We start from the raw sequence: 54035 nt of genomic DNA, 5'->3' as shown, positions 1-54035 counted from the left end.
GGCTGTTTGTTTCATAATCGGAAGCATCTTTGCTCCATCTGTGCTGCAGTTTTTCTGTCTTTTATTGTTGAAACCACAGCAGTTTCCACTTTGAGTCGTCTTCAGCAGATGCTGTTTCTCAGCTAAACATGTGAGTTTGGAAACAGGACCCATAATCTCAAAGACGACGTAGCAGCACATTACATCCCCCTCTGAGTGACACAGCTGGGCTTGACTTGGTTTTAGAAGTTTAAATACAGCTGCTGAGAGGAGGAGAAAACAATAACGATGCCAAAATCTGTCTGCAAAACACTCGAGCAAAGAAAAACTGAGGTTTCCGTTTTTGTCTTTATAAAAAGTGAAGCTAGCAGCTCTCCAACAACCTGTCTTTTACTCACAAACGCATAAAATGTCTGAAAGCATTTTGAAATAATTACTTGCAGAGAACAAAGTTACGCTAACGAGGTTAACGAGTTAATCCCAGTTCTTTAAAAGTCTGTGACTAGTGATGAAACCGAACTGATGCTGATCTAGAGGAAAACGGGCATAATTTCAGAATGGCCACAAGATGTCGCTGTTTCACCTTCTAGTAACAAATAGAAACAGCAATCACTAAAGTAGACCATAATAAATATTTAATGGAGAGCACATAAATAATTTGAAGTTAAGGATATTTTGTTATATTACCAAGAAATAAATTAATATTGTCACCAATGCAGATTATGCTACTAAGGATTTGGGGAAAATACATTAAAGTAAGTCAAAAAACAAAACATGAAGCTGATCCAGAAGATAAATTAATTAAAAAACGCACAGAAATAAAAACATAATTACCAAGAAAACCTGTAGAGCTCTTTAAACTGCTAAATAATAAAGCATTTAAAATACATTATTAATAGACATTGTTCCCTATGTTGTTGCCTATGAACAAGTACTTTGACAAATAGCGACACCTTGTGGCCCTGTGTAGTAAAATCATGACAGCAGTTTGGAAGAAAAACAAGAGTCAAGCAGCTCTTTTTAAAAAGATTATATATTACAGAAACAAGAATTTAAAAAAATTACTTACAGACATTATAAAATACTTTTTTCTTTTTTCAGCACCATATTTTTATGTTGAAACGGCTTCAACACAATAAAAACAAACAAATAGTTGAGGTCATTCTCTCTGGAGGAGGGCAGATTTTTTTGGTTTTGGCTTTTTCGGTCATCCATCCTCCGGTTTCCTGCTATATATATTTAAAAAAGCACAAACAAATAAAACCAGAACCCCAGAATTAAATCGCCCCATCATTTTTCACTTTCCATCCCACGGAGGCAGACGACCTTCGCCCCCCCTGCCTCTCTCACAGCCTCTCTCTCCCCCGTGGTGGTTCAGTATCTTTACCATCACAGCTCAGATCGATGCAGACTTTAAGTAAAAAGTTGTTCCGCGATTGCAAACCTGCAAAAGCCAACAAGTGAAACAGCAGCAAGGACAGGGACGTGACAGAGGTGGAGAGTCACCGTTTAATCATTACAGTGGAAGCAGGATGTAACAGCACAGTACAGTCGATGCAAACACTAAGACGGGATCTTACAGTAACGTGTGGCCACAGATTCTTATTTTTATTCCGTACAAAAGGAGTTTGAACAGGGCGGAGCACCGCGGTGAGTTTGACCTTCAAGTGTCAGCTGCAGGAAATAAATACAAACCACATGTGACTGAAATATTGGTTGGTTCTTGTTTTTTTAATCTCAAAGCACCCTGTTAGTTTTAAATAAATACAATAGAATATCACTATTTCTGTACAAATGGTATGTAATGCACATCTTCCCCAGGTACAAGCTTCATGAATTAGAAGAGACTACAGGAAGGAGTCGGAGTGGACACTACACCTTTGACACGTTTGTGTAATTAGCACCTTACCACACAGGTCAGTAAAAGCGTGCATTTTTATTTGCTGCTGCAGGAAAAACAGGAGGAATCTCTGAAGCTCTGACATGTTTAAACACTGATGGAAAACAACAAAGAGTCCAGACTCAGCAAACACCGGAGCGGCGTGGTGTTAGCGGCCTCGGTGAGGAGTGATTTAAAGAATCGGGTCTTTAAAAAAAGGCACCAGCAGCATGCAAATACAACAGCACTGCATTTAGCACAGTTTACAAAATGAATGGCTTTGATTTCACTGGTCACACGTCTCTCCTGCCTCGTGCATGCATCACATCGGCTCAGCGCGGTCTCGCTCCTCTCGGGTGGAGGAGGGATTGTCCTGCACCTCGCCACACGTTAACCTCGGTGCTCAGTTCCCTGTGTTTCTGCCGGTGTCGTTAATTCTTTGGTTCCTTAAAGTGTAAAAAGATCTGAATGTTACTCTGTAAACAGCATGGCTAAAGAGTCGCCCCTGATGACCTCACAAAGAGCCTCATCTACAGCTCAGGGGAACGTTTCTGACCTCTGGCTGTTCTTTTATGCTCACGTTTGTCTCCTGTTTTGCTTTCATGTGATTTTAACTGCATCACAGATAAAGGCGGCTGCACGGGAGCCTCTCACAGCCTGAACGACCGTCAGTCATGCTGCCTGCAGAGTGAATGTAGATTAGAGAAGTGGGAATGAGTGTGACCCGTTTCTGGGAGGAGATGTTGGATGGGGAGGTAGAGGGGCATCAGACCTCAGGTTGCCGGCTCGCTCTCAGGTCGGTGACGTTAAAGAAAACACTGTTTTATGTTGAAGAACGCTCCCTCCTGGCTTTATCTTCGTCTCGCGCGGCGGGTCGAAGGTCTCCTCTCCGCGAGTTTTTCAGATTTCTCTCCTCTTTTTTTTGTTTTTGTGACGTCCATTAATTGTTGGGAGGATGTTGGTTTCCCCGGGCACGCACTTTACTGTGAGCGCGTGTTTGTCTCACAACAACTGCATGTATATGTAAGTGTGTGTGTGTGTGTGTTTTATATCATTTACAAATTAATTTACAAATTACTGGGCATGAATGTTTTTTTCATATATAAGTGTGTCTCTAAGTGTGTGTGTGTTTGCATGTATTGTGTGTGTTTGTGTTCTTAGGCTTGGAAACAAACAGGTCCCACTTCAAAACCAAACTGCTGGTTTTTCTCCCCAAAGTCTGACACCTTGATATCCCGCAGAGGAAGATGCTCCAGCTGTGGCGTGCTGATCTCCAGGACCGTCCTGTCGAAGCCCTTACGATACTGAGGAGAGACACAGAGACACGCACGTCAGGAAACCACAAAATGAAAAAGGTTTATAAAGTTTGTGTAAGTTGGCACATTAGGCTGAAGTTAGAGCAGACGTGGTTCTTCTCCTTATATAAAACAAACTCTCCCGTTGTACCCGTTCAAAAACAAACAGCTAAACACTTCATAAAATCCTTTAAATGTTCCTCTTGTGTTTTGCAGCTACATGTGAAACCGTTTGTCATCATAGTGTAATTAGTGATCGTTCTCAAATTTAAATCAACCCCAAAGATCCCATAAAATGAAAACTGTCTGTTATTGATGAGGAACGTGACACAGTGTGGGGCTAAACTCTCGTGCTTTCTCCAACAGCTCAGTCACACGACATAAAACTCCAACCTCTTTGTGACAATAAGTAAAAAAGCGGCTGCTCTCAACTTATGATTGAATGTTTTTGATCTCAAGGCGACCGCCTGGTGTAAGGCGAACTGTCTCCAACCAATCACAGTCCAACTTGGACCGACTGCAGTCACTCTCAGACAGATTGGTGAAGGTTTGCCAATAATTTCTGCTTTATCTACAAACACAATTTGCTCAGATGCTGCAATTAACCTGAGTCAGTCTGCATCGATGAGCACAGCTCGTCTGTTTTGTGTTTCTTTGCAAACAGCAGACTAGATTTATCTGGTTGCATTTCTGGTTTAAACTATGCAAAAGTCTCGAGTCTGCTCTTATTTCTTCATGTTTGTCTCGTTGGAGTCAGACTATCTTTACATTTTTTAAGTGGTCAAAGTTTTTCTTTGCACATCGTCTACTTTTTCATTACTTTCAGTTCATCCTTGTACCTGAGCATTTTCAGAGGGAACAGGTCAGAGTTCATAGATCGGTGTTAAACCAGTTAAACATTCAATCGAGAATAAAAAAGGCACCTGACTCAGCATGAATCAGTGTTCTGTCTACAGAAAACAGACAACTCTAAGCAGTTTGTTCCATTTCTTTGGCTGAATCTATGAAAAATTTAAAAAATGACACTTTAACAGACAGAAAATCGTATTTTGTGATTCCCAAAGAGCGACTAGTTGAAAACATATCTCAGCATGCTGTGCAGTGTGTCCTTAAAAAATCTGAGGAAACTGGACAAGATCAAAGTAGTGGTGATAGTCCTAAAAAAACTATAGCAGCACCAAAGTTGCACAGAAGTTTTCAACTGACTGTGAGTTGTCGTAGACCTGCTCTCTGTCTGCAAAGCAACCATTTCCAAGGTAATGAGATTGCAATCATCTAAAAACACTGTTTTGTCTAATGTGACTGCAACATCACAGAAAAAGAGGCAGCTTAATTTACTAGGACTGGATGAGGGTCAGACTAACTCTGGTCCATCATACATGGTTACGATGGTCCAGACGAAAGATGTGACAGCTCCCCGTCACCTTCAGTGACACGGAGCCTTTAACAGGTCTGGATGTAGTTTTGTGTGTGTGAACTCACAGAGCAGCCATCGATCACGGCTTTGATGTACGGGTTGGTCTCATAGCTCAGCTCCTCGTCGTTGGCACCCAGGAAGTGCAGCGCCCTTTGGTAGTTGTTCTCGGCGCTTTGGTCGGCCCAGGCCACGGAGCGGTGGCAGTGGTAGGTGAGGTTCTGACGGGCCTGGACGCTCAAGAGGCGCAGGAAGCCCAGCTGGACCACGCCCACGGGATCACCGTTGGAGTCGACGTAGGAGAACTGGGAGGAGGATGAGAAAGGAGAGGAGAGGATTTAATGATAAGACAACAAGCAGCAAGGAGGAAAAGTGTAAGATGAGTGTAAGGATGCAAACAAACGAGGGAAAGAAGGTTAAACAGGTCAAGAACTAAACTATTAAACTTAATTACTAACCTTACTACCAGTGGAAAACTGACTGTACCACGATCCTGGAGTCTCTTTGTCCCAGGAGCTCATCTCCACCTGTGACCACAATGATCCACGTCACACATTGTAGTTAAAGTTTCATTTAAACTCTGTTTTCACACAGACAGATAAAAACACCTTTTTTTAAACCTGGGCGGCAAATTTCCTCAACATTACTGCTCTGACATCTTAGTTTTGTTATAAATGTTAAATAATTTTTTTTTCTTACATAAAATGAGAAAATAGAAACCACCACAAACGCTTCGGGAACCCAAACATGTTGATTTAACCAAATTATTATGAGTTTAGTTAATAATAATGTTTTTTGACACAGTTGTTGTTTTTGCAGATTGCTGGACTGACCGTGTTGACGTCCTTGCTCGGGTACAAACACGTCTCTCCAGCACTAAAGTTACAGAAGACCTTGAAGGAGTCTCTGGAGCAGCCCTGATTGGGGTCGATCCAGTACTCTCCTGCAGGGGGCGACAGAGAAAAGAGGTGGGAAAATGTAAAAGTCTGACTTTGACTCTTAAAGATGTTCATTCATCATCGTCCTGGTACTGATATAAGTGCCAGGATCAGCTGCCAGGTTTGTTTTGGGTTTTGTGGTTTGTTTCCGTTACCGTCTTTGAGGTCGGGCTGGCTGAGGTTCAGGTCCTGGCAGGTGCGCGCGGGGCTGTCCTGAGTGCCCAGAGGGAAACGCATCGTCTCGATCTCTTGACGGAGGGAGTTGAGAGAGCCAAAGATCTCCTCCATGCCTTCGCTGCCCATCAGGAACTCTGTGCCGGCGGTGTCAGATGCCGGCATGTCAGGGTCAAACTCCGGCGCCAGCTGGCTGGCATCGATGGAGCGTTTGGACTTGGGACTCCTCTGGATGGGCAGCGGCTGAATGACCTCACCAGGTGGGCCCTGGGAAGCAAGTTTACATCATTAACTGCAGTTCAGAGAGCACATGGAGAAGATTTAAATGAAGAAAGGTGGAGTACTAACAGGAGGTCCAGGAGGTCCTTGTACTCCTTTTTCTCCCTTTGGTCCAGCTCCTCCCTAAATCCAGCAGGAAAAGGAAAGAAGCATTACATCATCACATCGATTCATCTTTGAATTTTACTGACACTGCACTCATGTTAGCGTGGTTACTCACAGATGAACCCTTAGCTCCTTTGATACCTTGAGGACCCTGGAAAAGATGTCAGACTTTAATAAAACGGCTTCAATGACAGGTTTCAGGAGCAGGAGGAGGAAGAATGACGTCATGTTCCTGAAATAAAACAGCACAAATACTTACAGGAAGACCAGGAGGACCAGCAGGGCCGAGGGGTCCGGTGCCTCCAGGAAGTCCCTGTGTTACAAGACATGAGAATCATTTCCATAAAAAAGAGGTTTCACTGCCTGCTCTTCATCGTGTGACAGAGGTCAAACTTACGGTCTCTCCTTTGGGTCCAGAGGATCCCTGAGGCCCAGGAAGGCCTCGGTCTCCCTTCTCTCCCTGCTCTCCCGGAGGTCCGATGAGACCGATAAGACCTTGGTGACCCTTCTCTCCCTTGGCTCCGGGGTCTCCACGCAGGCCGGGCAAACCAGGCGGTCCCTGCAGGAGGAGAAGCAGAGAAAAGAAAAGAAGAGGACGAAAGCAGGAGGACAGACGAGAAGAGGAAAGATGGAGGATTAAAGAAGGCAGCAGGAGCAAAGTGCAGCGTGACGGAGCATCAAGTGCAAACTTTGTGTTTGCTCTTACCAAAGGTCCAGGCGGTCCTTTCTCTCCAGCAGCTCCTGGTAATCCTTGTCCACCCTGAAACACAATTATTAACACACTTAGTGAGTGAACAGCAACACATCAAACAACAAGTGTCACACACAGTGAATTTGTTTAGTTGCTGTTTGAATAAACCCAAAAATGACTGATACACTGAACTGACCACTGATCCTGGGAGTCCTCGAAGACCTTCGGTTCCTGGTTTTCCTGGTTGACCCTGAGGGCCGACAGGACCCGTCTTTCCTGGGGGACTGACTGCACCTGGATCTCCCTGTGAAGGGTGACGCCAAAGAAACGCGATTCAAAGATTCCTTCTTTGCATCAGTAAAAGTTATGCATCACAAAAATAAGATTGATAAGAATCTGAGAAAAACAGAGTTAATCATTTATTGTAGAATCATTATTAGAAATAAAGGGTCAGTAATCAGATGTAAACATAGTTTTGTCTTATCATCTGAGAGCTTTTACTCACTGTGATCTGTGCAGATCATTTAGTAACTGAAGGACTCACCTTGGTTCCCTTCTCTCCCTGACGTCCCTCTGCTCCTCTTGCACCAGCAGGACCCTGACATGTAAATGAGGTAACAGTGCATCAGTGAACATAAGTGACAAAACACTGTATTCCTTCAAAGTTAATAAGCTTTCACTAAATCATAGGAATGAATTGTATTTTAAATAGAGGCCATTTAAATACGACTGCAGGAAAGAAACAGAATAAATGTTTGATGGTGTCTAGGATGCTGCGCTCAGGTTGGGTGTTTGGGTGATGATACTCTAAACATGACTGGTCAGTAAACACAACCTTATATGCTCAGGTAAATAAAAGGTCAAACTGCAAAACTCTGTGATTGTTTTCACCCTTTTTCAAAAGCTGGAAGCATTAAAAAAAATATTGGCTGCATGAAAAACTTGTTACTTAAGTGATCTTTCACAGCAGCAGGTTGCCATCAGACTGAGTGATCTTACCCTCTTTCCTGGGGGTCCAGGAGGTCCGTTCTCACCAGGAGGTCCGGGCGTGCCCTGCGATAGGAGGCAGAATGAAAAGATTGATCCCTTGAAAAATTATATAAATGAAACTTGTCTGTTTTGGATATTTACTAAAACAATATATGAAAGTAATGAGAAAGTGGCCACTTTCATGAGTATTTTATAAGTTTTTACTATTTCTTTTCCATATGGGTGAGGAGCTGGATCATTTCTAATCCTTCATTTCTGCATCTCTGCTTTTTTACTCACAGGTTCTCCTGCTTCTCCGTCCTCTCCTCTCTCTCCCTTGGCACCATCCTGGCCCTAAAAACAAAGACGATGATGTCAGAGGTTTTCTTTGGGTTGTTCGGTTCAGCACGAAGCTCAAACGTGCAGTGAAGAGGCTGAACTGAACTGTCGGCAGCTGTGGAGCCACATTTAACATCTCTGCAAATAAATAAATAAACGTGAATCATTCAAAAACGACACTTACTCTGGGTCCAACCTCACCAGGGGGGCCGGGATCACCAGGGAAACCAACAGGACCCTGAAATTAATACAAAAAGATCAATGATTAAACACAGTAAAGAGATCGGTGCTCACTGATCTGTGCGGCAGTCTGTGTATGTTCTGGTGTGTCTGGTTCTCATACTGGGTTTCCTTTGGGCCCGTCGTCTCCTGGTCCTCCTCGTCCTCCGGCAGGTCCAGCAGTTCCAGGTTGGCCCGCCTCTCCCTTCTCTCCGCGCTCTCCACGAGGACCCTGTCCACAGAAGTACAGACCTCTTTGTTTGCTCATGGATGATATTTAGATATCAGCGACAGCATGACCTCCTGATGCATCGGCTCAAAAAAGCATTAAGATCACATCGTTCACCTTCTTTCCAGCCTCTCCTACGATTCCAGGTGGTCCGGCCTCACCGGGCTCTCCCTGTGGAACAAATATCACATATTTTAATCCAGTTTTTCTGTTTTTGGACACAAAGCTGTAAAAATATTCCTTCAGTACTGCACCTTCTCTCCAACAGCCCCAGGATTACCAATACCACCAGGAGGACCTTGAGGACCCTGAAAACAGACAAAAACTGATCAAATAATTTCCATCAACAGTTACTCGGAGGAAAAAGTATCATGAGAATTTAATCTGCTAAAATTAACTTGATGGAAAAGGAGCGAGTTTCACAGAGGTTCAGTAAAAGCTCCAAAAACTCACGTCAGCTCCGCTGGGTCCAGCAGGGCCACGGGGTCCTGGAGGGCCTGGAGGACCCTGGAAACATAAAGAGGATTTGGTTTTTATCATCATTTCATTTATTTTGTTGCATACGTCATTACCAGTTATTACAATATTCATGTGTTTGTGAAACTCACCATAGGTCCAACATCTCCCGTCTCTCCTTTCTCCCCAGATGGTCCTGGCAGTCCCTGCAGAGCAAAGGTCAAAGTTCTGGATTAGGAGCTTTGCACAAGAGCGATGCTCGAACTGCACGAGTATTTACATCAAATCCAACGTAAAGAAAGGAAGTGTTGCTGTTTTTTGACATTTTAAGGTTTTTACCTGGAGTCCGATGGGACCTGGGGCTCCTGGGAAGCCTCGGGTTCCCTCATCACCTTTAGCTCCGAAAGGACCCTGCTGCCCCCTCGGTCCAAGATCTCCATCAGCACCCTGCACCACAGAAGAAGAAGAACAAGGACAAAAGCAGGACATAAGAACAGTTAATGTGCTGTTCTCCTGACTGGATGGATCTAAACTAAAATCTGGAATAATCTTGTATATTCATCACATAACTACATTTTCATTTTAACAAGACCTTTATCAAATCTGTAAAGTAAAAACTGCAGCTATCATCAAATGCATGCACTTGAAATAAAAAGGAGTTTCTACTCACAGCTGGACCAGGCTGACCTACAGGACCGAGCGGCCCGGGTGGACCAGGAGGACCCTGCAAATAACCAGAAACAAGCACATGAACACAGAGAAACAACAATCATTAGGGGAGAAACAGCATTATTAGATCCTGATCGTTACCATCAGAGGTAAATATTAATCTCTGATTTAAGTCACTCACATGCTCTCCTTTGGCTCCTTTGGCACCCTTCTGCCCAGGCTCTCCAACCTCACCCTGAAACAATAAATAAAATTCATTTTATTTTACGCTCTGAGCTATTTTGACTCTTGACACCTTCTGAGGTGAAACATTCACCCTGCAGCTTTCCAAGAATCTTAAGCTAAGATGTGATCTCTGTTACTTAGAGTTACTGGCCTTGTCTCCGTCCTCGCCAGGAACTCCAGCTGTTCCAGCAGGGCCGGGCAGACCCACAGGACCCTGCACTCCGTCCCGACCTGCTGGGCCAATGGGCCCTTTCTCACCCTGAGCAGGAGAAAGAGAGAAATCAATAATTGATTTTCATCATTAGCTGGACAGACTAAATTTGATTAACACATCCGGAAGACTCACAGGGACTCCCTTCTCTCCAGCTGGTCCAGGTGGGCCCTGAGGGCCTGGTCTGCCAGGAGGTCCGATGGGTCCAGCAGTACCAGCTGGTCCCCGCTCACCAGGAGACCCCTAAGAAATACATGAGGTCAGCACCAACCACAGCAGGTTTTCATTAAGTGAATAATTCATTCTTAAGTTGGAAGAATAAGTAACAGATTTTAAAAGTTTTTAAAAGATTTCTATCTCCTAGTGAGAGACTTGAAAAATTAAACAAATACATTGATGGTTAACATCCAAACTCAGAGTACGTTCTGTTCTCCTCACTTAACTGAAAGATCCAGACTTGCATCCATTATTTCTGAACTATGAACATTTCTTTAAATGAGTTGTTTTTTAATATGAACAGAAACCTACAGCAGGTCCAGGAGGTCCAGCAGGTCCTTCGCCTCCCTTCAGTCCTCCACCACCCTGGAAGAAATGACCATGCAGGAATAATCAGGACTCTTATTCTAATGACTGAGATAAGAATGTTTCTTAAACACCTGGATCCTGGCTTGATGACATATGCTGGATCATTTATACTCACAGGGGTTCCAGGAAGTCCTCTCTCTCCTGGGAAGCCTCTCAGTCCTGGAGGACCATCTTTTCCAGGCCGTCCTGTGGGTCCAGGGTCCCCCTTGGTGCCCTCTTTCCCTGAGGGACCAGGAAGCCCCTGCTCACCAGGTGGACCTAGAGGTCCGGGATGGCCACGCTCGCCCATGGGGCCGGTCTCTCCTGATGGGCCCTGGAAGATGGACATGGAGAGGGTTGAGAGAAGAAGAAAGCAATGATGGAAGGAAGAATGCAAAGCAGCAGGGTGTGAATATGGAGAAGTGAAGTGTGTAAGTTGGCTCGTGATGTGATTTACTGTAGCAGTAACAGTATGTGCACCACGATGAATGAACTCACCTGAGGTCCAACAACTCCAGGAGGCCCAGGTGGACCCATTTTACCTTGGAAACCCTGCAAGACACAAACTCAGTTAACAGTTTATCTAGAAAACACAGACGCTCAGATCTGAAAGGCAAAGACGTGTCCTCTGATAACCATCATCACAGTCTGCGACTGAGATGAAGAAAAATCTGCTGTGATGACTTTTTTTGTTTATTTGACACAAAACACAAATAATTCTTCTCCATAAATACAGATTCAAGCATCTCTGTGCATTAAATTTCACAGATCACTACTTAAATACTTCAGACAGACAGAAGACAGCAAAGCTGGGAGGAAGACATGCAGTCAGTGGTCTGGATTAAAACCCACATCTATGGATTAAGGCCTATGGGCCACCTGCTCCACTCAGTGAGCTCAGGTGGAGGCACCTCTAAGAAAGAAAAATAAATTAATAAATTAATAAAAAATACAAATTTAACTTACAACTTCTCCTCTCTGTCCGGGATGTCCTGGCAGGCCATCCTTTCCTGGTGGTCCCTGTAATAAAACAATAAAGCAATTTTATCAAACTGTACAAAGTACCTCAGTTTTTTTATTAATAGCTCAGTGATATCACCCTGAATTTGTATCATTACTAAAATCAGTCTGTGAGGAACCGTAAATGAAAACGTTTACTTACAGGAGGTCCCTTTGGTCCGGGGAAACCATTGGCTCCCTGAGGTCCTGGCAATCCCTGAGAAATCACATGTGGTAAAGTAAGAACATTAAATATTTGACTCAAATTTAAAAGTAAGTTTTTCCAAGCAGGACACACTTCTGTGAACTTCAACACTCACCCTCTCTCCAAGAGGACCATGAGGTCCATCACTTCCTGAGGTTCCCTGACAGGAGCAATAAAAGAAGAATGAATTAAATACAAACTCTTCTTTTCTTTATTTAAATTATTTACAGGCAAAAATCAAAAGCAATAAATGTAAATGGCATCGAGGGTTTTTAGGCAAGTCTTGTTTAAAAAAATCCAGCTCTGACATTTTTGTTCAAATATTTATATAAAGATGAGATACAAGTAATTTCTTTCACACATTCATGTAAAATATGAAGTGAAAACAGGATTCATCAGTAAATCACAGTGTGGGCAGTTTGTTTCAGGTGTGCAGACGAACCTTTGCTCCTGGTTTCCCCGTGGCCCCCCTCGGCCCTCTCTGCCCTCGGGGGCCCTGATGGTCAAAAACAGCACGTATAGTTAAGTTACTACGATACACTCAAATCATATGAAGCAACAATTAAACAACTCTGAAAACTGTGTTTCTGCTGATCACCAGAGGTTACACTGATGATGGGTGATGTACTGATAGGTTATTCTTTAACGCTGTGAGCAGAGCAGCTTCTAAACCCTGAGCATAATAAACAGAAAAAGTACCGTCGGGCCTCTCTGTCCTCTCGGACCTGGTTTGCCGGAAGTACCCTGAAGAAAATCAGACAGACAGTTAACATTAAACATTAGTTAACATTAGAACTTTTGTTATAACCTGAGAAATTTTATCCTTGTTAGGTTTAAATGTCTGAGTCTTCCACAGAGACGTCGTCTTACCCTTGTTCCCTTCTCGCCGTTTGAACCAGGGAATCCTGGGAATCCAAGAGATCCCTAAAAATAAACCAACATGTCAGGATCAGCTGTTCCATCAGGATCAACCACTGATTCAGTGCTAATGAAAGGCTTGTGCTTCTCTTACCTTTGGTCCTTGTCTTCCAGGATATCCAGGAACTCCAGGTACACCGAGTTTACCCTGGAAACAAACGATGACGTCATCAATCACAGCAGGTGTGACTGCGTTTTCTAACCTGCTCCACTACAAACCAGCTGGTTATGACTGATTAATGCTGGCATGTAGGTGAGAAACCTGAGAAGCACTCAATATGATGCACAGGTGTAACAGTCACATTATCTTGTAATAAAGTTCATGTTATAAAGTTAAATGTCAGGTTTAATGGAGAAATTCACATCAATAAAACATAAAAAACGCCTCAAATATTTAGAAAAATTCAAATAAATACTTGTTTCAGATCCCAGGTACAGGTGAAATATAATTCTTACACAAGTTATAAAAGTATTAAATGATGGTCTGAATGATAAAAATAATTACTTTTATGCAGTCTTGCTGTAATGAAACAGTTCATACCTTCTCACCAATCAGTCCAATAGCTCCAACCTCACCGGGGGGTCCAACACGACCCTTTGGCCCCTCCGGGCCGTCCTCTCCTCTGGGCCCTGATACTCCAATCTCTCCCTGTAAGAGATCAGAGTGGAAACACAGCTGTGAGATTAAATCTGTGCTGTACACAAAGCAATAACTCAGAGCAAATATTAACATGGGTTAGATTAAAAATCTGGATCATCCAGTCCTTCATTCAGCCATCTAGTGTTACATTAAAGAACCAGCCAACTGACCAATCAGCTGCTTCGTTATTCAGACTTTACCCTCTCTCCCTTGACACCGAAATCTCCTTTAATTCCCGGGAAGCCGTCTTCTCCCTGGCAACAAAAACAAATAAAAACACAATGAATAGATGTACATGACACCAACCTTGTTTTTAATTATAAAATGCAGTCACATGATATCTCCGTTTTCCTTTTTTAATCACCAGATGTTCACATTAACACGATTTTATTGTGTAAACGTGATATTTATTCATTTACCTTCTCTCCTTTGTGGCCTTTCAGGCCGCGGATGCCCTGTTCTCCCTGTGATCACAACAATTTCATAATCAATACATTTGCATTCTAATAAATCGCATTTAAAAATTGTCTTTGCTAATTTCTTTTATGACACATTAAAAATGAAGTGCAGTGACCTTGACGCCCCGAGGACCAGGATAGCCGATAGCTCCCTGAGGACCGTTAGGACCCTGCAGACCAAAGAAAGCAGGTTTACAGCACAACACACACACTGTGGTAACTACGACCACAAGGACAAACCTAACAGAGGTTACAGGTCTCCTGTTAGGATGGATAATAATAGTAATATGAATGAAGTAATATAAAGTGATGGAGTTATGGCACCCACATGATTTCCCTTGGTGCCAGGAGGCCCCTCCTTTCCTGGGTGACCCTGTGACATGAAAACAGAGAGTTTAAGGCTTAGAAACGACATCACCCAGCTTTAGGTGGTTCAACTTAATAAACGATATAAAGAAAGACAAACATACAGGAGGCCCATCAGCTCCAGGCATTCCTGGGAGACCTGGTTTTCCTGTGGGACCCTGGAGAAGGAGACAAAGTGTATATAAGGTCAATAAATGCTCCTTATTTGAAACGTCTCATATCTGAATGAAGCACACTTTTCTGCTTCGTCGCTGACGAGTACGACAGACTCACATGGTTGAAGTGTGAGTGACAGAAAAGTGCACTGATACAGAGAACGAGTGTTATTCTATAAGTGCTGATACCACTGCTCGGTGGGGAAAGTGTTGATGTGAATGAGGTAAGGCTGCATAATTTCACTTTAGTTTCAGAGATATTCATGCTGTCACTGTCACAGCTGCAGTGTCTGTGGGTCACAGCTGTATGTGGTTGTCGGGTTATATGAGAGTGACTGCAGTCTTCATGCAGTCAGCTGTGTGCTGTACTGTGTGTGCATGAGGTAAACCCTGCACTTCATATCAAACTTAATTTAGAAGATTCATTTTTAAGTGAAATAGCATAAGATCGTCATCTCTGACAACAACCATCATATTTTCACCTTTGTGAGATGTGTGAGTTTGATTGGTTACTATAATTCTTAAACATCCCACAGACTCCTGCTGTAACAGGTGTTTAAAGATCTCTTCCTGACAACAGCACATCCTACTCCCTTTGTTTACTTTCTCGGTGTCGTCACTGCAGTATTTAAATGTCAGAGTTGGAGAATAGAGTTGAATAATGCAATGAATTAATAATATTCCAACTATTATATGACTGTTTATTGTTGAATACTTGTTTAGAGCCAACATTCATTATGTAAATGTACTTTAAATAGAGTATGATGAATATCTAAGGTCTTACTTTCTCTCCTGGGGGTCCGATGGCCCCCTGAGGTCCCGGCATTCCCTGCAAAAAACCCCAAAACACCGCGTGACCTTTAATCAGTTTATGTAATTATTACAATTTGAGCATTACTCTTTCTTTTTATCTTTGTGTGCATGTTCCTGCATAGCTATTCTCATACATTATCACGTATCAGGTACGTCATAATGACCAGGTGTTCTCTCTCTCACCTGAGTTCCTGGGGTTCCCTGCTGACCTGGAGGTCCTGGCTCACCTTGGGGACCCTGAGAGACAGAAACAGAAGAGGAGAGAATAACAATCAGCACAGGGCAAAGTGAAGGAAAGAGGAAGAAGAGAGAATCTGTCAGAAACTAGCTAAAAGAAAAGTTTTGTGTTAACATTCTGAGTTCTGATCTTAAATGTTCAAATACACACGATAACAGGATAACATGGAAACTGTTACTGACCAAGCTTCCTTTGGAACCGTGGGGTCCATCGTTTCCTCGAACACCCTGAGAGAAGATCGAGAGGAAGAAATTAAAAACGATTCCCCATAAATGTCTAAATGTCAGCTTCTAGTCAAAGCATCCAGGGAACAGGAACTGAAAACATCATCTCTGGTGCTTTGCTCAGCATCACTCATAGAAAACGAAACATGTTGATGTTGATGCAGGTTTGTCTTTGTGGGCATCTTCCTATTTAAAGTGCAGTCGGCTAATTTTACACAAGTCTTTGGAAAAAAGTGCACAGAGTATTTGTCTGAAAGCGCTGGTTTGTACTTAAACATGTTATAAAATTTCAAAACAAATGTGAGAGTGTAAGGTAATAAAAAGTGTTTACTGTGTTTAACATTACATATTTAAAATCTGTAAGAAAAATACATGGAACAAGAACACTGATGTTCCTGCTTCTGTCATATTAAACTGATGGAATAAACTTCCCTTAAAGCTAAAACTTTACTTTAGCAGAACAAGCAGAAAGTTTAAATATATCATGCATTCATTTTTTACATGTTGGTATGTTTTGAGGAGGCTGTGGGAACATCACATGTTCATTTTTAGATTTGGGATGAAACCAGGTTACTGGCTGTTGGTTCAGGTGGTGCTGTGGGTGCTCAGTGGTCAGAGTGGGGTAAAACAATGCAGCCAAAATAACAGCAGAAGGCTGGGCGTGAAATCGCTTCTACTCACAGGAGGTCCGGGGATTCCTGGAGGACCTTTGGGTCCAAGCAAACCACGAGGTCCCTGCAAACACACAAGGACACACAGGCGTCATGCAAACCAGGATCATTCACTCACACATACTATTGTTTTTAATGGAAATGAAAGGAAAAACATAAAGAAAGAGAACTTATAAATATATAAAGTATAAATACAGAATGAGCTATTTAAAGAGGTAATCTGCATTCTCCTTCTTTATCAAATCTAAAAGACTGACCCACAACTAGCTGCATAAAAAACACAACTCCCTATTTCAGTGATTCTAAAAGCACGTTGGCTCCTCCTCCATCTTTGTGTTACTGCACTACATTATTAATTACAGTAAAGATCCCTAAAATATCATAAAGGTGTGATGATTATGAAACAACAGGTGCAAAGGTGACCTTGTTATGTGAGATATAAAAACAGAGGCATGTATTTTGGGAGACCATTTAAAACACAGACAATAAAAGCACGAGTAGAATATAAATAGAAAATAGTGGGAGGTGTAGAATCAGCTGGGCTGTGACTGAAACACTCACTGGTTCACCTGGGAGACCCCTGGGTCCAACGTCTCCATCATCTCCCTGCAAACACAGAAGAAGCACGTTATGGATGAAAAGATGCTGATCAGCAGTGACACAATATCTGGATGTAATAATATTCGCAGATCTACGTACCCGCTCTCCGTCCTCTCCTGGGCCCCCTGGTGGTCCCAGTGGTCCAGAGTCACCCTAATAAAATATAAGGATGAAGCAGTTGTAAATAAATGATTCTCCAGCGGTAATAAAGATTATAACTGAAAAACAATCATTGTTTTTGAGTTTGTTGGACGTACCCTGTGTCCTTTATCACCAGGCAGACCAGGAAGACCATCGAAACCACGGTCGCCCTGTGATAGACACAGACATGAACATTACTATTATCTCACTGTAGAAAGTAGAAATGCATCAGAAACAATCTCAATACAATAACAATGAGCACACAGCTGAGGCCTCAGGATCCATGAGAAAGACTTTGATACAGCTGAATAATCAGGGAGAACAAACTGACTGTGTCGAGCTTTTGGCACCAAAATGACACCAGTATTTAAATTTTAATATCAATTCTTATTGGACCAATAAAAAAGCTACAGAGACAGGGTGGAGGCTTCAGGCTGGTGGTGTTTAAATAAAGGCAGTGAGGGTACCTTAGTTCCAGGCTCTCCTGGCATTCCTCTGGCACCATCAGCTCCAGCACGGCCCTGCGAGGAGCAGAGGAAGAACATGTTTAAGTGAACCTACGTTTAAAGACAGCTTAAACAGGAGCACAGGTGAGCGTCTGGATGGACAAAAACTGGCTTTTAGAGGTTTTAAAACTTTCTGGTGACAGCCTGAACTGCAGGCCTGAAACGACACCTACTCTCATAAAACTTAAAAAATAAAATTTACAACGACAAGTGATACACACATCTTGATAAAAATGTCAGCTGTTCATACTCACTCTTCTTCCTGCTTTGCCTGGAGGGCCCATCATACCGTGGGGTCCCCTTGGACCCTGAAAATAAACCAGCGGCCCGTCAGAAGTGTCAGTTATAACTGTGATCTCACAGACATGAGCTGAAAAGGTTCACTTAGAACACAATACAGGAGTAATAATAATAAAGTCATTAATAATTTTACACACAGCTGTTGTTATTTACCTGAGGACCGGGGTCTCCAAGCTCTCCCTTCAAACCAGTACTTCCTGGATTTCCCTGAAAGAGACTCAATCGTCTCAGTCTCATTTTACTAATGACGATGTCATATACACTTAAGAGAACAGACCGATTATTATGATCCAAATGAAAGGTAGCATACCAGGGGTCCAGGGCGTCCGGTGAATCCCATTGGTCCAGGAGGCCCCTTCAGAGCCATCTACAGAAAACACGACAGCTGCTTATAGCAGTGATTCAGGAAGAAACTCTGTTTGCATATTGATTTATGTTCCCTGGATAAGATCATCGTCTTAACGTTCACAGAATACCTGCTGTCCTGTTCACAGTGTTTTTATAACACCTCATCTCTTTTCTGTGTTCTCTTACTGACCACATTAAAGTCTTATTTTGATTCTGAGTTTTCATAACATAAATAGAAAAACGAAATAATTAACAAAGTGCAGTTTTAATAAAATATTGGAGACAATGTCATTTCACAAAAGGTGACAATACCAGGGCGAAACAAAGCATCATAGATAGAAAAGCTGAAATAAAAACTCATATCTGACCCTGGCTTGGGATAAGATGGCTGCAGCCTGAGCCTCCTGTGCAGAAACGACCGGCCCCTTGTCTCCTCCGCTCTGCCCGAAGCGGAACTGCAAACACAGAACGAACATTCAGACTCAGACCTGATCAGTGACAGTGACGCAGGAATTACTCTAACATATATATATAAAAAACAAGGAATAAACATTTGAATAAACAAACAACTCAACATCTGAGAGCATTCCTATAGACTGTAGCTGTGTTCAATGAGGAAAACCCGAAATAATCCAACTTTGAAAGACCCAAATCTCAATGCTTATAAAAAACCAACACCGACAATAAAGAGTTAAAACACATTCAGATCTGGTTTAAACAAAACATTTGCCCAAATATGACTCATATTTATAGCTATTCTGATAGTTTCCATAATCAGTAAAGGCTGAAAGGTTAAAGGTGACTTACAGGCAGCATGAGTGAAGTTCCAGGAGGTCCAGGAACCCCATCAGCTCCAGGAAGACCAGGCCTACCAGGAGTGCCCTGCAGGATATCAGAGGGGCAACGGTGAGTCGGCCAGTATAAGAATTTAAAAACATAATCAATTCAGCTCCTTTTGTATAGCACATGTGTAACACACAGATTCAGATGCATGCCTACAAACCTTCAGATAAAGGAAAAATACTCACCCTCTCTCCGGGGTCACCGACAGAACCAGGAGGTCCAGAAGATCCAGGAGGTCCAGTGGGACCCTGCCAGATAAAAATTAAGAGTTTAAATATTTGTCGACAGAAAGTGAGGATTTATTTTTTAAGATGGAGAAAAATAATATTAACTTACAGCAGGTCCCTCAGGTCCTGGAGGTCCTTCAATCAGCATCCCCTGCAAAATCCAAAATAAAGTAAAAAGACAGACAGACAAAGCCTCAGACGTCCTCTTAATGTCTACTCCATTAATCCTCTAATGAGCAACACTTCAGAACGTTTCTTAACTGGCCTCACAAGCTACAGTGCCACAAATATCTTTGTAAAGGTAAATGTGTATAACTACAAGGTTAACTGGCCACTTTGTTAGGTACACAGGTCCAGCTGCTTGTTAACACAAACATCAAATCAGTGGTCTGAAAAAGAGAAAATATCCAGTGAGCGCAGTTCTCTGGGAGAAGATGCCTCAATGATGTCAGAAGTCAGAGGATAAGGACTGCTTCAAACTGACAGCAGGCACAGAAAACTCAATTAATCACCAGTTACAACCAAAGCATCACTGAATGCAAACTGTGTTGAACCCTGAACAGATGAGCAGACCAGGCTGTGCTCCTGTGAGCTCAGAACAGGAAACTACAATCAAAACTGGACAACTGGAAAAATGTTGCCTGGTCTGATGACAATGCAGGAAGATGAAGCACAGAGCTCAGATTTCCTCAAACTGTTTTTTTTTTTTGGATAAGACAGTGAGTTTACTGTATTCACATGATCTCCACAGCCACCAGACCTCAGTCCAACAGAGCACAGAGGATGTGCATTACAGATGTGCAAATCTGCAGCAGCTGTGTGATGCTATCATCACCAGAGTCTCTGAGGAATGTTTCCAGCACCTTGCTGAATCTAAAGAATTAAGGAAGTCCAAACTGACTGTAACAAGCAGCTCCTAACAAAATAATTGGTGAGTGTATTTCTTGGATTACTGTGAAGAGCAGGATAGTAAGGGGAAGGTTGCCAGTGCAATTCCCTGTAGCTTCTGGTAAAACACCCCCCCCCCTCCCAAAACACCCGGTCAGGTAAAACTGTTGAATTGACTCACAGGCTCCAAGACAGCAGGCTCGCCCTTTTCTCCTTTCTGGCCTCTAACAGCAGCCTGAGGAAAACACACATGCAGTCAATAACAAGTACGTACACACACACGAGGCAGAAAAAGTGTGCACAAAGTCACTGAAAGCAGATTTCAGTGTTTTGACTGCATGCACATACACATGTGTCAAACATTATCGTACTAGAGTTGATAAAAGAGTAAAATAAAATGAAAACCTGCTCTGCTTGAATTAAAGTGTACGTTTGTATCCAAATACCATTGATTCAGCAGCTCTCCAAACTGTTGGTCCATGACTTACAGACGTATTTATGCACAGATACAGAATCCTCTGAGCTGGGCACCAAAATACAAAGACATATACTCAAAACGACATTCAGGGCAAAAGATCACCTCTGAATGCCTCTTTATGGAGCATATGTGACAGTATAAGTTACTGTAAGGCTCAATACACACACTGTAAATTAAAACCCATTTCAACCACTGCTGTGATAACTTTGCCTTGAAATGCATTCGCTGTCCGTTTCTCTGTGACTGACTGAGTTTGCAAGCTATAAAACGGAGACTGTGAACAAATTTTACATGAATGTCGTCCACTCTGAATTCACGGTTTGGTGAATGATGGTTGATGCATCCAGTCTGGATAGCTGAGATTTCTAAACTCCTTAACTCCATGTTTGAGGATCATCTCTGTGCCAGTTCTCAAAGCAATGTTCAGTGTTTGAATTCAAATTAGCAAATTAGCTACCAAAACATCAGTAGCTGAATTAATGTAAGGCTTAATGTAAGATAATCTCTCTCTGCAGTGCAAACTCAAACAAGTCACGTGACGGGACACTGAATGCAATTTCACGATACTTTGTAGAGCTGGTTGAAATGTTTTTTGTGTTTTTGCCTCTGAAGCAAAGCGACTTACGCCTCCCTCGTCTGTCACAGCGGACAGGGCGGGGCCAATGTTGCCATCAACCTCTGCAGTCTCTGGTGATGGTTCATTGTAGTCTCTGTAGTTATAGTCGTACTCTTTAAGGCCCACGTCCCCAGTCTCATACTCCTCAGTGAAGAGCTCTTCTCCAGTACCGCCCGCCTTGGCGGCGTCTACCTCTTCTCCCACCAGTGCTGGCTCCACCTGAGGCTGCGACGAGTTTATTGTAGCCACAGCGGGATGGATGGAGGGGCACGAGAGAATGATTCAAGCAAAGGAAAAGAAAAGGTGCAGAAAGGACGAGGAGAATAGTCAAAGAAAGGGGGAGAGGTGTGCAGGACGGGGAAATGTTCAGGGTGGAATTGAAATAAAGAATGAGAGGAAAGCAGCGGTGGAAGAGGAGCATACAGAAAAAAGTGAGTCTTACCTTTTATAAATAAACAGTCACAGAGGGAGAGAACACAAACAGACATCTGGCAGACCGTACAGGCTACAGGCGATCGGGTTTATCCTGGAAACCCTAACTCTTCCATTAATCATCTGAAGTTTAGTTTATTCTGGAATAATTTCACCAAAGCTTTTTAACATCAGCCCTCGTGATGACCGGTGATCAAATACGTTCTCACAATTGTAAAAGTTTGAGAAGTAAAAACACATTTAATGGTGATGTTTGCATCGTACGTGCACACACAGAACTGATGTTAAACACTTTGTGAAGACGAGCTGCTACGCAAAGCAAAAACTATGTTATTTCTTTTTTTTTTTACTTACCATGTAAGTTTAATAACAAACAAGAATCCAGTGAATTTACTGCACAGTTTTCTAATATAAAAAAATCCACATTGCATTAATATATCTGACACACCCTCCCTGATAATTATGAATAATGTCGGTATTTGGTTTCTAAATCATATGCTGATAAAAAACGCAGCAAAAATCAAAACTGGAAAACAAAACAAAATCAAAAATGTGATGAATTTGCAAATCATCTAGATCTTTAGTACAGTTAGATTGTCTCTCAAACAAGAATGCATTTAATTCATCTTTTTTTGCTGAGGTTCAAAGCACACATCAAATATTCTCATGTGGATCCTGTTTTCACAAGATTCTTGTTCTTATGTCGAGATAACGACAATGATGGATCTCGAGATGAGAACAAAACGGGACTCTTGCTGTTAGGAACAACGGGAACCACGTAAAAATATCCGATGGTACACTCGGATGATTGCGGTGCATTCTGTTTTGAAAGAGGTTTTCTTATGGCTTGTCACGTGACATCGATGCCAACAAAACAGTGATGAGTGGTTAGAAAAGTAAACGGAGAAACAAAGAGCTTAAACTACTTTGTTACACTACAAAGACTGGGCTCACCACCACACAGAAATCACATCCTCCTCTCCCTCAGAGGTTTTATTAAAACACTCATATGTGAAGTTTAAGCTGTTCTGTGGACTCTAGCTTGACCTGATGTGTGTTTCTGATAAGTGTGTCATCTTCTTTTTACCTGTACAGCGTTTTCTTCTTGTCCAACCACCTCACCCTCTGGCTGTGTGAAGGTCTCCTCATAGTAATAATCGGTCTCTGTAGGGGTGTGGCCAGCCTCAGAATATTCAGTGTCTACATCCTAATTGGTCAAGTGGACAGGAAGTGGGGGAGCAGGGAGGAAGTAAGCAAATTCGATTGAGAGAGTGTGGTTAGTTCAAAGTCTTCTGGTTCATGATGAGTTAAAAGAAGAAATGAGACATGAAACTGTGGTTGGCAAAGGCAAAGAGCTTTTTAGCTGCAACTCACATCTTTAAAGTTTAAAGAACCATTTTTGAAAAGAAATTTCAGGTCGTTTCAGAATCTCAGTGACTATAAATGTTGCCTTACGCAAGATTTAGAGAGTCATTGAGATAACTGTAGTGAGATTTCTTTTCGTTTCTTCGCTGAACCATTTTTGCTTTTTAAAGCTCACAAGCCAAGACTTAAGAAAGGGTGAAATATGATCGTATTGGTGGTAGAACTGAGAGCTTCTAGCCATCCCATCAGGTGAAAACATCATAACATGATGCTCTGGGATGAACTAGTTTCACCTCAGGATGAGACAACAGTGAAACAACCCCATTTAACAGCCTCACAGAACACGATTCAGTGAAGTCAATCACTGCTTTCCACAGCATGGAACATTTACTGAAATTCTGATTTTAAGCAAAGCATAATGGAAAGTTCTGTGAAGCTGCTTAACTCACATGAGATACAAAATATGACAGCAGACAGGGAGACGGAGATCAGGGAGAAAACATAGGTACGCAAAAAACAACCAAAACATAGAGAGGACAGAGTGACAGGGAGGTCTGATGTGTTGCAAGTGTGTAAAATATGATAGTATGTGTTGCATTTATGTGCCATAGCAATCCATGCTCATTCATTAGACCCGTATGTTAAAGGTTTCCCCGGAAAGAAAGAAACAGAGGGCTGGAGTGCGTTTATGTTCTGACATCCAGTTTCAGCAGCTTGAAGGTAGGAGTGAAGTAAAGAACAGTGAAACCGTTCGATTAGCCATGCTTCCCTTTGCACCGCTGTACCATATCATATGTGGAAGCTGGTGTGATCATGGAGATCATATGATATATGAACAGACAGCTTGGTATGAACCAGCTTCCATTCTGAAGGCCAGATTTTGCATCATCGAGGATTTGCATCAAAATTACTGAAAGTTCAAAGAATTCACAAAAGAAAGCAGGAAAAAAAAGAGGTTTCATAAAACTTTTGCTGCAGATCCTGGATGATGGAAAGATCTGGAAAAGAGATTGGAAAGATGGGACATACGACCCGGGCTGTTCCAACCCAAACATCGGCCTCCTGCTGTACCTGCTGATAACGGTTGGTAACTTTCTTCGGTGGGACTCCAGTTCCGCTCAGCGCTGTGTTGCCAAACGGTGGGAAAGGTTTGTGCGATTTTATATCCGGCACTTTGTTGACTCTTGTGGGTCTGGCTGGAGTCGGTCGGACTGGGGCAGATGTTGCCACTGACTTCGTCGGGGGGGAATCCCTGACGAAGTTATTCCCCCGTTTGCTCACCGGGGGGACTTTGGTCACAGCTTTAACGTCTTTGACGTCTGCCTTGCTTTGGGTTTTTACTTTTGGAGCTTTGGTGGCTGCAGATTTTGTAGGTCCTGGTTTTGATGCTTTGGTGGGTTTAGGTGCCTTGGTGGCTTTGACCACAGTTGTTTGAATTTTTGTTGTAGTTTTGTGGTTGCCATTAGCCTTAGCCCCACCATTGCTGTTACCTTTTGCTTTAACATCAGTGGCCGTTTTGCCGTTTCCATTGGCTTTCTTCTCTGTTGTGGCTTTTCCATTGCTGCTAGCCTTCGAGGTAACAGGAGCTTTCTTCTCAGCTACAACCTTACCATTGCCATTTCCATTTACTTTGACCTGAGGTGTTGGTTTGGCTCCAGTTGTAGCTTTTGCATTACCATTTGCTTTCTTCACAGCGCCAGTTTTGCCATTGCCATTCTTCGCTGGGGCAGCTGTGGGCTTAGATTTGGTTGGTTTGATTTTAGACAGGAGGACGTCTGCTGCAGTGGGCTTTGCTTTGGAGGACTTGGAAGCTTTGGTGGGCATAGGTGGCTTGATGACGAGTTTATATGATCCAGACTTGACGGGCTTAGCTGGAGTGGGCTTGGATTTTACAAGTGTGGGTTTAGCAGGTGCTGTTTTTTCAGTGACTGCCTTCTTCTAATAGCCGTGATTATTGTTTGGTTGAGATGTTATTTTGTATGTAAACGTGAATATGGACAAAGACAATGAAAGAGAGTAGAAGATGACAAAGATACACGGAGATGGGGAGGGGGATGAAAAGCACAAACAAGGGATGACAGAAGGAGAGAGAAAGACAAGAACGCATGTTTTGAGAAACAATGACATAAAGATGGCTAAGGCTCGGATGATTTACTGAGACTGTACAGGCATTACTGGATACAGCACAGAAGTACACTGACACCACTTAAGCATTAAAAATGGAATTTACACCAAGATGGCCAAACAATATGAAATATTTCATGTCTATGAACCAATTTATTTGAGTTTGTTTTTGCTGATCTCTCCAATAATGCCATTCCCAATACTAAATAACAAAGCAGCATCTTCGTGCTAATAAGAACTGAGGCTGTGGTTTGGCAGAGGCACTGAGAGCGTGATGGGGCAGGTAAAGCTGGCTGCAAAACACTCACACATACACACACAGGTACACGCAAACATACATAACGCTGATACCAAACCTGCTGTGTTGTGATTAATGCACCAAGCAAACTGTAAGAGAAGGCTGCTGCAGTTTAGTCATGCAAAAGAAGTTGCAGGGACGGCGGTCTGGCATGCAAATGCGTGTTAGTCACATAAAACCACAATGTGTAAAGTTGTGTAGATCAATGACTCTAACCACCATGCTGCTACAATAAAATACATGCAAATCAAAACTGTATTCACAAACAATCGCCTACAAAAAATACGTTATGAAGAGAAAACAGAGGAATATACCCTCCTCACAAAGGTCAGGGGAACAACCATGAATGCATTTACTAACACAATCACGTGCACTGACATTCTTGTATTTACACAGACGTTGATGTAGAAACTTTTGGTGCAGAAGCACAGTAGGTGCATGCGGTAACATCCTCCCAGACAATGAAGTAATCATGCAAAACAGTAACAGGACATCAAAGACTGTGTGTGTCATTAAACCCCATGTAGTGAGCGATCACAGGAAAGCTTCTGTAAGTGAAATAAGCTGATTACCCAATGTATGACAAACCACACCTAGTATCTGGTAACATGACAAACATGAAATCCACTGCATCTGTAATCTAACATGTAATCACTGTAATCCAAGAATTTTAAATATCTTAACGCTCTCTTAAAGTCCAGTTTATATGATTATGAAATCATATAAATATCAACTTTATCTCACAGCAATTCATTCAAAAATCTCCCTTTGAAGGTGTTTGACATCATTTGTAACCTAAATAAAACAACACAGCTGCACCCTCACTGCCCCAGTGCCCCCACCTGGCCACATGTGAACACACAACATATATGACAACATGTAAATGACAAAAATAATCCTGTGTGATGGGGATGGAGGTAATCACATGTCTGCATTAACGAGAGAAGCTGATGTAATAAAACAAAAAGGGGGTGTGGAGTAATGAGCGCAGAGCGAGAGAGGCAAAAATAAAACAAATAATTTATCGTGTAAGAAAATTTCGATTACATCCCAGCACTTGTAAACCTAATAATACAGGATGGATTATGAGCCAGTTATGGTTTAAATGCCTCTCTCTCCCTCTCATTCTCCCTCCCTTCCACAAACCCTGCTCGTGTTTTCCTTCACTCTCGCTCCCTCTTTACCTGTTGGTTGGGGGCCCCAGGTTGGGGAGAGGGGGTCGCGGAGGAGGAGGCAATGCCTGTTGTTTCCTCATAATAATAAGGGTATTCATGGTCATCCTGCTCCTCATCAAAGTACTGAGACAGATGGAAGGAACGCGAAAGCGAGAGGAAGAACGCATGAAGAGGAGTTTAGATTTCCACGGGGAGGTTGAGAGAGGTTTTAGAGGCCATGTAGGGATAAATGAAGGTTAAGATGAAGAGTATGTGATGCAGCATTGGGGACGGGGGGAATAAACAACAGTAGGAGACAGGAAACAGGATGATGACAAAACACAAATCTTTGACTTTTTTCCCACTCATCAGAATCTGTGTCAAAAAGTGTTTACATATGTCGGTACACAAGAATCTGGATGAATGAGAAAATAGCAAAAACAAAGCAATAGTGGAAGCCAATGAATAAAATCACAGAGATTTCTATTCATCCAAAAAAGAAAAAGTCATCTCAACAGCATCAACATGACAGGGTTTGGGAGTGTCGGAGCTCTGAAGTGACCGATAATTTATCCTGATTTAACATCAGACAAACTTCTAAAACAAAGTCTGTGTACTTTGGATGGATGCAGACGATGCAGTCACTGCCAGCTCACAAATATCAGTTTGTTTTACAGTGAAATTAATGAATGTAAGCTTGCAAAGCCTATAGTACTTAATGTAACGTGCACAACCAGTCTCAGTAAGTAAAGAGGCTCCACCTTAAGCCATCGTGATGCCAAATTCTTATACTTGAAAACCAATCAGAATTTAACACAATTCTATGTTCTAACAGGTCCTTTTCTTTCAACTCATTATATATAAAAAATGTCAAAAGACACTGATGTTTGCTTGTATCATCCTCATTCCCCTACCTTTCTGTGTTCCACTGCTCTAAGAAGTCAACAGCATAAAATCATAAAAGTGTAAAAAATGTAAAATCACAGCTCTGGGATGGGACGATGACAACGCCTCTGCTTTACGTCACCGAATGGGAGACACAGACTGTGGCGGTGAGGAGGAAAGCGGATGGATACAAACTGTTGCTGATGACGAGGATGCGAGAGAAAGACAGAAAGGGGGAGCAGCACTTTGATGACATCATCAGATGACCCAAACTGAACCCGAGGACTTCATTTTCAGACGAACTTTAGTAGATTTAGTTTGACAGCTAGACTTTTTAGAATTTGAAAAACTTTTTCCAGAAGGTTTAAAATATATTGTTTACTTTTTTCTGATCTCAAGATGTTTTCAATATGTTGTGTTGTAACATAAATAAAAACAATAAAGAGTTAATAATCCTAATGATAGAACTTTAACATAGGCAGTGGAACTGATGGATATAACAGAGATATATTTGCACTACTTTGCACTTAAGGCGGATATTGCACAAGGATCAGCGATATTCACTGACTGCTTAAAGTTTATTGTAAGCATTCAGCAGGCTGGTCAGTTTTAGCTCCTGTTCCTGCTTTTTATCTTTCAATAGCTACAAAATACATTTTTATTTAAATTATTGGGATTCGGTGAAAAGTTTTCTTTCTACAGGAAGTGTCACAGAAATCCAAAACAAAGTCCGAGATTCTGTTTGGGCATCTTTTACCGGCGCTACAGATGAGCCCTCCGTTTTGTGAATGAGCTGTAACTGATGCTCCTCAGGACTTTATATTTAATATATATTTATATTTACTTTGTGTTAACAAAGCACCACGAATGCGACTCTAACAAAGGTTACTGTGGGAAGATTCTTTGATATTAAATGACTAATGAATTGATGTCTGTTTCTGGACTTGTTGTGGTGTTACTCACGTATGTGTTGGGGTCCTGAGCTTGGGTTTTGGGCAGAGGGGAGTCACAGTCAGGGCTGTAGTGTTCACAGAAGTCATAGGCAGCTTGAGGGTTGGAGGCAATCATCAGCTGCTGGATGTCTCCCTGTGGAGGAAAAAACAAACACATAATTAGAACTTGTTCCTGTGACCAAAACACGAACAAACGTGTGATTTTCCTGCTGAAACTTTGTTGCCACCCAGTCAGTAACATCACAGTTTATCTTGATCGAGCTCCTCACCTGGAACACCTCCTCGTCCAGCAGGCGGGCTCCAAACACTGTGATGCCATTGGTGTCAACCGCTGCCTTGTTGCCTCTGGGCAGAGGGCGGGTCATCTTCTTCTTGCAGTCCAGCAGCAGTGTCACATTCTTCTTGGAAACAGAGAAAGCAATGCGATGCCACCTACAGACGACGAGGAGGAACCACAGGCAATTCAATGAGCAACGTGAGAACAGCCCTAAATAAACAGCCATCAGCAACCCCACAAAAAATAATATTGAGTTTCCACACAGCAAACACTGGTCCCATTCACACTTACACCACCACAATCATGTCATTTCAACTGGTCACAAACTGGTTGTTGTTGCTGGTTACTGACTTGCCATCAGCCAGGTTGACGCCTTTGAAGAGTGGGTAGTCCTCGGGAGCTGGCTTGCCGCTCTGGTCCTCGTACAGGAAAACAGGTGAACGTCCCAGTTCGATACCCAGCTGCTGGACGCCCTGCTCGCTGTAGATGGAGAGGAGGAAGGCCTGGAGGCCAGCCTGGGCTTTAACCAGAGCCATGACGGAGAAATTCTCCGGGAAACGACCTGAGGATGAGAGCGAGGGAAGTATTAACCATATTTGTAGATGAGGAAAGATGACAAGAACGAAGCAGATGTGCAGACTGGAAAGAAACATAGAGGCAGAAAGTGGTAGAAATGTGAAAATAACACTAATGAAGAGCTTTAATTTATTAAATACACATGTCAGCATGAAGTGGTTACATAATGTCACGCTATGATCCCATGTGGAGCTGGCATAGATGGTGTTTCACATAATGACAGCTGGAGAAAGAAGGCTGAACATCAGTTTTGACTTTTGAGGATTTATTCACAGCCACATAAGTGCTACCGTCTCCTTTCTGCCCTCACTCCGGGGTGTCAGGCAGCTTCTAAAGTTAATTTGTTGTGGGTTTTCCACATACTTTAACTCTGCTCCTGCACTGAAAACACATAATTATACTTAATATCCACGAGCATCACGCAGAGGGCTCAGCTGCTCCACGCAGCTCAGTGCAAACAGATACCAACCAGTAAGGATAATTACAGGTTTCCTGTCTGGAATTCATGGTAAATATTAAATGCAAAGCTGTTTTTACACTGTGAGGTGGGACAGGTTTAAATAATACTACCTTAAATGTTAAATTCCTTTCCCCCAAACAATCTGAAATATTAAAATAAGATAAGATCTGCTATATGGCGGTAATACTGTGCAATATTGATACAGCTAGCAAAGATAATTATTACAACAGAAGCTGTTCTGAGCTAACATTGGGTATAAGATGCAAAACTTCACGACATGGATGAATTACTTTCTACACGATCAGATTTATGGCACATTTATGAACAAAAGAAAAATACTTTTTTCTGTCTGCATGCAGACTGGGTTTGTTTCTTTGGATGGTACCTATGAGGAATTACAAAAAACACAACATTTAACTCTCGGCCTAAAATGTTTTTACACATATAATTATAATGTTCATACTTTAAAAGATTCCTTAAATGCTTTACAATAAAAGCTGTTGTTCTGCAGGACTGTGCAAAAATCTCCCTTCACTTCTTTAGATGTTGCCAAAGAGACATATTTGTTCAGTTTCTAGTCTCGAGTAAAAGTTCTGCACGATTTCAGGAAGTCATGCTTTTTATCTCCTTTTCTGTCCTTGTATCCGAACATTTTCACAGGAATGTTTTTGTTTGTTAAACCACTTTAAATTGACCTGTGAATCATTCAAGCGTATAAAAGGCACCAAACTCGTGGGATAAACTAGAATTGTGTTTAAAAATAACTCAGGCACTTTGTTACCACCAGACTGTCATCAAAACTCAATTTGTTCCCATTTGAAATAGTTGAAAAACATAACAGAGTTTGACTTAAAATTTTTGTACCTACAAGAGCTGCTTTCTAAAAATATATCACTGCATGATGTGAACCTTGATGTGAAAAAATAGGAAAGTAACCGGTCAAAAGAAAACTATCTGGAGCAGTGAAGCATTCCTGGGCAGAATAAACCCAGAACTCAACATTATCGAAGCAGCGTGGATGCACTTTAACGGAGAACAGCATCCGAAGGAGAGCTCTGAATGTCCTAAAGACTTCTTAAATTAAGAGTTCAGACTGTGTTGAAGAATAATGATAGTCATATCAAATATTCAAGCTGTTTTTGTGTCATATATTCATACATACTGTGCATGTAGGTTTGCACATTTAATAAATTGTTGCACCCATTTTGCATTTTTTAAGAAAAATACCGTGTAAACCGAATCGATGACATATCAGGTGTATTCACCCGTGAACGGCTGAACTCTGCAGCTTTACTTTAATCATCTTGAGAAAAGCGTGAGAGAATACCTCTGATAATGTCATTACGTTTTATTCTTACATCATATTATAGAAGTCAGTCACCTCAGTAAGTAAAGTAAAAACAACAACAACAAACAATTGGGTTGTGTATAAGGTTAAAAACAATTCTTGAGGCTCTTTACAAACCAGTCAGCCCAAAGACTCTAACACTTTGACGCCCAGCCGGGTGGAGGCCTACCTGAGAAGAGCTGCTTGGTGGGTGCGGAGATCTGGGCCTTCTTGGTGATGCGGAAAGCATGATCGGGGCTGCTGGAGCGACGGGATGTGCAGAAGCCAGGGACCTTCTTCACACCCTCAGGGAGAGAGGGAACCTGCAGAGCCCGTAACACATCGACCGGGTCTAATGACAAAGAAACAAGCAAAGAAAACAGTCATTACGGTTATTTTTAAGACGTGACGTTCACTAAGTAAACAAGTAAAATCTTAAGGCTGATGGTTTAGTTGCTAGAAATACTGCAACATGACTCTAAATCAGCACCTTACACACAGTCATCATTAACACAAACTGGTCTGTGGAGCTTTCAGAACAATGGAAACTAAAGAGATAAAATCTGAATTACAGCTTTTTCTGCACAGAGTACTTAACTCTTTTTCTTGAGTGAGAAAAAAACAGCCTCACACCTTGAACGATTACTCCACAGCAGACCTAAATATTGTAAGTTCAGCTGTTTCCTCTAATAGCTTTCTGGAAGGCTGTCCACCCTGTAAGCTGTATAGAAATAACTGAAAAGACCTTTTTAATATTGCCAAATATTTTACAAAAAAGGGCAGTTTTATTTTTCATTGCAGTCATTCTTTGCAATTTTCCCCAGAGAATCAAAAAGGTCGATCTCAAATGTTCTCGAATCACTAATGTGATATAGGATCAGGTCCAGCAGATGCCCACAATGGCCGCCACTGTACATTTAGGTTTAATGTAAGAAAGGAGGCCCTGTGTCAGAGCGAGCGGGCGGCGGTCCAAGCCACATATATGAAGCAGTGCAGGGCAGGTACAGGAAAGCTCAGTTTAATGCAGAGCGCAGACAGTGGCGTCTATTCTGCTCGCGCTTATCGAGCAGCTGAAACAAGCGGCTGTTGACGTGATCGCGCTGAGTCAAACGAAGATTTGTCTGACACCACACAATCATTTCACAGTCCCCCCCTGACACGTACACGCAGGAATGCACGCGCTCGCTCGACAAATATTCAACACATACCTGAACATCGTACAATCACACACACACAGCCTCACATCCCGTCTCCACATCGGAGGTCAGTCAGTCTGTTTCTGCGGCTGACTTTCTCACATTGCTCAAAGGCACTGTGTCATTGAGGAACCTCTGGGGTTCAGGGTGTGAGTCCCTTTATGATCAATTTTAACAAACAGAACTGTAACAGCAGAAGCAGAAGTGCTGCTCCCTGTACATCAGGAATATTTCTGCTTAAAACCAGAATCTTTGAAGTATTGATTTGTATTATTGGCATGTTTTAAGGCTGGATAGTTTGATATTTATAATACTTGGTGTTGAATCCTAAAAAGGCTGCTTGTTGGCAGCATCAGGGAGACGTTATACTGTCACTGTAGCAGGTCCAGAAGTTTTTTATTATATACAAATGTACATGATTCTCATTTAAAGACTTAAAAAAATAACAGTGAAGTTTGTTTCTTATGAAATGCTCAGAGCTGCTGGGTACTCTGCTGTCCACTTAGATAGAATAATAAATACACATGGCACAAGTGCTGCCAAGGCGTGAAAACAACTGGCCTGCATAAAAACCCAGTGAAGTCTAATTATAAAGCATATCTCACAGAGGTTTTAAAGTGAGGCAGTTCCATCCTCCCTCAGTGTTGGCGAGCCTCTCTGTGTTTGAGCTTACTTTACTGTTAACAACCAATTAAACTCATTTACAGCCAGCCCTGCTGTGGCACCTCTCATAATAAACTCACAGCATCACTGACACGTTTCTCTGGTACAAAAAAATGACAGAAAAAAAAACTTTTTTGAGATGTATCATCTTCTACATGACAAGTTTCTTTTACTTTTTTTCACCCTGCAGCCACATTAATAAACCGTCATTTCCACGTACTTCAAATAGCGTCCTATTTATAGACAACCTGTAATTATTCCACCCTCAGCATGTTTAAAAAGCACAGTGGACCATATAACAGCAGGGCACTCACTCAGGGCCACTGTTGCCACTGTGGACATCACAGCCAAACATGTGAACAGCAGAGAAGTGAAAAATCACCGCACAGTGTGAGACATGTGTTTCCTAAACTAACGATCAGGCACAAAGTTCATCAGACTTCCGAAGACAGAATCAGGAGTAAAGTTTCACATTCAAAGTGTGAATGAGAGAGTCAGAAAAAAGAAACAGTTTGACTACATCAGCATCATAAATGACTTTAAGTTGGCACAGATCCTCAGTGTCACCTGTCTGCTGCTGTCAAACATAAAGATCCACAGTCGGCTCGTACTGTGACACTGTGAGGCTGTTTATTGTGTTTATCAGCCATTTATGAGGTTTACACTGTGGTTTCCTCAAATCACACTCGTCCCATCAGAGGTGCATATGTTTAGGTGACACCCAGTTTATCAGGGGCACAGTTTATGAGATCGTGCCCACAAACTGTAATATTTATTCAGACAGAGCAAACGGTGCATTAATATTGGCTCCTCAACCACAGCCCATTAACGTCACTCTGCTTGAAGTTAGTGAAAGTGGAAACATGAGACAGGTTAAAACAGAAAACACATATGAAGAAGAGTCCTTCAATAATATAAAAAAATTCTAGCCTTTTCTAATTTTTCATTTCCAGACATAGGTGTCTCGACGGCACTAGCTGTACATGATATAATAAAGTAAAAAGAGGTAAAGAACGAACTGGAGAAAACTAGGCTCCATACTTTCCCTGACTTTCAATGGAGTTTCCTTAATTAAAAAACTTTCCAGGACCTGGAGGATGCTGATCTGTTTATCTGCATAACTTTGAAGTCTTTTGCAGATCTTTGCAGCAAAAAGACAGAGAAGAGGTTCAGGCAAAAGTGGTGTGTGTGTGTGTGTGTGTGTGTGTGACAGCAGACAGCTTGGTTCTGTGATGGCAGGATACTGGATCGGATTGCACCCCGAGCTCCCCCAGTACGCCCAGTACAATGTGCCGCTCTGTTCCCGACTCCCTGTCCAGCTCACATTTGCAGACGGGGCCCTTCCTGCCTAAAGGACCACAATCAGGACAAAAACGCACCCACAAAAATAACACGCTGGGCCACAGAGCTACACACAGAGAAAATTGCACCTATACGTGAGACGAGGAGTGGCAAAAATGAAATTAGACAAGGTAAGAAAACAGACGGCCGAGGGGCACAAGCTCTCCTTCTTCACTTCTCTCTCCTTCCTCTTCCCAGTTCCTTGCTCGTTCGTACCATAAGCGCTAACAGATGGCTGCAGCCTTTTGATGTAAATGTGGGCTAATTACTCTGCTGTCATTAAGACAGGAAACGGGGCTCCCAGCCACCTGAGAGCACATTACAGTAGCCTGTACAGTTATATCTACTGACAGCCTGAAATTTTAGAGAACATCTATCTATCTATCTATCTATCTATCTATCTATCTATCTATCTATCTATCTATCTATCTATCTATCTTGAACACAGCAAGTGTAAACACTGAAAACATCTATTAAGTGAAACTGAAAACTGCCACAATATATTTTAAAAAGATTATCAGACTCGGTCTGTGTGTTTTATCCTTAAACCATCGAGTCTGGAATAATGGTTTGCTGTTCAGTGTATAATGAGCCTGGAGCATGGAGTAGATGTATTTTTGAACAGGTGCCCCACGACTGAAACAATCCTGTCCCTGTTACACTGGGAGCCACCCAGTTACACACAAACCACAACTGACCAAACACGCAGACCACAAGCTTCTTCCACTGTGATAGGAAACACATGTGATACTCAGGGTGGCGATCACACTGTAAAATGACTCGTGCAGCTAAAACTGCAATAAGCTCCTCCATGGTTTCAACTGCTGCAATTCCCCAGAGTCACCACTAGATGGAGCCGAAAGAGACTTAACTAACTGTGACATGAGCACAGTCAGGCCTGTTGAAGTCCCACATGCCACACCAGCACACATATGTGTTTACATGTACACACTCAGTGCAAACAGACACACTCACAGGAGTGTGAGATAAACTGCTAACAGGAGTCGGTACACTCTGCTAACGAGCAGCTTCATTGACTTAACAGAAAACACAAAGCAGCTGGACACGCAGATTAAACTCTGTCTGCACATAACGTCAGAAAGAGGATTACTGGGGAGGAAAGCATGCGCAGAGAAGGAATAAAGCTCATTGTGTTCCTCATAAAGAGCACAAGACCTTAAAAAACTCCAAAAATATTAAACATTAGTAACAAGCGACTCATAGTGACACGTGTCCGATCCATCCACTCATTCTGTACAAGTGCTTCTTGGATTAGAGTTTATCGTGACATACAATGACTCAAAGGACACTCTGGATACGTTTAAAAAGTTTAAAACATCAAAATAAAGAATAAAAGAAATAAAGACAAAATTATGGGTTAAATATTAAATATCAATATTAAATTAAATATCACAGTAGCTTTGTTTGTTGAAACTGGTTTACCAGGTGACTGAGTTCACTTGCTTCCCTCTCCACTGCTTTGTGCCTAAGATTATTTGTGTGTGTGCCTGTGTGTGTGCCTGTGTGTGTGCCTGTGTGTGTGCATGCCCTTTGTATTTCTGGTACAGCTGTGCCAAATACCAGACACACACTCCAGCTGACACTATGACCTCTCACCTTTACACAACTACAACGTTGTCGGACACAAAGAGCAAGAAAAGTGCTATATTGACAATGGACACACACACACACACACACACACACACATGTACACAGATAAGCACTTTAGAGTCACTCATATAAGAAAATTCTTTAAAAAATTAAAAATTAAAACTACTTTCAAAAACTGTCTCATAAAATTTGTTCTGTGATCACCAGCTGTGTCTCCATCCAGCCTGCTGACCACGGAGGCTTGCAGCTCAGGCTCCAGGTTATAATTTCCAACATGCTGCTCTATAGTTATGATTTATTTATAATGCCTGTGTATACAGACAGAAAATCCATTATGAGAAGCCGTGCCGTAGAAAGGGAGTTATTTGAATTGACATGATTTATTTGGTGTAAGTCAGTGTGTGGCTGTTTGCAACATAAATGTTACACCATGTGACACAATCTGTAACTGAAAGAGAGAAAACCAAAGCAGGACTCGCCTTTGTACCACACGGATGTCAGTAAATCCTCCCTGAAAACCTGAAGGAGGCCAAAAAGAGAAGAAACTGAACAGACAGTAGCAGATAACTGCTGCTGTCTGTTCTGCTGTCAGCAACTAACACTGGAGGTAACACACATGGATTAAGAATATCATAATTCAATAAGAACAATTAATCCCCTTAAAACATACAAGTTATTGCCATTCATCCTACTCTGATCCAGAAAGCAAGTCGAGTTTGTGAAGTTATTTGAAGTAGAAGATGATAATGTTATTTTTAATATGAGTATCTGCCACTGTACCAGTACATATATGAAAGAAAATAAGAAAAACCTTTGTTGTTACGCCCCTCTGCAGCCCCTGATCTCCTCAATGTGTTCAGCTGGTAATAATTGGCCACGCCTACTCAGGTGTGAATAAAAGCATACCTGAGGCAAGCTTCCCAGGAGCTCACTAGTCTTTGTCTTGGTGGCACCAGCCAGTTCAGCCAGCCTGCTGTGCCATTTTAAGCTAAAACCTCTTCTCACTAACACTCTGGTATTCGTCTCCTTTTTTTATTTTGCAGCTTTTGAGCCGGGTCGTAACATTTCTACTAAACTTGGTCTTATTTTAAAGGGCGTCTCTTTTGCTTTCTTTGCTTATCCTGTCATCTATGATGGTCCTTTAAAGTCAGCGCTCAGTGAGTGTTAACTGTACTGTAAGTCCAATCATTCCTTTGAGAAAACAAACAAAGCATCTCTTTGTCTTTATACTTAAGCTCATATACTTTGTTTTCAGCTTTTAATACCTGCCTCTAAGTTTAGAGTATCTGCACTAATGAATCACAGTCTCCGTGTGGTTTATAAGTAACTGCAGGGCAGTGCCAACATTTACTGTACGGCAGCTCCCCGTGTGCCATTATGTGGTCTGTGCCAGTCTGCGTGTGCGTCCCCGATGATGCCAACGTGTATCATGCAGAGTCGTGTGTGGTTTCAAAGCTGCAGGCCGCAGTCTCAGTTTGGATCTGAGGGTAGCTACTGACACCACAAGGCCTACCCGGGACCAGAAGGCCCCGGAGCAGGAGGCAGTCACGAGTGAGTCCCTGTAACTTACTATCACACAGAGCAGACAGAGAGAAAAGGCACAAATTAGACAGCAGTCTTAAGACCGTTGGTGCCCCTGTGCTGAATGAGAGGCCTTCACAGCTGAGCTCTGGATGTTCTTCACAAGTCTGAACAGTGCACATCACAATCTACACTTTTAACTGAAAAGCACTCGTTACACTGAACACTTTTATAACAGAGAAAGAAAAATGAGCATCAGTGCCAGTCCATGTGGGTTCACACAATTCTCTCCTTATAAAAGCTGTTTGTAGACTCCACACACATAAACTGGATCATTTCACAGAGAGACCTTCTGAAAACTGCTACTGCACATTACCCACAATCTATATTTTACCATTTAAATGCTGTAAACTAACACAGATCTGAAATTATCCACAGTAGAGATAATATATTTACCATAAATCAAACACTTTAAGTAAGAATGAACCAGACAAAGAGGCGATAAGAAAGAGAGGAATGGGAGCAGTAAGCAGTTGGAAATCCCCTAACAAACACACACACACACACACACACACACACACACACACACACACACACACACACACACACACACACACACACACACACCCTCATCGTGTGTTCTGTGGCAACAATTTAGCTGCAGGAACACATGTGAGGCGTCGGCGGGTAAACACCACTTCAGGGGGAATGCGTGAGAACTTTGACTCGTTGTAAAGTTGTGTTGAGATTCTTACTTATGCGGGAAGATTATGCCTTCAGGACTGCAACATTTAAAGCATTCAACCCGCAGAACTCCAAGAAAGAAGGGGATAAAGTCTGAAGACACCTCTGTAAATCTGAAAACACCGACTCTGAATACTAGAAATTCTGTCGTTATTATAGAATTAAGATCTAACTCTGACTTTCCCTGTCTTCCACACAATACACGCTGGGATAAACTCCATAAATGCCACTCCACCTGTGAGCTCAATAAAGACAAACAGATTTAGAGGCAGGATTAAGTGGGACAGCTGGTGGTTACTGCATTAAGAAAATGTAAAGCCCCAAAAACCTTCAAAGTGCTTTTCTGTCATCGTTCATGCTTCAGGGTAGCATTTTCCAGTGAAGTCTAAAAACATAACTGGTTAAAGCCACAATTTAAAACTATTTTCAAATGCATAGACAGCATTGATGTCTGGAAAAAAGATGTACATTAACATTACATGTAAAATCACACAGCTGCTCTCCATACCCTCCCACATCAACTTCCTTGAAGCAGCAAAATAACAGTGACTAGGAATAGCATCCTATACAGACAGCCTGTCATTATAAAGTTGGCACGCTCTCACGTCGTTCTTGCACATCTTCTGCTCAAACAGAATGTCTCCCAAGAACGACTATCCCCACGCACAAACCGCTAAATCATCACCTATAAAACTGTGGAAACGAGACCAACTATCTTCAGCTCGCTCCAGTCTGCAGTGCTAATGTGGTTTTGTCTGAGAAAGGATTTCAAATATTCACCGTCTGAGGGGATGTCGTGAGTTAGAAATGAGGCCTGAGAGTGTTTCAGCATATCTCAGCTTTGACGTATGCATGCTTTAATCTTGTCTAGACTGAGAGAGTAGGTCAGCGTGTCACACATTTTGTTACAATACTGGATTCAATAACGCATCAATCCAAGAGTGAGGACAACCTGAGGAGGCTCGAATCCAGGAAACACAGGAAGTGTTAAAGATGAAAAGGAAACCATGCACAGTGTAGGCTGCGCTGTGATATCTGTGTCACTGTTCAGCTTCCACTTTGTTAATAGTTTTTGAACTGCTGGCTATTAGATGGCATTCTGACAGGCATTAAGAACATGGGCTGTGTTTGCCCTGAACTGTGCATTTCAGGCAAACTGCTCTCACACGTCGTGTTCTACCACCAAAGACACTTTACATTACATATGGTTAGGTTTAGATTTAAGCACTGGTGGAGATTTATTCATCCCAAAAGTAGACATGGAATGAGAGGGTGCATGAGAACTGCCTGCAAGGCTCAACTTAGGGCACAAGTCAGCTGAAAGTTTAATGTTTTACAAAGTCTCTGAGAAAAAACGAAACCAGATATTGTAACTGCAAGTTTTTCCCCACTGTGGTTAGACAGAGCTCGTTATCTCATTTTTAAAGTGATGGCTGTTGGATGTAAAATGTAGATATTTGATGGGGGAAGGGTCCTGATGTCCAAGTGTAAAAACTCTGAGAAAAGTGTGCAAAAAAAGTACAACAGAGGAAAGAGGATAGATGTGTCACATCAGGGGCCCAGGGGAACATGATGACAGGGCAGGAGAAAACCAAGGGCACGGGGTTAATGCTGCTAAACTGAGTCACGTGCGGCTGAAATACCACACACTTCCATTCAATCACAAGAATGAGCTGTCAGGCTCCTGCTCCACCGCCACATAGAGTGGCTCTATTCACTGGCAGTGAGGGAAGGAGAGAGAGCAGAGTATGTTATGTTTAGCCTGAGTGAGACAGGCTGCCCTTTGAGGAGCGGTCGCCTTTGAAATGGGGTTGAGGAACATCCATGTCAAGAAAATATTGGCCTCTGAATTTCTGCTTCTTTGAACAAAACTCTGCTTTCATGTGTTTCTGGGCGTGTTGCTCTCTGGGTGATGGCGACGTCTTCATTCTCTCAGGACACATCTGAGAGCAAACATCTGGGATTCAGACCATCTTCACCCCTCTGAATCTGCATTTCACCGCCGCAGTGTGGCGCTGTTACAGTTTACTCTGACATCTGCTGCTGAGCCACACCACGCACACAGAAACGCGCAACAGTCCGTGCACGGGGCCAGTGCGAGCAGGAACCCCCACACGCGCACGTAGCACAGACCTGAGAGGTCGCGTGAGTGTTTTACTTGCGTCACGCTGACATTATCACAGAGCAGGTGATTATAAAACTTTTTTCCTACCAGCAAACGAAACCCTGTGATTTGGTGTATAAGCGCTCACAGCCTACTCGGGCTGCTGCACACAGAGGCACATTCATGCAGATGAGGCATACGTTTCCACACCCTGAGCTGGACACAAACAGCCATAGCTTGCAGACGCACATACGCAAACACAAGTGCACAAAGCGCGCACACACGCGCAGATACTGCTCGCTTTCAATTCCGAACCCCGACGACCGAGCTGCTCCGCCGCATAACAACCTATTCATGAAAAGCAAAAATGTCTCAGGCTCCCGCCTCCAAAATACACACGGGACACGGCTGGAAGGTGCAATCGCCTCTCGCAATCTGAAATTGGAAACGCGGCCAAAGAATACAGTGGAGGAGGCGAGTTATACCACAGAAGCCCCCGCGGTCCGTAAACTGCTGCAACTGTGCCAACAGCCAACCTGTTAACGTCCAAAGCAACAACTGCTTCAAATTATAAAAGTTCATGAAAACGCAAATAGAAAGTGAAAAACTATTTTTTTTTTATTATGAAAATAGTTGCAGTTTGCGCTAAAACAGCTTTTTTGTGCCACGCTTTAAAAAAAAAAGAGTTTCTTTTCAGGTAAAACTAAAAAGCATCAAATGCACGATTTTTGGCTGAACTAATCCAGACTATAAACGCGGATAAATGGATTCTGTTAAAAATAACTTGAGACGACTAGCGGTCTATCAAGGAACAGCAGCGCATACGGATCATTCCTTCATGAAGTCCACAGTTTAAAATCCCAAACTAAAATAATCCTGGAAAACCAGCCGGGTGTTGGCTGGGAATAAAGTTCACTTTGTCTTATTGAGATCCCTCAGAAATCCCTCCTCTTTGAACAACCAGAGGCAGTGATGGATGGACTGGTGCACAGGCTGAACTGGTAAACACATTCATATGGTTCCAGCTGGTAGCCCAGTGCACACTGAATCCAATATTTAGTCAGAATAAAAGAAAAAAACCCTAAAAATACTAGAATCCAACAAACCAAATGTTTTATTCGACAAAGCTCATCAGAAACTACCAAACAGGACTTTGTACCGTTTTATCTCATGCCCCACTCCGGGTAGGGGCACAGAAATGAGCACCATCCTGTCAGAACTATTCGGAACTCTAGATAACAAGGTCAGGTTAATACAGAGCACGTAGAGTTCAGATCGGAGGAAAATCACAAAGAAACTGATCAGATTAAAACAAACAAATAAAAAAAATATCTGTATGTTTCGTAACAGGAACAGATGATGACACCTGTCAGAAGTCTGAATGCAGAGAGGAAGACAGATTCCACGAATGGGAAATTAACAGCTTCTTTGAAGGCATTATTTTTTTAAATTGATAAAGGCCGTTAATGGTCATAGAGAAATACAGAATGCCCGAGAATATACGTTCTTTTTTTCAGATTCAGAATCGGACACCTCTTTATCACCTGATCAATATTTTCCGACCAATATCAGTTCGATATCAGCAGTTAGTCGTTAGTATGGTTCAGATTCAGGCCCCAAAGAGAAACACAAGTCACAAAAGAGCGTTTTAGGAATAAGTCCTTTAAGTCCTCAAAATATAAACGTCTAAAGACGTAATTCTTGCATGCAGCAAATACCAAACAGATTTAGATATTTGGATACCGTGGGGCCCACTGATGGGGCACTACTGCCCTCATTCTTCTGGGAATAAGTAAAGAAGCACGTCAGGTGCGCAAACGTCCCATAACGGAGAGATACAGACTCATTACGGCCACAGTTTATTCAAACAGATGGCGTTTCAGACAGAAAAAAACAGGAAACCATATTTTAAATGTTATTTAAAGAATAAAAATAACATCACCAATAAAAAGTGGAAAATCTGTCTTACCTGCTTGAACCACAGTTGTTTGGCACAGGGCGAGCGCCACGGTTACCAAGGCGAAGGAGGAGAAGTCCATGCGCCATGGTCTCCGTTTCTTCCGGAAGGGACAAGCTCCAATATCCATAGTGTTGCAGTAGTTCTCCGGCCTGGGTCAGCTGTAAATGTGGGATATGGGGGAAGTTATCCTCTCACAGAAAGCCAGCCGACGAGAGGAGCCCGACTGACCCTTCTGTGAGGAAACAGACAAAAAAAGCACGCCTCTGGAGACGTCTTTACCTTTCTCCGGAAACCTTCCTTAATGAGTTACCTATATTAATGCACCAAACCTAAAGACTAAAATGGGTTTGGGGTGAATAAATATATTTGATATTGAAGTTTAATCCCTAGCACTGAAGCCCCATTGACTCAGATTGGGTACGAGTACCCAAAGTGGAGAGAGCAGAGAGAGACCTGGAATCACGCTCTCTCTCCCTTCTCTCTCTTTCCCTCTCTCCTTCTTTACTTTCTCCCACGAAGAGTGAGAGCGGTTGTGTATGTGTGTGTGTGTGTGTGGAGAGAGAGACAGAGGGGGAGAGAGAGAGAGAGAATGGCAAAGGTGGAGAGGGAGGGAGAGGGCGTGCGTAATAGCGCGCCGGGCGCACGTAGAAGTACGTGTACGAGGAGAGTCTGGGAGTGGAAACTGGGTCTTTTCTTATGATCGAGCTGCAAAGATGTTTCAGCTTTTCTGTTAACTCTGAGTTATTAACTCAGTGTCAGTGAAACCTTTTTGTCTTCGTCTCGATTCCCTCTGAAAAGCCCAAATTACTGAGATGAGTATTTATCTTTGCCACTTCCTGCTTTCTGCGTCTGTACCTGCGACAGGTAAATGCAGGCTTTGTAGAGCAAGCAGGGCTGTTCAGGTAAACTGAGGATGAGACGGCTGCTGTGCAGAGTAACTGAATGAACGTTGAGTCAGCCAATCAAACGTCTGTCCGCGCTACTAGCCACGCCCCCTCGGCTAAATCCTCGAAGTTCTACCCTTATTCTGATTGGTCAGCCCCACGTGGCCTTGTTTTGCAGGTGTTGGATGGCGATGGGAAACTGAAGAGTATGATGAAGCCTGATGCTTAAAAGGAAAAAATGTTTGCATGCAAGAAAACATGCAGAGACTCCAAAGTCTCAAGGCATAAACCCAAAAAATGAATTTAGTACTGGAAGAATTCTGAGTTATGCTTCAGAGACACTTGAAGAACGTAAACCTGATGGTTTTACATTGTACTCATCCATTTATTTAACAGCACAAATGTCCAATGAGGATCACTCATTACTATTCATTAATTCCCATCCAGATTTCAGCCAGTCAGGACTCCACCTCTATCTGTCTGCCCTGCATGTGCATCTTGCAGTAGATGGCACCATGTGATGGCAGCCTTTCTTCCTCAGATTTGATTCAAGCTCAAGAATGATTCACTCTCCCTCCTTTCCTGCGTGGTCCAGACGAGGATGGAAAGAACTAATGTACATTTCCAGCCTTTTAATATTTGTAAATACTGTACATCTGATTATCGCAGATTTTGACCTTAACTGTGCAAAAAGCTGATGTGGTTTAGGATGATTTAAGAGTCACCACAGGACATTTAAATACCAAAGTTAACACAGTTTGAGTGAATCTTTAGTAGCTACCCTCCTTACTCTTGTACCTTACTAACAATATCATGCAAAGATGAAAATAACTGGCATGTTTTTAATGGCTAAGGAATGCTGCCTTAAGACATAATGAACTCTTTGCCAACAAAACCACAACCTGTCATCTCCAAAATTACCAGAGATGAGTCAAGAGCAACTGAACATCATAAATTTTAAAAAATTGTAGTACAAAGACACTGAAGTAGATATTTTACAGTATCTAACAGGTGTTTATGACGTCCCGTGCTGCTGTGTAAACTGCTCGAGCACTTCTCACATTTCAAATTAAAAACCTAAAGTAATAAATATGTGTTCAGACACCTCAGCTTCTTCTTCTTCTTTTTTTTTTTTTTTACATGCACGGGGGTTGAAATCGTCTCTTTAACAAACACAAACCCTGTTAAGCAGTAATATCAAACACACATTCCTTTCATATAAAATCAAAGCTGCTTTCATTGGCCTACATGTGCTATACGTATATTTCAAAGCTGCCTGTGTGCCCTGCTGTAAACGCTCCACACAGCCATGCTTACTCACTTTCTTTGAATGCAGACTTCACATCCAAAAAGCAGTAATCAACTGTAATTATCTCTTGATGTTCCATACTGCTCGCTCTTTCTCACCACCTTTCATTTCTTCTCTCCTATTTCTGTGTGATTCTCTGAGGGCAAAACAGGGGTGTGTTTGCATTCTCTGCTAAATCCCAGATAACTGGCGTCACTACCAACTGTTCAAAGGGCCTGGTGATAATGGCAGCACACAAAGGAAAAATAGGGTATAAGTTATTTACTTAACATGCAAACAAAACAATTTTTCATCACCACAATGTCGTAATTCTTTTTGATGTTCTGCTAATGTTAAACCTAAAATAGAAAAGAATGCTTTAGATCTGAGCAGCATCACAGCTCAGGTGACTTTCAGTCAGTTTGATATGATGTCACGTGTGTTGACAAATGAATGATAAAGGTTTTGCTTTATTAAATACTCGTACTTCCAATCACAAAGTGACCTACTGCCCGCTGTTTTAATATTGCACGTTTATATTTAAATGCAGAAAAAGAGGAAGTGTGAGCAGATCCATTCCTAAATTACAGGAAAATTATATCATGAAATCGTCACCAGGCATGTAGCAAAAGTCTGTTTTAGGACTCCACTTCCTAAACTGGAGCTAAATGGTGTGCAGACGTTTTCCCTTCCCCCTGAGTTTTTTACTAAAATACTTCAAATGCAGCAGCGAGCAGCATGGCCCAAACTGCATGACAATGTCTGCGTTATTCATTTGAAAACACTGTAAGTCTGACTCAACTGAAGAAAAATGAGATTCAGGTATTTCTTACAGTGCAGATAAGAAGTGGACTATGGCAGCAGACTAAACATAAGCATGCTACGAGTGTACATCAAAAACTAAATATTTATGTCAGTGTGGCAACTTTGCTGAGTGTGAGGGTGATGTCTGGAAGCAAAGGCATTTCCCAGGAAGTATCTGTGGCCCTAACACCATAAACCATTACTGTAACATTAAAAGATGAATGCGGATCCGGGTCGTGAAAAACAAGTTGTAAAAAGGTTTGTTTTTACCACAACTTTTATAAATAAAGTTAGAATGTAAAAGCACAACCAATCACATTCCAGCAGCCTGTGAGCTGCATGAGAGCGCTGCAGAATATGAAAGTGTGTCATTGCAGTTTTCAGACTTTGTAGAGCCTCACTGGGGCTCAGTGAGGCTCCACAAAGTTCTGTAAAGAGTTGCACAACTTTTTCTTAAATTTAATAAAGTCATTAAAAACGCTTTAGCTAACACAACGTGCACACGGTTCAAAATGTTAAGTTGACAAAACTTCTATCTTGTTTCCACTTTTTACTTCTATCAGGTCAAGTTGGTCCAACTTTTCTTCAAGTTGAAAAACTCCTCACATATTTTTACAGTTGGTGGGTAAACCTCATGCTTGTGTTTGGGGCACATTAATACTAGAAAGTGTCAGTTTATTCTTTTACATGTTTTACGATTTTATACTGATCATTTATAGAAGAGCAAACATCACCCAGAAAATGTGCTGAGCAGTCAAACCCTCCTCAAAACATCTCCCAACTCAGACTGACATCATTTACAGAAGAGCCTGAGCTTTCCACATACAGTACATTAAATATGTAGAATCAATAAGATGGAAAAACACGGGGCTCATGTTAACAGTCTGATATCCACATGTTGCTAAAGCACCTGAATTAATGTTAACATCATTTGACATTATAATCACTCAGCATCGAGAATACATTTTTAAGAACGTTTATTTCTAAAAGTCTAAGCTGAGTTCCAAGAGGTTTGTTGGACAATAAAAAATGCAGTTTAGCTTTAATCAAGTTTAAATTCACTGTTTATAGGTTTTATTCTTGATTTATAACTTTAAGGCAACCATACTTCAGGGTCATCACCAGTGACGGCTGACACTGCAGTACAGAAACTCTGAGGGTGGATGCTGCCACAGTAGCAGTGGTTATATATCATGGACAATGCTGGATTTGTCTTATTTATTTATTCTATTTATTATTTTTTAAATCATGGGTTTAAACAATGATTAACTCCACCATCTACATTTGAAAAACATGTATAGCAACGGGACTCTCCCTGGCTCAGATTAGGCCTTTGCTCTGCATTCAATGAATATTGGGCGACTTTATGTGACATAAATTTCTGCATCCTCTTGTTATTTCTGATCATTTAGTAATATTTATTACATTTGAGTTAAAGAACATAAAATAATTTAAAATCACAGTTCTGGTGATTTACTTTTGGCTCTGGCTTAAAATTCTTCTGAGGGCATCAAACTTGTTCAGTGATGAAAAAAACCCTGATACTAAATTTCAGGTGAAGAGAAAAAGGACACGCTTTAAGTACCGTGTCCGTGTTTGAGCCTGTGTGCAGCAGTAATGACTGCTAAAAGAAGAAAGCGCACTGCCCTCTCATAAGAAACTGCAGGGGTGAGCTCTGATGAGAAGGGCCGGCCATTCTGTGATCACTCAGTGAAACCATCAATAAGCCTGCTGCATCCATCAATTATCCATCAAGAATCATGAGGAAAATGGGCCCGGGCACTTTTAGACCTAAATATTATTACATGAAAACCAAGGAAAATATAGCTTTCCATGTTCACAGATGCAGAAGAAGAACATGAAAGTTTTCTTTGTTGGAATAAAAGTGGAGGTCAGCAGAACAGCTGCAAGGCTGAAAAATCAGAAAGAGTTGAGCACAAAATATTAGTAAATTGAATGCATTTAAATGGCATCTAAATACCATACACTCAAAAGTTACTCTATCATCTACAGTCCAGCTTTACTGAGCTGTTATTTTCTCTGTAAGAGTATTTGTACTAAATCAGAAAGTCCAGGAAACGCTCCCTCAGTGCGGCCGCTCTGGGTTTTATTTTGGCTTTCTAGACACACTGGATCGAGTGTTTTTGAGGACAGACTGTTTGTTTCTGGCTTCCTTGTGCTCTGAAAGTAGATGCCACGGGCCGTAAAAAGAGACACCCCAAGAGACATCTGTGGTATGTGTTTGCTTTTAACTGTACATACAGCTTTGATTCACTTAACCTAAAGCATTCAAGTGGAGAGCTTTTGTTGTATTCATGGCTGAATCACAGACAGAAGTGGTGTTCTTGTTTGTTGCCCTTTGTTTTTCACTGAAGTGTTGCTTTTTGTTGCCAGTTTTCTCATCTTAAGAACAAAAGTTTCTATTCTCATCCACACAGGATATAATAACAAAGTTTACTTACAACAATAACTCGTCGGTTGGGTTAATGTTGAAGAATTAAACACAGATCCCAAATGTGGAAATTAGTAATACGACGAGGAACAGAAATTTAACAGATTAAAAACAGCAAAATATGGTCTTACATGTTAATTTGGAAAAAAACAAGCTATAATAGTTTTGTTAACCACTGAACATGTACGCTGTATTCTGACATCCAAACCAAAGACCGCATGTATCTGCAACTAAATGCAGGTGCTTGAGCAGGTGCTTAGGCTTACAGAGGCACTGTGCACCTCTGCAGGGCAGTTTTGGATTTAAAGAGTAAACTGGAGGAAACACTAAAACCAGGACAACAGCAAGAAATAAAAGAAAAGCAGTTCATTAAGTTGTTTAGTTACATTTCTTACACAGATCAGCATAATGTGGCTTTAGTTGTTAGCCGGTGTTGCCGTCACCTTGTGAGAGTTTGTCTGTATGTGTGTCAACATGGAAAAATGTTGTCCTGGAGACACCTGGAGTTGTGGAAACTACCACAAAGGTGGTTTTGAGTACTTTGGCCAGTGTCTGTGGATAGATTTTGTCATGGCAATAGAAACTGTCCAAATGGAGCTCTGAAATTTTCACAGGTGCGTCGCTGAGATACAATTGAAGTCGAGGTCAGTGGAAGGTGTGAGCAGACAACTTACTGAGTTTGCAGTTGGTCTGATATCATCACAAAGTTGTCTCTAGTTGTCTAGACTAACTACCCGTACAGTCAGAGCCTGGGCTGCTGGACATTTGAATCACTGGCCAGCACGACCACAGAGTTTGATGATGAAAGTAGTGTGATGTGAACTACAGGGTGACAGAAAGACTGATGGCCTCAGACATTCGGTCACCGCGGGTGGTGTTGCCCGGTCTTGTTATGTGGTGCACGAAGCAGCCAGTTTACCCGTGTAGGAGTAAATTTCTATTTACAAGGCAAAATAAATGTAATAATGTGCGTGTATATGTTTACAAGCAGACATTTGATTTGTGGGTTCACCATCAAAATTATAATCAACACATTTTATCTTTTACTTTCTTGTGGCAGCTCAATAACATCTCATTATTTTGTTGCTTTTAGAGCATGAAAAATTGCAAATTTGGGTTTTAAAACGTCTTGTTCAGCTTTAGTATACAGTGTGTTTTATCCAGTGTGACCACACCCTTTACCAAGTACAGCAGAAGCGAGCGTTCCCTGGCAGAAGCACAGTCCGCACAATCTGCTAAGCATCCATGTTATGGAATGACCACAAATTCCAAAGAACTAGGACTGCACGTATTCCTTCACTCGCAGCATGACTTCATCATCCTCAAACAGACTTATGGCAAATCCCCGTGACCACTTTAACAAGAGGTGAGGCTGCGAAAATACCCTGACATCCAAAGGCAGGTGCTTACAATGTTCTGTCCAGAAAAAGGAAATAACCTGTGAGGCAGGTCAGTGCAAACCCTGTAATTACTCAATTAAGCTTCAATGTCAGCTGAGCAGGGATTAATGAAGCCTTCTAATTTTCCAGACAGAAATTTAAGGGTTTTAAGAGCCCAGAGGCCACAAGGTTTCCCTGAGGGTGCGCGCCATCAGATGTGGCCACCCACTGAACAGATTTCTCACAATTCATCCAATCAGACAGCAGAAAAGTCTTTGCTGGCTGTAATGCTGGTATACAGCTGATAAAGCCACATGGTGTGGCAACATCTGAGTCAAGACAAGCAAGGGAGACTTCAAGGATAAACGAAACCAAGACAGGGAAGTCTGCAGAGGGAGAGCAAGAGATGGCATTAGCTCAGGAGATGGACTCAGCAAGTGGCTGTGGGCAGCTCGCCCTCTCTCCACTCTGCCATTTCCAAAAGGAGAACCTTGTAATTACAATAAAGCGACCATATTATATTGCTGACTTCCTTGAAAAGTCTGTATTTTACTGGGCAGGGCTGCAAATGCACACACACCCTGTTGGCCACAACACACTGAAATAGATCAGAGCAGGGGCTCGCTGGGAGGAAAGAGTAAGGGAGTGTACTGATACTCTCGGTACCAGCAGTGGCTCCAAAGAGTGAGTGTGTGTGTGTGTGTGTGTGTGTGTGTGTGTGTGTGTGTGTGTGTGTGTGTGTGTGTGTGTGTGTGTGTGTGTTGAATACACTCCACTCGTCTTACTAAAACAGTATGAAGGTGTGCTGAGTCAGGTCAGTAAAAAGGAAAAAAAGGAGGAAATTTATTTGGAGAATGGCTCAGTGATTTTGAATCTGGCCACCAAACACACCCAGCTAACCGCATACCTCGAAATAGGCAGGGGAGGAGGAGGGAGGACAACGAGGGGTGACGGTGGGGCAGACGAGGGAGAAGGAGGTACAGCGAGGGTGCACACAAGTGGGTGTGTTTTTCTCTGTGGGGTGAGTGTTTGCGTGCCAGCTGATGTATAACAGAGCACATATGTGTGCAACACAGAGGGACGGTTTATATATGAGCACACTGTATATTTATAAAGTACACAAGTCCTTTGATGATATTCGATAAACTGAACAGTAAAGAAAATAAAAAATACAAAAGGCGTGTGTGTGCCTTTCTAAGCATTTCTATTCCATTACTTTCTTTCAACACTTAGCAATTCTTTTCTGGGAGTTTGAAGGCAGCTTCTTTAGTGTTTGACGTTAAATATAGCAATAGGAGAACTCCAGGATTTGGTCAATTTAGCACAATTATTCACTGTTAGAAGGTAATTTGCCCAGGTGGTGCATAATAGTTGTGCTAATAAAAGGCAACTGAAAGAACTGTGGCTATAGCATGAACAAGAAAGAGAAGGTATGCTATACTGAGCCATAAAATTATATATATATATTTGAGCAGCCGGTTTCACCTAAGGAATATTAAATTGTCAGGAGCTGAAAGTCAGCCCACTACAAGCCTTACTGTGCTTCACAGGGGCCACAGATCCACATCTAACCAACACTGAAATGGCACAGAAAAACGTGCACATTAGTAGCAGCGATTCATTTTTTCTCTCATAAATGCCAATGAATATTGTCTAAGCCTCAAATAACCACATCTAGATTTGCATCTAAATACCAAAATCCCTGAAATGAAACAGAGCCAGAGATGGTGGCGAGCGATAGGACTCACATGAAGGCTGAGGAAACTAGTGCCTGGGAGGGGACGTTAGGGCCGTGGAAAGGTACAGGCAGGAAAGAAAGTCACAGCAATGAATAGAGAGGGAGAGCTGGTGGTGAGGGGCACACAGGCATGCACAGGGTGAGAGGCAATGAATGAGGGCCATTGATAAAGAGGGAAAGCGCGGACAAGGGTGAGGGGAGGGAGAAAGAGAGGGAGGGAGGAGGGATCAAAAGGTATTTACACATCGAGATTCCAGAATAAAACTGAGGGAGAGGGTGGCTGCAAGGATGGGCAGATGCATCTGACCTACTGACTAAAACACAGGGTGGAACCTCGGCGACTTTGACACAGCAACATTTTTGTGTCGCTAAAGCTGCACGTTTTCCACAAATGAAGTCACCCCAGCAGCCGGCAGACAGAAGCCTTCAGTAAAGTTTAGAGAAGTTTCCCTCAGAATGAGAGCACAAAGGTGACCTCAGTCAGTCCTAAAGTGCTAGTTCCCATGAAAACACAAATAATCCTGCGGTGTGGTCATGGTTATACTGTTCGAGCACAAATACAATTACATATTTTATGAAGGTGGTGGATATGTAGTGCCTCTCCAGGAGACTTTCAGAGGCCCCAAACTGCATTTTCTGTGTTTTTTCCCACTAAAGTAAAACCTGTTTGCAGAGAAAAGTTAGAGCTTTGTGCTGGATTTAAATATAATCATAATGCAACTTTAAAAATAAAAAAAAAGATAAACCTTTTAAATGTTAAAATGTAAGCGTTTTATGGTTATTTTGAGTTTGGTGTTTAGGACAGATGCAGGTTTACCTCCATGTTTACCTCCTTTGGTAACTGAGGACAGCAGATGCTGTAGTTGTAAAGTTTCCCTGTTTTTCCACAATGAGCTAAATGTTCATGAAGTATTTTACAAAGTGGAGAATCCTTTTCCATGTTTACTTTAAAGCTAAAAACAACATATTAACTGCATACATGTCTGAGTAATCAGGTTGGAATATTTTCCACTATTTTCCTTCTCACATGTGAAACAACAGGAAACGATCCACCTCAACATGTTTATACAGTTATAAATGTTCTGCTTCAAACATTGTTGGAATTGCTACTGAAAATAAAAACCTCAAGATGCTGGAAAAATGTAAATAAAATCAATGAAACAAAGTGAGAAAAATATTTTCTCATTTAAATTTTACATCTCACAGAATTTGGGATGGGAGCAACAAAAGGCTGGAAAAGTAAGTGGTACTAAGACACAGATGGAGAAAATGCAGGTTTATGATATTTACAAATCGTTGTGTTTATTTACATTCCTCACAGCATCCCAACAGCTGCGTAATTTGGTCACAAACTGGGTATAAAAAGAGCATCGTATAGGCAGAGTTTCTGAGAAGTGAAAATGGGGAAAAATTTAATCAACCGGCAAAAAAAAAATCTGTCTACAAATCGTGGAACAATTTCAGAACAATTATCCTCAAAATGAAATAGTGAAGTCTTTGAATAACTTATCATCTCTAGAACATGATATCATCAAAAGGCTTAGAGAACCTATTTAGAAATGACTGAGGAAAAGTGAAAAATTGTTCTACAGTCAGACAAACTTAAACTTCAAATTCTTTTTGAAAAACGTGGACGCTGCATCCTCCAGACCAGGGGTCTCCAACTCCAGGCCTCAAGGGCCGGTGTCCTGCAGGTTTTAGATGTGTCCTTGATCCAACACAGCTGATTCAAATGGCTAAATGACTTTAACATGTCTTGAAGTTCTCCAGAGGCCTGGTAATGAACTAATCATGTGATTGAGGTGTGATCTAAAACCTGCAGGACACCGGCACTTGAGGCCTGGAGTTGGAGACCCCTGCTCCAGACTAAAGAGAAGGACCGATCAGGACTGTTGAGCAGCTATAATCCTCTCTCAGACAAGAATGGGATGCATTTCCCAGAAGTCCTGCAGCTGGACTCCTCTGTTCCCAGATGTTTAGAGACTGTTGTTAAAATGAGAGTGGTAGACACAAACTTCTCCAAACTTATTGGTGCCACCAAATTTCAAAATGAGTAAATAAGTATCAGTTTATGAATTTTCCAAATCATTGCACTCTGCGTTCACATTTTTCACAGTTTTCCAACTTCTTTGGGATTGGGGTTGAACTCGGGGTGGTTTGGTGAGGCGGCGCTGCCTGAAAAATGTTCTAAAAGCCAAGTCAAACCCATGTAGAACTCCCTAAAAAGAAAGAAAACTAAAATGACTGAATGAATATCATAAAAATTAACAGCAGTGCAAATAAACCTGTGTAGGAACCTGGTTGGTGAGGTATTACACTTCCAGCAGTACAAGCTGCAGCTCCCTGTGAAAGACGGAGCTGCTGACTGGCTCTACAAAGACAGGGGAGCACTTTAAAGATGAAAACAAGCTCGTCTTCTTCATTGTAAAGAATGAAAGAGGAGAAGCACCAAGAATGTGAGGCATTAGGAGTATTTGGTTGGTTGAAGGGACAGAGGGCAGTGAAGCCCAGCTGTAACCCCTGACTAGTCAGCTGGACTCTGCGAGGTGGAGGTGAAGGTCAGTTTGCCATTAGGTCGACACTTTGCTGTGCCTGACCCAGCTGAGCATTTCAAAGAACGATGGAGGAGCCGCAGCTGAAGCGCGGAGCTTAAAGGCTCCTTTCACACCAGCTGCTGAACTCAACTCCTCCACGAAATGCGTTAAAATTTCAAGATGGCAAATGAGAGAAACAGTCACCCTGAGTGAAAAATGGAGGAGACAATAAAATTTGGTTATATTAAGGGATTGGTTATATTGGTTATAATTTGGCATATTAAGGGATTTAGCTTCAGGTTTGGTAGCAATTACATAAAAACAACATAAACCAAGCACAGTTAGTTTGGAAAATTAGCATCATGCTGAGTCTTAGCAGGACAGCAGAGAGAAGTTTCTCACTGGTGCATCTGTCATTATTTAAATTGTAGATGAAAGATTGAAGATGAAAACCTCAGTGCATCATGGGAAGCCCCTGCAGCCAAGGCCTAGTGAAGCATAGCTATAGGAGGGCTCAGGGTCACCTCATCTTTAAGCCTGATCTTAGTAGAGTGAGTGTCTGTCTCCTGAATCCAATCAAAGACTCTGAGTAGACATTGAAAGATAAAGTTCATTTGTTTTTCTACAATGTGGGAAACCATCAGCTAGCCTCTGGGGAAAAAGGCTAATTTTTCGGGGCCTCCAGACATCCGGGAC

At 42.1% G+C, this 54035-nt stretch overlaps 1 protein-coding gene across 1 annotated transcript; it reads right to left on the bottom strand.

Moving 5' to 3' along the window:
* Window positions 1-1474: 1474 nt before the first annotated feature.
* Window positions 1475-43158, bottom strand: col11a2 (collagen, type XI, alpha 2). The gene is made up of 65 exons (XM_026157097.2): window positions 42270-43158; window positions 31311-31472; window positions 29109-29319; window positions 28750-28912; window positions 28491-28613; window positions 26673-26786; window positions 22789-22908; window positions 21279-21494; window positions 20357-20410; window positions 19397-19438; window positions 19246-19308; window positions 19025-19099; window positions 18586-18672; window positions 18180-18236; window positions 18023-18076; window positions 17824-17877; window positions 17531-17584; window positions 17180-17233; window positions 17022-17075; window positions 16884-16928; window positions 16333-16386; window positions 15610-15654; window positions 15373-15426; window positions 15161-15205; window positions 14326-14379; window positions 14184-14228; window positions 13972-14025; window positions 13817-13861; window positions 13598-13651; window positions 13299-13406; window positions 12852-12905; window positions 12710-12763; window positions 12539-12583; window positions 12282-12335; window positions 11955-11999; window positions 11798-11851; window positions 11602-11655; window positions 11134-11187; window positions 10772-10969; window positions 10600-10653; window positions 10207-10314; window positions 10012-10119; window positions 9817-9870; window positions 9637-9690; window positions 9306-9413; window positions 9119-9172; window positions 8964-9017; window positions 8765-8818; window positions 8628-8681; window positions 8406-8513; window positions 8247-8300; window positions 8024-8077; window positions 7754-7807; window positions 7299-7352; window positions 6951-7058; window positions 6770-6823; window positions 6461-6622; window positions 6323-6376; window positions 6179-6214; window positions 6028-6081; window positions 5661-5946; window positions 5401-5510; window positions 5026-5094; window positions 4636-4872; window positions 1475-3162 (listed from the first exon to the last, which is right to left on the bottom strand). Exons 1-65 carry the CDS (start codon window positions 42385-42387, stop codon window positions 3016-3018), a joined length of 5433 nt encoding a protein of 1810 aa, XP_026012882.2. The 5' UTR covers window positions 42388-43158; the 3' UTR covers window positions 1475-3015.
* Window positions 43159-54035: the final 10877 nt, after the last annotated feature.

The sequence above is a fragment of the Astatotilapia calliptera genome, chromosome 22 (assembly GCF_964374335.1).
Source record: "Astatotilapia calliptera chromosome 22, fAstCal68.1, whole genome shotgun sequence".
NCBI classification, from domain to species: domain Eukaryota; kingdom Metazoa; phylum Chordata; class Actinopteri; order Cichliformes; family Cichlidae; genus Astatotilapia; species Astatotilapia calliptera.
Note: the sequence above shows the minus strand (reverse complement) of the source record. Positions and strands in the feature narration are given on the sequence as shown.

Coding starts and splice junctions, on each gene's coding strand:
- col11a2 (XM_026157097.2), bottom strand. CDS start 42,387: ATGGATATTGGAGCTTGTCCCTTCCGGAAGAAACGGAGACCATGGCGC. Junction 15,206..15,372: donor AGGGAACCCCAGGAACTCAG/GTGAGAGAGAGA, acceptor GGTTTTTTGCAG/GGAATGCCGGGACCTCAGGG. Junction 12,906..13,298: donor TTGGACTGATTGGTGAGAAG/GTATGAACTGTT, acceptor GTTTGTTTCCAG/GGTAAACTCGGTGTACCTGG.